At 41.5% G+C, this 72089-nt stretch overlaps 1 pseudogene; it reads left to right on the plus strand.

The window, feature by feature from the left end:
• The first annotated feature begins 28519 nt into the window (after positions 1 to 28519).
• On the plus strand, positions 28520 to 29305 carry LOC133773906 (small ribosomal subunit protein eS1-like; annotated as a pseudogene).
• The last annotated feature ends 42784 nt before the right edge of the window (positions 29306 to 72089 follow it).

Consider the following 72089-nt stretch of genomic DNA (forward strand, 5'->3'; position numbering starts at 1 on the left):
CTTTGTGTTTCTGTGTGGGTGCAAAGTGTTGAAATCTTTACTTAATATATACTAAATTGATCTTCTGTATATAAAGATAATTGAAAATGAATCTTTAGATATGAGTGGAAGGGGAGAGAGAGCGGGAGAGGGGAGGGTTGCAGGTGGGAGGGAAGTTATGGGGGGAAAAAGCCATTGTAATCCAAAAGCTGTACTTTGGAAATTTATATTTATTAAATAAAAGTTAAAAAAATAAAGTAAAAAAATATTGACTTTGCAGTAAATACACTAGGGATACTAGATTTTGTGCGGTCCCCAACATGGAACACCCTTTCTGATAAGGAAAGATGATGGGATGACTCAAACGTTTCAAATTCTTCTATTAACAATTGCATCTCAGACAAATGAATGAATGATATTGTATCTTCTTCCAAATGCTGAGCAAAAATGTCACATTAAGAAACTGGTGTTTGAGTATGCATCAATGAAGAGTCTATATTTGTTCTTCAGAAATATTATCTAAGTAAAATTACTTGTGGAAGACATTCTAGAATGTTCCTTGGAGGAAAAGTTAGATTAGCAGATGAGAAGCTGTTTGCCAGTCTTAATTCAAACAGGCCTTACAGACTTTGGCAATGTTAGAAGATGAATTTAACCACATTAACATTTTAATGAGTTTGTTTGAGCAGACAGGGATTCAAGAACCAGGCGGCATCAAACCACAGCTGCTCAGGGCTTCACCAAGGGGGTTACAAGGTGAAAATTTTTATATAGTGTTCCTGGAAGCAACGCAAAGAAAATATTTATTGGTCAGAGTGGGAAGTTAGAGGTCAGATGATGGTTTCTGATTGGTAAAGTCTCTAAGTTGGTTGGTGGCTTCTGAGTGGTTAAGCATTTATTTCATTTTATTGTTTACACTGGGTTGAGTTTTGGTTTGTTTGCATAGTAAGCCAAGACTCTGGAGCTGCCCCAGCCTCATGGCCTCCTGATTTGTTATGTTTCTATTACTACTGGGAACGTGTTTTGTCCATGATGAACTATGTGGCCGATGAAGGAGCAGACAAGAAGGCGGTGTTAGCATTGTTTACTGGACAAAGTGAAGAGACAGAAATTCCTACACTGGACAGACCATGCAGGCATCTCAGGGAAGCACTGGGGGCCCAGTTTGCATTCAGACTGGGGTTTTTATGGACATGAGCATGGTTTCCCCCCTTTCTTCTCCCCTCCTCCCTCTTCTTATAAAGTGTGACTAGGGGGATTTTTGGATGTGGAATTCGCCTAAACAAACTCCTCCAGACAATACTGGCCATCAAGGTTCTTATCCATTGGAGAAGCACAGTAATCCCTCAGTCCAATAGGGCCAAGCTATATCACACCCTCAATTCGGTGAATTCCTTTTGCTAAAGGACAGGCAAGGGCACCTTGGGCTAAGGGAGACAGACAGTAGACTGGGTGCTCCTTTCAGGACTTGTTTCCTCATTCCATTGTACATTATTTTATTTAAAAATTTTTATTTTATTTATAAACTTCTCATTTCAGGGCCAGCTTGTGGTCTGGTAGGTTAAGCTTCTGCCTGTGGTGCTGGCATCCTGTATGGGCACTGGTTTGTGTCCTGGCTGCTCCTCCTCCAATCCAGCTCTCTAATTATGGACTGAGAAGGCAGTGGAAAATGACCCAAGTGCTTGGGCCCCCTGCACCCAAGTGATAGACCCAAAAGAAGCTCCTGGCTCCTGGCTTCAGATTGGCTGAGCTTTGGCCATTACTGACATTTAGGGAGTGAACCAGCTGATGGAAGACTCCTCTCTTCGTCTCTCCTTTTCTCTGGTTATCACTTTACCACTCAAATAAACAAAAAATCTTTGAAAAAAATCCTCATTTTCTTTGGCTCCACTTAAATACATAGACTAATAGCTACCTAGCCGCCTTAACATTAACCTGGGAGATAGCTCATAAATAGGAAGTCCTTACTCCTGAGTTCTATATTCTTATGCCCAATTATATTTCTTCCTCAGCCTTTCTAACCTGGGTAGTAACTGCCCACCTTCCATATCCTTATCTCTTCCCCTGGCATCACAGATACCTCAGGCGGACTCAGGATGCCCTTCGATAGGAAATTTGAATATAAAATCAAGTCATTAATGTTCTATTACCCATACAGAGACAATATCTGGCTAAAAAGCCCATGACAGCATTTCAGGTATGGAAAACCAAGTCACTGTGGGAAAAAATGACCTACATTAAAGATCTCTGTGAGTGAGATCCTGGTAGAAATAAGCAGCCATCAAAGAAGGAGGTACCTTTCTCTGAAGGGAGGAGAGAACTTCCACTTTGACTATGGCCTTGTCTAAATAAGATCAGAGTTGGCGAACTCAAGAGGCTTCCATAGCCTTGGCAACTCATGACAAGAGCCTAGGGAGGTTACTGGTGTCATAAATAAGAGTGTCATTTGTTAAACCAACAACAGGAGTCACTGTGCACTTTCTCATGTAGGACCTCTGTCCTTAATGTGTTATACTATGAGAATTAATGGTAAAACCAGTACTTTATGCTTTGTGTGTCTGTGTGAGTACAAACTGCTGAAATCTTTACTTAGTATAGAATTGATCTTCTGTATATAAAGATAATTAAAAATGAATCTTAATGAAGAATGGGATGGGAGAGGGAGTAGGAAGTGGGATGGCTTGGGGGTGGGAGGGTGGGTATGGGGGGAAGAACTGCTATAATCCAAAAGTTGTACTTATTAAATCAAATTTATATTTATTAAAAAAGCTTTCTATATACATACAAAATAAAAATAAAAAATAAAATGTAAGTACACAGATCCTGAAATGCACTCATACATGAAACACAATTATGGAAAAATGAGTGACATATCTGAGCTGTGGGTTAAACAGTGTCCCTCAGCACTAGATTCCTTTCTCCCAGGTCTTCCCTGTTGTGAGAGCAGCTAGGAGGAGGAGGACGACCCATTCACTTACAATGAAAAGAAACTAGGGGGGAAAATCACACATGGAATATTCTATTTTCCAAAAGGATTTATATCCATATGATTCTCATAGCGCATAATGATTGGGTGATTCTGATTGGAATTTAAAGAGATACATCTGTCTGGGTGGGGAAAGTTTTTCAATGAGATTAACCATAAAATTGAGATTATAGAAATGCCCCCAGGAGACAGCACTAAGCTATTCTTTGGGATCTGTCCTCAATGGTGTCCTTTGGGAGGTCATTTAGCTTATCAATGCCTCAGGTGAGCACATAAAGATACTTACCTTCCAGAGTTGTTATAAAGCTAAATAATTTAGCAGCTATAAAGCCGTATGAGATGAAAGACACCATAGAAATGCAAATGATTATTTTATTATGAGACACTAACAATGGGATAGAAAGTAAAATGCTCCTTTTGATGGATATACAGTTCAAGTGACTGAGGGCATTGTGTTTCTATCTCAGAAATCTGGGTTATTTAACTGCCACAGATAATTGCCTACCCTCCTACTTTGCTTCATCTGTTCTACTGAAGAATTATCTTTGGTGGTTTCTCTTCAGGGGTTCCCCCCTCATTTCACTCTGACATTCTTTAGCAAATTGAACAAAATCAGTGCCATAAATCCCCAAGGGGAAGCAATGCATCTTCATTACAGTAATGATGTTTTATGTGGAGGCCTTTTCATAAAAAGAAATAGGTATCAAAGGTTTAATTTAAGTTCAAAAGATGGTAAATTGCTAGTGGCAATAACTTTAGCAGAAGCTCAGTTGTTAGATGGAGACATTTGGATTTTAACTCAAGGAAGGTTCTTCAGGAGGCTCCCTTCCCTGGTATGAAGGGTGTTTGACTGTTTAACCTCTGTAAACAAGATTTAGAACACAAAAACATTATCCTGTTTCCTCACTCCTGTCTCCCCCAGCCATGAAGCAGGCAGGCTCAAAAGCCCTGGTTGGGTTCAGAGAGACCCCAACTAGACTTAGAATAGGCTCTTCCCATGTGTAAGAATATAATCCAGGAGACAATGATGGAGGTGGACAGAACGTCAGGATTTATTAAAAGGCAAAAGAGTCATACACATTTCAGGCCTCAATGAGTGTGGGAAACTTCAAAAGAAAGAATTAGTCACACCTAGGCTGGTGTTGTCCTTTTTCATATGATAGGAGGATTCTCAGGGCAGGGTCTGATTGACGATCCAAAGGAGGCAAGGCTTGTGGTGGGGCTGCAGTGCATGTGGTGATATCCCAGAAGGTGTCAGGGCATCTGGGACATGACAGAAAGTGAGGCTTAGCTACATGATTAGGAATAGATATGCTGAGTACTCAGCCATGTTGCAAATTGGCATGGAAGGTGATGGGATTTGGGAGGTACACATGGCTTTGGTGTTGTCAGTCATTATCACTGACTCCTGCCTAGCCCACATCAAACTGATGTACAGAGTTAGTTCTACCCTAGAGAATCTGACTCCTTTCTGGTTTTTTCCTTTGGATCTGGAGTGGGAGAGCACCTTGCTTCTCATCTAGATTCTTTTATAGAGTGATTAAATAAGCTCGTGATTTTTCACTTCAGTCTCCCATCTGACAGAAAATCTATAGACTCTGGTCAGTATGTAACCAAAATACAGAGAACACCTAACTGCTTTGTTGTCTTATGAAAGGGGGTAAATGGGAGGGACTGGATAAACTTTTAAATTCACTTTTCTCACATGTGTTGTCAAATATGTAATTTTTTAAAAAGTATATCTGGAAAATGGAATGACAAAAATCTTTATATTATTTCTTAAATTAGGTAGTCCATAACAGAAATGCCTAATTTTAAAACTATTTATTTATTTATTTATTTATTTGAGAGACACAGAGAAAGCTCCCATAATGTTTCACTCCTTAGATGCCCATAAGAGCTAATGTTGGGCCAGGTTGAAGCCAGGAACCAGGAACTCAGTCCAGGTCTCTCACATACATGGCAGGCACCCAATTTCTTGAGCCATCACCTACTGCCTTCCAGGTTATACATTAACAGGAAGCTGAAAACAGGGACAGAGCCAGAACTTGAACGCATGCCCTCCAATATGGGATGTGAGAGTCCCAAAAGTGACTTATCTGCTAGTCCAAATGCCCACCCAAACACTTAAATTTTTAAAATTCAATTTCTGCATTATTTTCATTTATTTAGGAAATATGTAAAATGTTTTGATTTAAGACCATTATAGGGCAAAACTGTTGGTGGATACAAGAGATCCATTTGCTTGGGGTGTCACCAGATGGGAGTCACTCAGTCAAGCTTTATTTACCCATGACCTTTACAGATGACACTGAAACATATATCTCCCTAAAGAAACTGCCCCTTCCCTCCCTTGCCCATGATCCTGTGCAGATCTTGAAACTCCAGAGTCTACAATAATCTTCATGCCTTTGCTCCAAGATGGTGGAATAGGGAGGGAGCTTACTGCTCTAGTCTAAGGGAAGATTAAAAAAAGTGGAGAGAGTGTAATCTCAGGGAAGAGTTAGGGAGAAAATGGCAGAAGAAACTCCACGCAAATTAGAGAGACACGGTGGACCTACGCAGAGGGTGTGGGTGTGCACAACTCAAGACCCCAGCAGCCAAGAGCCTCAGTGCCAGCTTTGGAGAGTGAGGTGAGACCAGACTGCAGCAGCCCAAGCCATTGGAGATAAACCTGTGGGAAGAGCCTGTCAGGAGTCTAGCTTGGAACCTTGTGGATAACAACATATCTGCTAACCTAGAATGAGAAAAAGGAGGCACATTTCTCTCTCCCTGATAGCATCCTATAACAAGCTGAGAGAGGGAAGGCACCATTTTGGGCTTACATAATAGCTGTGCCAGCTCATGTGCATGCCCAGCAATCAGCCAAGAAGAGATGCCCAAGTCTAGCTGGCAGAATTGATGGGGGTTGGGTGCTCATGACTGTGAGAGACTTGTGTGTCAGGCTGCAAACACACTGTGGCTGAAAGGAAGGGCATAGGGTATGGCTGGGACTTTGGGCAGTCACTATGGGCAGCTCCATGTACTCAGGGCTCCCTGATACCTTGGTGAGGGTCATTGCTGTGAGATTTCTGCTCAGAGAGAGGACTGCACAGATCCTTTGTGTGATTCTTGTGGCAGCACAGATGAATATTCTACCCACTGTAGCTAGCACCTAGGCATTAGTCTCCATCAAGGAGAGGAGGTGAGTATGAAACTATGCCAACAGAGAAGAACAAACTGCTCCTCTGATAAAAAAAAAAAAAGGAAGAGGTTTACCATGCCCAACTTGGGTATTACCTTGGATACTCCCCTCACCTTGGAGCACTGAACAGAGCTCCCTGGCGACACCCAGCACATGCCTCTGGGTATTCACTGAGAGAGCAGACACTCCACTAAGCCACAGAGTCATAACACAAAGATAAAAGCTATCATAGGGGCTGAGACCATGGCTCAATAGGCTAATCCTCCACCTGTGGCGAGGCGCCAGATTCTGTCCCGGTTGCTCCTCTTCCAGTCCAGCTCTCTGCTATGGCCTGGGAGTGCAGTGGAGAATGGCCCAAGTCCTTGGGCCCTGCACCCACATGGGAGACCAGGAGAAGCACCTGGCTCTGGCTTCGGATCAGCGCGGTGCGCCGGCCGCAGTGCACCAGCTGTGGCAGCCATTGGAGGGTGAACCAATGGCAAAGGAAGACCTTTCTCTCTGTCTCTCTCTCTCTCTAACTGTCCACTCTGCCTGTCAAAAAAAAAGCTATCACAGGGAAAAAAAACAAAACCAACAATTATCTCTACAAATGCCTAAAAATAAACACAGGAATTCAAAGAGTAAGAATAAGAGAGAAAACATCACACCCCCAAAAGAACACAACACTCCAATACTAGAATGTGAAAATGAAGACTGAAGAATTTCCAGAAATGGAATTCAAAAAACTGATTATAGATTCCTTAGAAGTAATAAGAAGCAAATCTATGAAATAACAAATCCATACATGACATGAATGAAAAATTTTCCCATAAAATTGAGATTTTAAAGAGAAATCAAAATGGAATATTGGAAATGAAGAATTCAATAGAAGAAATAAAAATGTGATGAAAAGTCTTAACAACAGACTCAGTGAGGTAGAAGAAAGAATATACAAGTTAGAAGACAAATCTCTGGAAATTTTACAGTCAGACCAAAAAGAAATAAGAAGAAATTAGAAAACTAAAAAACAGTTTTGGAGATTATGGGATACTATCAAATGACCCAACATACGGGTCTTAGGAGTTATTGAAAGTGTGGAAAGAGAAAATGGATTAGAAGGCCATTTTAGTGAAATAGTTACAGAACTTTCCTAATTTGAAGTAAGAAAGGGATGTTCAAGCACAGGAAGCACATAGAACTCCTAATAGACATGACCAGAAAAAATCTTCAGCACAGCATAACTCTCCACAGTAAAACTTAAAGAAAAGATTCTAAAATGTGCATGAGAGAACTGCCAGATTACTTTCAGAGGATCTTCAGTTAGACTCACAGCTGAATTATCATCAGAAAGCCTACAGGCTAGGAAAGAATGGAGAGATTTATTCCAAGACTTAAGAGAAAAAAAACTGTCAGTACAGAATTCCATAAACAGTGGGATTTATCCCTGGTATATAGGTTCAGCATTTGTAAATCAATCAATATGATACATAACATTAACAAACTGAAGGAAAAAAAAACATGTGATCATTTTAATAGATGCAAAGAAAGTACTTGATAAAATACAACACCCTTTCATGATGAAAATTTTAAGCAAATTAGATATAGAAGGAACATTCCTCAACACAATCAAGGCAATTTATGACAAATCCATGGCCAGCATCTTATTGAATGAGGAAAAGCTGGAAGCATTCCCACTGAGATCTGGTACCAGACAGGGATGGCCACACTCACCACTGCTATTCAATATAGTCCTGGAAGTTTTAGCCAGAGTCATTAGGCAAGAAAAGAAATCAAAGGGATGCAAATTGGGAAAGAGGAAGTCAAAACTATCCCTATTTGCAGATGACATGATTCTATATATAGGATATCCAAAAGACTCTGGTAAGAGACTACTAGAACTCATAGAAGAGTTTGGCAAAATGGCAGGATATAAAAAACACAAAAAAGTCAATAGCCTTTTTATACAGACAATGCTTTGGCTAAGAAAGAACTTACAAGGTCAGTCTAATTCACAATAACCCCCTCCCCCCAAATCTAATACCTTGGAATTAATTTAATCGAACATGTCAAGGATCTCTACAATAATTACAAATCATTAAAGAAAGAAATGGAAGAAGACAGAAAAAATGGAAAAATCTTCCATGTTCATGGATTGGAAGAATCAATATCATCAAAATGCCCATCCTACTGAAAGCAATTTGCATATTCAATGCAATTCCAATAAAAAAACCAAGGACATTCTTCTCAGATATAGAAAAAATGGTAAAATTCATATGGAAACATAGGATAGCTAAAGCAATCTTATATAACAAAAACAAAGCTGGAGGTATCACAATACCAGATTTCAAGATATATTACATAGCAGTTATAATCAAAACAGCCTGGTAATGGTACAAAAACAGGTGGATAGACCAGTGGAATAGGATAGAAATGCCAGAAATCAACCCATGCATCTACAACCAACTTATCTCTGACAAAAAAAGCTAAAATCCGTCCCTGGAGCAAAGACGGTCTCTTCACCAAATGGTGCTGGGAAAACTGGATCTCCACATGCAGAAGTTTCAAACTAGACCCCTATCTTCTCTCTTTCACAAAAATCCACTCAAAATGGATTAAAGACATATATCTATAACCTTATACCATTAAATTATTACAGAACATTGAGGAAACCCTGCAAGACATTGGCATAGACAAAGATGTCTTGGAAAAGATTCCAGAGGCACAGGCAATCAAAGCCAAAATTGACAAATGGGATTATGCCAAATTAAGAAGCTTCTGTACTGCAAAAGAAACACTCAGCAAAGTTAAGAGGAACTGACAGAATGGGAATTATTTGCAAACTATGCAACTGATAAATTATTAATAACCAGAATATATGAAGAAATCAAGAAACTCAACAACAACAAAGTAAACAACCCAGTTAAGAAATGTTCAAAAGACATAAACAGGCATTTTTCAAAAGAGAAAATTGAAATGGCCAACAGATACATGAAAAAATGCTCAGGATCACTAGCCATCAGGGAATGTAAATCAAAACCACAATGAGATTTCACCTCTCCCCCTTTAAAATGGTTTTCATACAGAAATCAACAAACAACAAATATTGAGGAAGAAGTGGGAAAAAAGGTACCCTAATCCACTGTTGTTGGTGATATTAACTGGTACAGCTACTATAGAAGACAGTATGGAGATACCTCAGAAATATGAATATAGACTTACCATATGACCCAGCCATTCCACTCCTGGGAATTTACCCAAGAGGTATAAAGTAACCATACAAAAGAGCTTTATGTACCCTCATGTTTATTGCAGCTCAATTCAAAATGGCTAAGATATGGAATAAATCCAAATGTCCATTAACTGAAGACTGAATAAAAAAATTATGGAATATGTACACCATGGAATACTATAAAGCAGAAAAAAACGGAATTCACATTCTTTGCAACAAAATGGATGAAAATGAAAAACATCATATTTAGTGAAATGAGCAAATCCCAAAAGGACAAATATCAAGTGTTCTACCTGACGTGTGATAACTAATAGAGCGCCTAAAAGGTAATCTATAGATGTAAAATGGACACTTTGAGATACAATGACTTTGTACAGCCTTTGTCTCAACTGTTGAGGAGCAGTGTTTGTTTTATTTTTTACATACTATGTGTTGAACTCTTTACTTAGTATAGAGTTATCATATGTATATAAAGTTAATTGAAAATAGATCTTGGTAAAAAATAAGAATGGAAATAGGAGAGGGAGGAGGAAGTGGGGTGGAAGTGTGGGTAGGAGGTCAGGTACAGTGGGAAGAATCACCATGTTCTTAAAGTTGTACTTATGAAATTCATGAAGTTTGTATTCCTTAAATAAAAGGTTTCTGGAAAAAAAAATCCCTGTCTCTTTAGAAGCTGTTTGCCAGGACTTTTATAGTCAGGGTTTAGGCAGTGTTCAAGATGAAGCAAAAGAGGAGAGGAACCTGCAAAGCATGGAAAGGAAAAAGGAAATACCTACTGGGAATTGTCTGAGAAGGAGCTGGTCAGAACTATTAATCTTTTCTATCAGGTCAATTTGACTTGGATCTGTTTTGTCTTAGCCCTCTGGAGCAAATTTGAGAAATCTTTTTTTTTTTTTAAATCTAATACATTCTTTTTTATCTACTCGTAGAAATTCCATTAAAATTATTCAGCAGACTTCAGAGCAATATTTTTCCTGTTTCTTAAGGTGTGTATAGCCAATCATACTCTAAAAGAAGTAATCTCTGACCACTGAGGAATTTGCCACCATTGACTTAAGGCTCACCTTTTGTTGTCTGTGTAATACGTAACTTCTGACGAGAGCTGGACAACTTTGGAACACTTCCCAAGACCCATTCCAAGCCTTTGGGCTTGTGTCTTTTGGTCCTAGGCCACTCATATTCTGTCTGCCCTGAGAACACACTAGATTAATCCTTTTACAAATCTTCTTCAGGCTTCTTCACACAGCGTGTTCAGAAAACGGCAGCGAATTTAGTAGAATTATGAGAAAAGTTCAGTTTCTATTATGAAGATCTGACTCAAACGAGTTTCTTGCCACTTTAACTGCTCTTTGCTGGCCTGGCCCACTCTAAGTAGAATGTTACAAGAGAAGCTCTTCTGGAATACCCTCAGAAAAACAACCTGGAGTTCGGAACCTCTGCTCATGTTTTAGGGGCTTTCTACCTCACACTCTTGGCCTAAATTTTACACTTTTGTTTATAAAGTGGCCTCATATCTATAGGGGATGTTTAGTGTTGTGGATAAAACACTGCTTGGGACACTCTCATTCAAAATTGGAGGACCTGAGTTGGAATCCCAGCTCTGTTTCTGATTTCAGCTTCCTGCTAATGTGTGTAAACTTGGGAGGCAGCAGGTGATGATGGTTTAAGTACTTGGGTCTCTGCCATGCATGTGGGAGACCTGGATTGAGTTCTGGGTGCCTGACTTGGGCATAACCCAGCCACAGCTAAAACAGGCGTTTGGGAAGTGAATCAGCAAATGGATGATGCCTCTCTGTCTCTGTCTTTGTTTCTCTGCATTTCAAGAAAAACGAAATAAATAAACAAAGAAAAGCTTAAAAAAAAACAATCTCAGAGGAAAAAGATGAAAATAACTTTGGCCAACAAATTGAATAATTTAGATGTTACATTATATCAATGATTCTCATGTTAAATATATACTTTTTTTTTAAAAGATTTACTTATTTGAAAGTCAGAGTCAGAGAGAGAGAGGTCTTCCATCTGTTGGTTCACTCCTCAGTTGTCCACAACAGCCAGAGCTGCGCCAATCCAAAGCCAGGAGCCAGGAGCCTCCTCCAGGTCTCCCATGCGGGCATAGGGGCCCAAGGACCTGGGTCATCTTCCACTGCTTTCCCAGGCCACAGCAGCTAGCTGGATCGGAAGCAGAGCAGCCGGGACTTGAACCGGTGCCCATATGGGATGCCTGCACTGCAGGCAGGGGCTTTACCCACTTCACCACAGCGCTGGCCCCAGTATATATTTATCTTTAATGTTGAGAATCAGAATAGCCTTTGAAGGCACACAAACTTGGTTTGAAGTCTGCCCTCAGTCACTCACCAGGGATTGGAGACGAGCAGGTGACAGAAGCTCTCTGAGCCCTGGTTTTCTCACTGAATGATCTATGTGGTGTTAAGTAAAAATTACAGCAGGCCATTGTTTTGGATGAAGCACCTGCACTGAATACCTACAGATAGGACTAAAAATACATATGGAAGCCGGCGCCGTGGCTCACTAGGCTAATCTTCCGCCTTGCGGCGCCGGCACACCGGGTTCTAGTCCCGGTCAGGGCACCAATCCTGTCCCGGTTGCCCCTCTTACAGGCCAGCTTTCTGCTGTGGCCAGGGAGTGCAGTGGAGGATAGCCCAAGTGCTTGGGCCCTGCACCCCATGGGAGACCAGGAGAAGCACCTGGCTCCTGGCTTTAGATCAGCACGGTGCGCCGGCTGCAGTGCGCCTACCGCGGCGGCCATTGGAGGGTGAACCAACGGCAAAAGGAAGACCTTTCTCTCTGTCTCTCACTGTCCACTCTGCCTGTCCAAAAAAAAAAAAATACATATGGAGTCACTCATGCTAAAGTTATACAAGACCAAAGTAAAACCTAGTTGTTATGACCATCTGAGAAATCAGGAGTTAGCAGACAAAATTCCCAAACAGGGTAGTTTCAATGGGCATGATCATGAAGTTTCCTCTGCTTTAATCTTCACCAAGAAAAGTACCCTGATGTTAAACAATCAGTGATTTTTCCATTGCTCCGCCCCCCTGTACTTTCCTTATCAGGAAATTAACTTTGCAATGAACAATTCCTTTTTGTTCTCTGATTCTCCTTTCTTCAAGCCTTTTCTTTCTGTAAGACCAAACTCTTCTGTTCAGCTCCTGGCTTATGGAAGGAAGCGTTGCTGATTTTAGAACCACAAATAAAGCCAATTAAGGTCTTCAAGTGGTTGCAATTTTGTCTTTGGACAGTGGTCACATACATAAAATGCTCAGCATGATATTTGTCAAGGAGTAATATTTAACAAATGCTACATCTTCCCCTCCAGCTTCTATCAGCATTTAGAGAAAAAAAAAAAAAGGACACTGTCAAATAGCCTGAGAATTATGTTAATGACAGAGATTACATTTTCCACAGGTTATATCAGTCTGAACCAACAGAGTAAAGTTATTTTAGGTATTTCTGAAGGTAGAAGTTTATGATCTTCTTAAGGAATAGTTATTAAAGTAATTGCCATGTCCAGTATTCCATTAGGAAGGTAAGATGGTGAAATTCTGCTCTGTATAACATGTGTAACAAAAGATCAAGAGCCAAGAAATTAGAGTTCTGGTCTTTGCTTCTTTCTCATGATAATAAAAATACTTTGTATCTCAGTGTTTTATACTTAATGTAAACAAATATACGAAAGTACCCCTACATCTGTATAGTTTTTCATTTTTAAAAATACTGAATTTTATTTTATTTTACCCTAACAAATCCATTATGATGTAGAATGGGGAGGTCCCATGTTTTGGGTGAAGAGCCTTAGGTCTAGGGAGAACCAATCAGCAAGTTGGAGAAGTTGGCAGAAGAGTTGAATCAAAGTCCACGTGACTTCACTACATGGCTAAAGTTTTTTTCATTCTACGTTAGAAAAGGTGCATAAAGGCTGGCGCCGTGGCTCAACAGACTAATCCTCTGCCTTGCAGTGCTGGCACACGGGGTTCTAGTCCCGGTTGGGGCACCAGATTCTATCCCAGTTGCCCCTCTTCCAGGCCAACTATCTGCTATGGCCCAGGAGTGCAGTGGAGGATGGCCCAAGTCCTTGGGCCCTGCACCCGCATTGGAGACCAGGAAGAAGCACCTGGCTCCTGGCTTTGGATCAGCATAGTGCGCTGGCCGCAGCGGCCATTGGAGGATGAACCAACGGCAAAAAGGAAGACCTTTCTCTCTGTCTCTCTCTCTCTCTCACTATCCACTCTGCCTGTCAAAAAAAAAAAAAGATGCATAAAAAAGAGATACATTTTATTCATGGTAATTTTCTAACTTCTAATGTGTTGATGGTACTCAACAATTCAGAATGCACTGCTTGTAAAACATACATGCATGTGTGTATGTACGGATTCACTTATGCTCCTTTTTTCTAATATTTTAAAAATAATTTATAATAAAATGCAGACAATAAAACTGATAAGATGAACTGATGTGATGCATAACCTTGACTTTTGGCTAAAGCAGATGCAATGATTAGGATAGGGGACTGAGCTCGCAAGTCTGTAATTCAGGGATGATGATTCTTCTGGGTTTAAAATTGACGCAATATTTGTGCTTATGAGAGCTTCAAATTTCAGACACACTATCATGGCTTATGATCATATGGTTCCTTAGATCATTTTATGCCATTAGAGGACAGTTGAATTTATAAATTGTGTTTTAGATTCTATTTATGGGAATACAGGAAGTGGAACTCCAAAGTAACGCACCTTGGAAATTGAGAAAGCAGGAGAAACAAGCTAGCTTTCTCCCATCTTGTCTTCCTTGAGAGTTGGTTATTAAAGGATTCTCTCACCGCTTTCTCTGAAAGTAGGTCATTAGACCGTCATTCCATATGTAAGACCCTCGTATCCCTCCTAAACCTCTGAGGAAGGGCTCTCACTCATGGAGGCCAAGGAGAATCTGAGCAAGTCTCCAATTTATTTCCATAGGTAACACTCTTCTGTGTGCCCATCACACCGTTGTGCAACTTCCCTTAAAAAACAGTTTTTCTTGGCTCTTTGGGTCTTTATTTGTGTCATATAAAACTTACATCAAATAAATTTATATGATTTTCCCTGGTTCATCTGTTTTTGTAACAAAGTTCTGAGCCATGAACTTCGTGAAAGATGAGGAAAAGATAATAATATTGTGATATATGACCGGTTATATGACTGTGTTAAATGATGTTCATATATCATGCCACTTATTTTCCTATTCATTGGCACTCTTAAATGTAGACATTATCATTGTTTTACCCATAAACATAATAAGAATTAAAAGGATCAATAATTTATCCAGGATCAGAAGACACGGCAGAACCAAAATTCTTATTCAGATCTTTCAGACTCTACTTCCCTCCGTAGCAATTCTCTCCTTGTTATCAGCCAGAATATGGAATCTCGTATTACAACACTGGTATATTGCCTCTGCATGAAAAGGACTAATCAAAAAGGCAATGGCCACTTTATTAACCAGAGTTTGTCACCATGTGATCATGAAGATTCAGCAGCAGACATTGATTCAAAGAAGGCCTGCAATAATAGATGCCCTTCTAGGAGTGTGCTTGCAAGGTGATATGGGCTCCTCTTGCACAATGGCAAGCGTTATGTTAGAATTGCTTTTGTAGGGAATCTGTCACAGTAATTGTGCCCTTAGGACATTTTTCTGCACCTGAGAATTACCAGATTTGGTATGAAAATCAGTATGACACCCAAGCATGGAAATTAAGAAAAAGCACTTGAGTAAATTCCTTCAAAGAACACCTGTTGGATCCCGTTAACCCAGGACTTGTGCATGGAACATACGTCAGACTTACAGAACTCCTGGGAAAGAAAAGATTTCCATGGGTGACTTCAACTGAGGAGGACATCTTGATGATGAGTGAGCCTGGTGCCAGAGTGTTTCTGGCTCACATAGCCTTGACCTCAAGCCAGAGCAGAGAATGGATTGTGGTGTTTGTTCCAATCATGCTGTCCATGTAAAGGATAAACCCTCTCTCTTCTCCTGGATCAACCTGGGAGTGACCAGCCTTCCACAGGCCCATTTCACTGGCGTGGAAAATGAAGCCCTCAGAACAGAAGTTGTAACGCACCAGAAAGGGTGTCTGAGTGACTCCAAGTAAACAGGCCCAGCTTCCAGAGTCACCAAGAAGCTGAGCATTGCTTTTTTTAGCTGGAAGAAGGAAAGGCTGTAGTTTTTACAAAGAAATCTCATGATAAATGTCAAGAATATGAAGTTAATGAGTTTTCGTCTGTTTTAAGAATTATTATGACTTCTTTTCAGGTTTCATACTGAGGAAATGGTCAATTACGGATTTATTAAGTGCTTAAAAGATGCTTATCACCTTAACGTAGACTCTGATTTCCCAATCATTGTAATTATAAGAATTGCATAAATCTACACATGCTCCAGCACCAGCTAGACCTACTGTTAATAAGGGCAGGAGTCCACAGTTCTGATTCTAAAGAGAGGAACACATGACAGAGCCTGCCATGTGTTGTCCATTGAGCAGCTCTTTGGGAAGATGAACAGGCAGAAAACAAACAGCCTGGTGACACGAATCTGTGTTTACAGGCTTTGATAAAGGAATGAGGTCATTTCTGCTTCCTGGACTTTGTTTTTCAGGGTTTGTTTTGTTTTTCTTCTCTATAGTGAGGACTGTGATATCTTCAAGGGATTGATCTCAGGTGAACTGGGAGAGTGAGTTTGTAAAGGTCTGGTAAAGTCTAACGTCTGACAGATGTGTACTATCTTGGATTAGACTGAGGGAGGTGGAAGGAGAGCAACCCCGGCCACCGTCATTGTCTTCTCCAGGGAGATCCCTGGTAAGAGGCAAAAGGTCAGGGACTGGGCCAGCACCGCGGCTCACTAGACTAATCCCCCGCCTGCGGTGCTGGCACCCCGGGTTCTAGTCCCGGTTGGGGCGCCGGTTCTGTCCTGGTTGCTCCTCTTCCAGTCCAGCTCTCTGCTGTGGCCCAAGTCCTTGGGCCCTGCATCAGATGGGAGACCCAGAGGGGGCACCTGGCTCCTGGGTTTGGATCGGCGCAGCACACTGGCAGTAGTGGCCATTTGGGGGGTAAACCAACGAAAGGAAGACATTTCTCTCTGTCTCTCTCTCCCTCTAATTCTGCCTGTCCAAATATATATATAAAATAATATATAATATATATTATATTATACATAATATAACATATATTATATACAATAAATATTGTATATAAATATATAATACATATATTTGATACATAAAATGTTCAATATAATATATAATATATAATATATATAATTATTATATTATATAATATTGATAATATATATTATATAATATATTATATGATATATATAGTATATATTATATATAATATAATAATATATTATATATATTATATTAATTATATATAATATATTATTATATATATTATATAATCATATTATATTATATTATACTATATATTATATATTATATATAAATATATTATATAATTATATTTATATATTATACATTATATATTATATATAATAAATTATATATAATAATTTATATTAATATATAATTTATAATAATATATAATAAATTATATATATAATAAATTATATAATATATATTATATATAATATATATATAAATATAATTATATAATATAATTATATATTATATAATTATATAAATATATAATAATATATAGTATATATAATTATTATATTATATAATATTAATAATATATATATTATATATAATATATTATATGATATATAGCATATATATTTTTATATATTTATATATAAAATATATAAATATTATATACTATATTTTATATATAAATATTATATATAAATATATTATATATAAGTATATATTATTTATATTATATATCATATTTTATGTATAATATATATTTATATTATATATTAGTTATATAATATAATATATAAATTATATATATTATATATCAATATATTATATATATTATAATATAAATATACTATATATCATATTCATATATAGTATATATAGTATATTTATATACAATATACATATATAAATATATATAAAATAAATGTATATATAAATATCTAAATATATTTAATATATATTTAATATATTTAATATGTAATATAATATATAATATAAATTGTGTATATTATATAATATATATAATTATATTATAATATATAAGAAATATAATATAAATATATATAATATAAATATATGATATGAATATATATAAATATATGTTATATATAAATATATATTATATATAATTGTATATTATATATAATATTATATTACATATAATATTATATATATTATATATAATACATATATAATATTATCTATAATATATTATAATATATAATATAATTACATATAAATATACTGTATATTATATATTATGGATCATATATATTATATTATATATAAATATATATGATATATAATACATATATAAATATATAGTATATAATTATATTTAAATATTATATGTATAAATATATATAAATATTATATACATATATATTATATATATCATATCATATATTATGTTATATATTTATATATTATATTTATATATTTATATATATTATATATCATATATATTTATATATTATATATTTATATATAATATATATTTATATATTATATATCATATATTATATATCATATATATTTAAAATATATATTTATGTGTTTATATATTATATGAATATATTTTTATATATTATAAATATATTTGTGAATAAATGTAAATAAGTATATAATATATATAAAATATAAATATATATATATTGGTCTGGGACCTAGAGAGCCTGGGCCTCGGAAGAGGGTTTCGCAGAGTCCCAGAGGCTCTATACTTCTGGATTCTGCTTGCCACATCATATGCTTTTACTGGAAGTTCTTTACTCTAGAGATCCCCTCAGTAGACCAGGGTATTCGGCTCCCCCCGAAAGGGGGAGGGTGGTTTAGATTCCTTATCACCTTCATTTCCAGCCTACTACTCCCCTCGTTTCTCAGGGCTCGTACCTGAACTTCAGGCGGTGACATGATAACCACATGGTAATGGGGCGGTAGAGGGGGTGGCACCAGGCACACAAGGGGGAGGAGAAAGAGGAGGAGGACCAGATTCCCTCGTCAAGTTCAGGCGTTGAATCCTTATGAAAATGCTTTGCTAGCCAAATCTCCTAGGCAATATCTACGTGAATGGTTAACTCCACTTCCGCATTTCTGGGCATGTTCCTGTGGTGGCACACAAGCCAGAGCAGGAGCCATGAGAAGCAGCTGCACTTGTTTGATTAGCCTGATAGGAAGCAGCCTCTTGGTGCTGCAAGGGCCGTCTGTGCTGAGAGCTGGCTGCCCCGGGATCGGGTACCAGGCTGAGAGGTTTTGTTCTAAAGCCGAACCTTATTATCTCTGATCTCGGTTTCTAATGGACTTTCTGTTCTTTCTTGCAGCTGCAGGACAAGCTCAGTGAGGCCTGCATCCTATGCTGGGACTCAGTGCTGTGTGGACTTGTTACCTGGCTCAAGGTTTACCTGAACCCCTTTCTTTCCCAGCATGAGTTTCTGTACAAATAAAGTAAAACTGATGAGTCTTAAATGAGGCTAGAAGAGGTAGATTGTGATCACAGAAAAAAAAAAAAAAACCTCTTGCTAGGATATCCTTCACTGGGTATGCCGCAACCATAGGAAAGGACCACGTTAAATGATTGCTTACTTCTCATGTCTCTTTCTTATACTTGAAAAATACTCCAGTAGCATCTTTGTCACTTGAAACTTTCTACATGAGTGAGGGTGATGATCTCACTTCAAGTCCTACTTCTGCCACATATAAGTTACAGTACATACCCCAAACCCGGGTTTCTTCAACTGTCTTCAGTGCTTGTGACGAGCCAATACACGGCACATACATATACATACATGCACATGTGTGCACAAGATTAACACACATGCAATCCTGTACACACAAGACATATAGTTGTGCACAATGCAAACACACATACCACCACAAATACTCACTTGCGAACATAAACACCCAAACTCAGAATAGGGCTTACAAATGGAAGCTCCTGCTATTTTGTCATTGATGGGTTTCTCCTGCTTGGTCTTCCTTGGTCTTCCTTTGTTCTTTGTGCTTTTCTTGCTTTGCTTTGTATTAGGACGGCCAACCCCTATGGGCTGTGTGGCTCAAGCTGCTGGCTTCCTGACTTCTTGGCTGGGTCCAGCCGGTGGGGCAGAGTCGTCAGACTGGATGAAGAAGGGGGCCAGGGGATCTCCTCGCTTTCCTCTGTTCTTTAATGTCTCAGGTCTGAAACATCTTTTCTGTGACCCCCGTTACCTTGTGAAGCTGTGGCCCTAGATGCTGATCTGTCGTCCTTTGCTTCACATGACAGCTGCCTCCTGCTGTTGCTGGTCCCTGGGTCATCTCACCATCCTTATTTGACTTTTCAGCTCCTCCATCACCCGTGCACTGAATGAAGTCCTTCTATTTTATTATTTTATTTTACTTTTAAGAATTTATTTATTGACTTGAGAGGCAGAGTTACAGAGAGAGGACAAGACAGAGAGAAAAATCTTCTATCTGCTGGTTCTTTCCCCAAATGGTCTCAACAGCCAGAGTTAGTCTAATCCAAAGCCAGGAGCGAGGAGTTTCTTTGGGGTCTCTGATGCAGATACAGAGACCCAAGCACTTGGGTCATCTTCTACTTTCCCAGGCCATCAGCAGGTTGCTAGATCAAAAGTGGAGCTGCTGGGACTCAAACTGACACCCATAGGGGGTGCTGACACCACAGGGGGATGCTTAACCTAATAAGCCACAGCATCAGCCCCAAAGTCCTTCTATTTTATATATTTACTTTTTAAAATTTTATTTAAGTTATACAAGTTTCATGTATTTCATATATACAGATTTAGGAACATAGTGATACTTCCCACCCTACCCTCCTTCCTGCCCACGCTCCAACACTTCTTCCTCTTCCCTCTCTCATTCCCGTTCATAATTTTTATAAGGATCTATTTTCAGTTTACTTAACGACTATAAAGTTAACCCTACACCAAGTAAAGGAGATCAACAAATAATATGAATAAAAAACAAGTTGTTCCTCAATGGGGGAGACAAGGGCTGTAAACAATCATCAAATTTCAAAATGTCCATTTCACTCCAATACATTACATTTTAGGTACTCTTATCAGTTACCTCAGATCAGGGAAAACATATGGTATCTGTTTTTTGGGGAATGGCTTATTTCACTAAGTATAAGTGTTTCAAGTTGCATCCATCTTGTTGCAAAAGACAGGATTTCTTTTTATTTTCTTTTTTATAGCTGAGTAGTATTCCCTAGTGAATATATACCATAGTTTCTTTATCCACTCAACAGTTGGTGACCATGTGGATTTATTCCACATCTTAGTTATTGTAAATTGTGCTGCAATGAACATGGGGCTACATAACTCCTCCATATGCTGATTTCTTTTGGTTTGAGTAAATTTCCAGGAGTGTGATGGCTGGATCATTTGGTAGGTCTATATTCAGATTTCTGAGGTATCTCCATATTCTCTTTGACAGTGGCTGCACCAGTTTACATTCCCACCAACAGTAGACTAGGGTACTGTACCCCCACATCCTTGCTAGAATTTTTTTTTTAAATTTTTTTAGAGTTTTTTTTTTTTTTTGACAGGCAGAGTGGACAGTGAAAGAGAGAGAGACAGGAAGAAAGGCCTTCCTTTTGCTGTTGGTTCACCCTCCAATGGCCACCACGGCCAGCGCACTGCAGCCGGTGCACTGCGCTGCTCCGATGGCAGGAGCTAGGTGCTTCTCCTGGTCTCCCATGGGGTGCAGGGCCCAAGCACTTGGGCCATCCTCCACTGCACTCCCTGGCCACAGCAGAGAGCTGGCCTGGAAGAGGGGCAACTGGGACAGAATCCGGTGCCCCAACCGGGACTAGAACCCCATGTGCCGGCGCCGCAGGAGGAAGATTAGCCTATTGACCCGCAGCGGCGGCCCCTTGCTAGCATTTATTGTTTGTTGATTTCTGTATGTGAGCTCTTCTAACTGGAGTGAGGCAAAATCTCACTGTGGTTTTGATTTGCATTTCCCTGATGGCTAGTCATCCTGAGCATTTTTTTTTTTATTTGTCTTCTGGCCTTTTAAATTTCCTTTCTCAAAAAATGCCTGTTCAAATCCTTTGCCCATTTCTTAATTGGATTGTTTGTTTTGTTGTTGTTGAATTTCTTGAGCTATTATGGATTCTGGATGTTAACCCTTTATTAATTGCATGATTTACAAATATTTCCTCCCATTTTGTCAGATGCCTCTTCATTTTGCTGAGTGTTTCTTTTGTAATGCAGAAGCTTCTCAGCATGATGTAATCCCATTTGTCTACTGGGGCATTGTTTGCCTATGCTTCTGGGGTATTTTCCATGATGTCTTTACTTATTCCAATGTCCTCTAGTAATTTGATGGTATTGGATCATAGATTCAGGTCTTTAATCCATTTTGAGTGCATTTTTATGTAAGGTGTGAAGTAGGGGTCTAGTTTCATACTTCTGCACATGGAGATCCAGTTTTCTCAGCACCATTTGTTGAAGACACTGTCTCTGTGCCAGGGATTTATTGTGGCTCATTTATGAAAGATAAGTTGGTTGTAGGTGCATGGATTGATTTCTGAAATTTCTATTCTGTTCCATTGGTTTGCATATCCTTCTATTTTAAGTACTCCTTTGGGTTCTGCCTCCTGATTTATTGTTCCGACTAGGGAAACCTCACACAGATATTCATGTAAGAGAGAATTTTGACAAGATAGGTAAAATAAGGAACACAAAGTGCTGCTGAAATAACCCAACACAAATGACATTCAGAGGGACACATGGGGGAATAAGTCTCAGGAAGCAATTAGGAGTGCGGTATCTTTTCCTGGTCATAGTATCAGAATACCATGCTTGATTGCAGGCATCATGCCTTTTGGAGGAGCAAAGCTCATGACCACTAACTGTGGTCTAGAAGGAGGGCTCATGCAGGGTTATGTGGAGTAGTTATTATGTTGAGTATGGACATGACACAACTGAGAGCGGATGTGACGCTGTAATCATAAGATGTAAGAGTATGGTCAGGGTCTCAGGACGCGGTTGCTGCTATACATAAACTGCTGTTTTAGCCACCTTACTCTGGTGGCTGAAGAAGTTAAGAGAAACAGATCAGGGAAATACAAATAAAATCAGGGAAATACAAATAAAAACCACAATGAGGTTTCACCTCACCCCAGTTAGAATGGCTCACATACAGAAATCTACCAACAATTGATGCTAGAGAGGATGTGAGGAAAAAGGGACACTAACCCACTGTTGGTGGGACTTCAAACTGGTAAAGCCACTATGGAAGTCAGTCTGGAGATTCCTCAGAAACCTGAATATAACCCTACCATACAACCCAGCCATCCCACTCCTTGGAATTTACCCAAAGGAAATTAAATTGGCAAATAATATTTATTGCAGCTCAATTCACAATAGCTATGACCTGGAAACAACCTAAATGCCCATCAACAGTAGATGGGATAAAGAAATTATGGGACATGTACTCCATAGAATACTATACAGCAGTAAGAAACAACGAAACCCGGTCATTGGCAACAAAATGGAGGAATCTGGAAAACATCATGCTGAGTGAAATGAGCCAGTCCCAAAGGGACAAATATCATATGTTCTCCCTGATTGGTGAAAACTAACCGAGCACCAAAAAGGAAACCTGTGGAAGTGAAATGGACACTATGAGAAACAGTGACTTGATCAGCCCTTGTCCAGACTGTTGATGAACAACTTAACACTTTATCCCTTTTAGTACTTTTTTTGTTCTACTTAATACTATTGGTTGAATTCTGTAATTAACACACAATTATTCTTAAGTGTTTAAATTTAACTGAAAAGTGATCTCTGTTAAATGTAAGAGTGGGAATAAGAGAGGGAGGAGATGTACAATTTGGGACATGCTCAATCGGACTTGCCCCAAATGGTAGAGTTAGAAATGTGCCAGGGATTCCAATTCACTCCCATCAAGGTGGCATGTACCAATGCCATCTCACTAGTCAAAGTGATCAGTTTCAGTTCGTAATTTATCATAATGATAGGATTAAGAGTCAAAGGGATCACATAAACAAGACTAGTGTCTGCTAATACTAACTGATAGAACCAAAAAGGAGAGAATGAGCCAACATGGGAAGCGGGATACACAGCAGACTCATAGAATGGCAGATGCCCTAAACAGCACTCTGGCCTCAGAACCAGCCCTTAAGGCATTCAGATCTGGCTAAAAAGCCAATGAGAGTATTTCAGGCATGGAAGCCAAGACATGGTGGAAAAAAAATTAACCTAAATGAAAGATGACTGTGAGTGAGATCCCGGCGGAAAGAACAGGCCATCAAAGAAATCAAAGAAGGAGGTATCTTTCTCTGAAGGGAGGAGAGAACTTCTACTTTGACTATGACCTTATCTAAATAAGATTGGAGTTGGCGAACTCAAGAGGCTTCCATAGCCTTGGCAACTCATGACAAGAGCCTCGGGTGATTACTGATGCCATAAACAAGAGTGTCAATTGTTAAGTCAACAACAGGAGTCACTGTGCACTTATTTCCCATGTGGGATCTCTGTCTTTAATGTGTTGTACTATGTGAATTAATGCTATAACTAGTACTCAAACAGTAATTTACACTTTGTGTTTCTGTGTGGGTGCAAAGTGTTGAAATCTTTACTTAGTATATACTAAATTGATCTTCTGTATAGAAAAATAATTGAAAATGAATCTTGATGTGAATGGGATGGGAGAGGGGGCAGGAGATGAGATGGTTGCGGGTGGGAGGGAGGTTATGGGGGGAAAAAGCCACTGTAATCCAAAAGCTGTACTTTGGAAATTTATATTTATTAAATAAATGTTGAAAAAAAAGAGAAACAGATCCTGAAAGTTTACAGGATTTATTATATCCAGAGTTCCCTTCAGGGAATACAATTCATTCAGGGTCATTCAAGGAAGCAGCAGGGCCAGTTACAAGGTTGAGTGAGAGGATAGGCAGTTTCATTGTGGTTTTCTTGTAAGGAATGGGCAAGGAAGGGTTAGGGGTCCCAGGATTGACTGATTTGAACATGCCACCCCAGTGAAATTAATGTTCATGGTGTGACAGTGTATGACTTAGGACTACTGAAAATCTCTTTTGGGGTATCCTAGGATCTACTTAAAAAACCACTAGTGAGGCTTTTGTAGATGCTAAATAATAATCAATTTGCAAAAATTAAAAATATGGTTATTAATGCAGCTAAATATTATGCAACCTTAGAAGGTAGCCTTGAGTTTCTGAATCTACTTTTCCACCTGTGAAACCACGTATAGTTTCATGTTTTGCATTTTATATCTGTTTACTTGTTTGTTTTACCCATATCCTCAGGAGAGAAGGCAGTTTAATGAGTTTGCTCACCACTCTGTACTCAATTCCTAATGTAATATCTAGCATATAGCCAGCTCAATAAATGTTGCTGAACTATATCTGATTGTTCCGCTTGCTCACCCTTCGGATTTGTGATCACATAGAGTATCCTCCAAGAAGGATGGGGCTCTGGAGGGCATTAGTGCTGGCTACTTTCAGGATCTTTTCTAATCTGAGGGATTGCAAACAGTTGATGGCTTAATCAGACAATTTTGTTTTACAAACCCTTTCCTGGAAGTTACACAATTCTCATCCCAAATTTGATTGACTGTCAAGATGTTAATTATCACACAAGTAAAGGACCAACAAGAAAATCTTCCAGGTAATTTTCCTCTGAGAGTTTCCATGTGGGTCTGTCAACTGCTACCTCAGTTAAATGATGGATTGATGGGTGAAAGGGAAGCACAAAGGGTGCCCAGTTTAATGGCTTGCTTGAACTCACCAGCTAAGGAAGTTCATCTGAGTTCTGAATGATCCATCTGACATGTCCTTGGCAAGGTAATTTTTGGGGCTCAATCCATGTTATCTAATTTTTAAAATGTAGTAGAATTTATTTATGTTTCCTTTTATATAATGGTCTAAAAGTCATCAATGTCCAGCAATACTTCTTGTGTGTGTTTTTTGTTTTTGTTTTTGTTTTTGTTTTTGTTTTTGTTTTGACAGGCAGAGTGGACAGTGAGAGAGAGAGACAGACAGAGAGAAAGGTCTTCCTTTTGCCGTTGGTTCACCCTCCAATGGCCGCTGTGGCCGGCGCGCTGCGGCCAGCGCACCGCGCTGATCCGATGGCAGGAGCCAGGTGCTTCTCCTGGTCTCCCATGGGGTGCAGGGCCCAAGCACTTGGGCCATCCTCCTCTGCACTCCCGGGCCACAGCAGAGAGCTGGCCTGGAAGAGGGGCAACCGGGACAGAATCCAGCGCCCTGACCGGGACTAGAACCCAGTGTGCCGGTGCCGCAAGGCGGAGGATTAGCCTGTTGAGCCACGGTGCCAGCAACTTCTTGTGTGTTTTAACACTACATGTCCAATAGACTCATAACCATGGACAGCCACAATCTTCTACTTAAGAAATTCATTCATTCCCAGGTGAGTCTTATTCATGTTGATGATTAAATGGTTGAGAAGATACTCTCTTCTTGAGAGTGCCTACATTACTCTGAACCCTTTGATCATTTTTTCAAAGATTTTATTTATTTATTTGAGAGGTAGAGTTACAGACAGAGAGAGGGGCAGTTAGAGAGAAAGGTTGTCCATCTGCTTGATCACTCCCCAAATGGCTGCAACAACAGGAGCTGGGCTGATCTAAAGCCAGAAGCCAGAAGCTTCTTCCAGATCACCCATGTGGGTGCAGGGGCACAAACCACTTGGGACATCTTCCACTGCATTCCTAGGCCATAGCAGAAAGCTGAATCGGAAGAGGAGCAGCTGCGACAGGAACCAGGGCCCATTTGGGATGACGGTGCTACACCACAACACTGGTCCCTCTTTGACTGTTTTGAAGTGGTTCTTTTGCCTTGTTAAAGAGCACTTTTTTTCACTATCCAAAGACCATTCAGAGACAATCACTAAGCAACTGTTTCAGGACATGAAATTCCTCACCCTCACCTCATTTCAGATGTCTAGATCAAAAGCTGAAGACAAATTTGTTCATGGTCTAGACTGGAACATATATGTGCTGCACTTGCTCTAGAAGGAAGTGGGTAATTCATCAGAAGAGCTTCAGAGTCTAATTAATATGTATCAGCAAGAAATAGGAAGTATGTAGGGCAGTGGATCTTAAAGGCATTGATCTATTGAGGCAGGTAAGAAATACAAGGCCGCTATAGGAACAGGCTCCTGTCACTGGAAAAGAATGCCTGAAACCACCCATAATACACTGTTTGGAAAGCTCTTTGATGCTTGCAATACATGACAGTCCATTGTAGATGATCCTGGTAGATACTGGAATGCTTAGGTAAACTATTGAGGATAGGGTCACTAGGCTCAGAGAGATGGGTATTCTGGAATTAGTTTTTTATATAAGTCCAGGGAAGCCACCAGCCTACTCATTGCACTGTTGTAGGCAACAAAGTTTAAATGCTAACCAGAGAGCTTTGAGTTTGTAGACTCTGTAGTGACTGATAAAATACGATGCGTTCCCAGAGGGCAGTCAATGAGGATATTTTCTGGATTTTATCATCAAAAATCCAGCAAGATGGGGCCAGCGCAGTGGCTTACTTGGTTAATCCTCCACCTTCCCATATGGGCGCCGGGTTCTAATCCCGGCTGCTCCTCTTCCAGTCCAGCTCTCTGCTGTGGCCCAGGAGGGCAGTGGAGGATGGCCCAAGTGCTTGGGCCCCTGCACCTTCATGGGAGACCAGGAGGAAGCTCCTGGCTCCTGGCTTCTGATCGGCACAGCGCCGGCCATTGTGGCCGACTGGGGAGTGAACCCACGGACGGAAGACTCTCTCTCTCTCTCTCTCTCTCTCTCTCTCTTTCTCTGCCTTTCCTTCTCTCTGTGCAACTCCAACTTTCAAATACATAAATAAATCTTTAAAAAACAAACAAACAAAAAACCCAGCACAAGAGCAAGTGAACCAATGTCAGCTATCAAATGCACTATCACAATCCATCCACTTTCTCAGAATTGAGCTAGTTCTTAGTTCCAGGGCCAGCTGACTAAAAGAGAGTGTGGGCTGTCCAACAACAGAATAAGCAAATATAATAAATATTTTCCAATAATGTCTCAAAGGGAATTGTTGCTACAGTTTCTGTGGGGAAGAAAAATGCTAAGAGGTAATCAAGATACAAGAAAATCCCCAAAGACATCACGTTGCCCATATCACTTGAAGGTTAGGTTTAAAGGTCTTATCCCAAGTTCATATCACAGCTCATGCAATGGATCCATAATGAATCTCCATCATTTCCAACTTCCTTAGTGAGTGCTTAGTATCAGGAATAATGCTGCTCTCTAAACTTGTTATGTTGAATATTATGTGCATTCTTATAGTAAGGAAAACTCAAGTGAACATCACTTTCTGTGCTTTGAATGTTTGTGTCCCCTCTAAACTTGTGTTTTGACACCAAATACCCTTACCAATAGTATTAGGAGGTAGGGATTTGGGGATGTGATTAGGTCATGGAGACAGATACCTCCTGATGGAATTAGTGCCCTTAAAATGAGGTCACTCCTCTTCCATCATGGAAGGACACAGAGAGAAGGCACCACTTATGAACAAGGAAATGGGTACTCAGAAGACTTGGAATCTTCTCAAGCCTTGGTCTTTGGCTACCAACTCTCTGGGACTCTGAGAAATAACTGTCTGTGGTTTATAAATTGTACATTCCAAAATGTCTTGTTGTTAAAGCCTGAATGAACTCCCCCTCCAATCACAAAGCTAAATGTGAAGCAATATTGCGTTTGGAGTGCAACAGGAGAGATTACTGCTGCCCTGAAAGACTTAAAGCATGCAGAGGTAGTTGTTCCCATTACATCCTCATTTTAGTCACTGGAGTAACTCCTCTAATAACTGGTTGAACTATTGCCATTGAGAGTATGCTGTTATAAAATGCACCAAGTGATAGCGCCAATCACAGTTTTCTAAAATAGTAACTGGACTTTGAGTATCAGACAAGAACACACTGATCTCACACGTCATCTTTGTGTAAAGGAAGCTGCTCTTTTGGCTCTCTGAATACCACCATGGTGGTTGGCAAGAACAAGCACCTTACAAAAGGCGAGAAAAAGGAAACTAAGAGGAAAGTGGTGGACCCATTTGCTGAGAAGGATTGGTATGATGTGAAAGCACCTGCTATGTTCAACATAAGAAATATTGAAAAACACTAGTCAAGAAAACTCAGGGAACCAAAATTGCACCTGATTGTCTCAAGGGTCATGTTTCTGAAGTGAGTCTTGTTGACCTGCAGAATGATGAAGTTGCATTTAGAAAATTCAAGCTGATTACTGAGGATGTTCAGTGCAAAAGCTTTCTGACTAACTTTCAGGGCATGGATCTTACCCATGACAAAATGTGTTCCATGGTCATAACATGACAGAGCATGATGGAAGCTCATGTTGATTTCAGCACTACCAATGGTTATCTGCTTCATCTGTTCTGTGCTGGCTTTACTAAAAACCGCAGCAACCCGGTACAGAAGACTTCCTATGCTCAGCACCAACAGGTTCTCCAAACGCGGAAGAAGTTGATGGGAATCATTACATGGGAGGTGCAAACAAATGACGTGAAAGAAGTAGTCAATAAATTGATTCCAGACAGCATTGGAAAAGAAATAGAGAAAGTTTGCCAATTTATCCTGTCCATATGTCTTCATTTGAAAAAGTAAGCATGTCGAAGAAGCCCAAGTTTGAATTGGGAAAACTCATGGAGCTTCATGGTGAAGGTAGTAGTTTCAGAAAAGCCAGGGGGGCTGAGGTGCTAAAGTTGGTCGAGCTGATGGATTTGAACCACCCATCCAAGGATCTATTTAAAACTTAGGCTGGAATAGTGACAAATAAAAAGTCCTATTTGTAATAAAAAAAGGAAGCCTGAAAAGATGTATTCAGGGATTTATCGTCTATACTGACAGTGCCTCCCACAGTATATAAACTCTGGTTATAGGTAACGATGTACTTGGACTCACAGGCTAATTTGGATGTGCATGAATTCGAGCTGGCAGCACAGGCCAGTGGCCACACTGTTGCGCCCCTATTCTGTCTCAAGTGCTCTACACTCAGTTCTGCTTGTGCCCAATGACTTCTGTATCTCAGCCTGAGCAACTCTTGAGCAAATCTGCCCTCAGTGAGCCAGGCTATATGTACATGCACCCACACCATCTGTCAGAAGGTCCCAGTTCACTAATTGTAACTGGCTTCCTCACTCCCTGCCTCTTTTCTCCCCTCCCTGGGGTGGACCTTGAGCTATTGGGCAGGCACAGCTCCACAGGGAACAGGGATACTGCTGTCTGCCTGGCCCTACCTCACTTCCCTGGTTCCTATATTCAGAGTCCAAAATCCACATTACTGTGTGTTCAACAAAGTTCAGCTGGGGCAAGTTCTGTTGTTATCCCTTGTGGTTCCTGCATTATTGATACTGCTGCTGTGGAGTTTCTTGGTGAGCCTCACTGGAAAAGAAATTTCTGCAAAGACAGCTTTCAATGGTTGCATCTTTGGGATCTTGAGTGCCATTCACATCTGGGGTAGCTTGTTGTAGAATACCCACAACAATGACTGCACACAATGGGTTCTAGTTCAACCACTACCATCAGTGTAACAGGAGGTTGCTACAGCCTATCATCTGGGCTGTGGGGACCTAAGGCTGCCACTAATCTTCCTCATCATCTACCCCTTTCCTCTCACCATCCACATGTGTCTCACCTGCACAGCAGCATGGCGTTATCCCACACTGTCACATCTCACCTTATCCATCGCTGGCATTTCCCAATGAATCTCTTGCCTATCTAATGAACAGAGACCACAGAGTCTGAAGGTGGATCTGATTAAATCAGCCAGTAAAAGCTCCTGGATGCATCCTGTCAGATCCCATAAAGAAAGAATTGAATAGTGTCTCTGAATAGTGTCTCAAGGAGTTTGGTCCACTCAGGGACAGAAGGTTGGCCACACAACTTTGATGGTGTGTGGACAACCAAATCTGTTGAAGTTCAGCTGGTGCAGTTTAAGCTCTACTTACAATAGATGATTAGGGAGCACATAGAGGTTGTTACTGTGTGGGTGAACGTGGTTTTGTGAACTGAACATATCCCCCCAAAATTAATGTGCTGAACCCTAACCTCTAAAGCCCCACAATGTGACTGTAGTTTGAGTTAGGTCCTTAAAGAGGTGATTAAAGTGAAATTAGGTCCTTGGGGTTGGTCCCAGGGAACAAGAATGGAATTCTGGGGCTGGAGCCATGGTGCAACTGGTTAAAGCCCTGGCCTGAAGTCCTGGCATCCCATATGGGCGCTGGTTCTAGTCCTGGCTGCTCATCTTCCGATCCAGCTCTCTGCTATGGCCTGGGATAGCAGTAGAAGATGGCCCAAGTTCTTGGGCCCCTGCATCTATGTGGGAGACCTCGAAGAAGCTCCTGGCTCTTGGCTTTGGATCAGCACAGCTCTGGCCGTTGTGGCTATCTGGGGAGTGAACCAGTGGATGGAAGACCTCTCTCTGTGTCTCTACCTCTCTCTGTAACTCTGTCTTTCAAATAAATAAAGTAAATCTTTATTAAAAAAAAAAGAATGGAATTCTAAGATGAGGAGATTAGGACACAGACACACAGAGGGAAGCCCATGTGAGGACACAGTGAAGAAAGAGCCATATACAAGACAGAGAGATCCATCAGTGAAACCAATGCTGCTGACACCTTGATCTTGAACTTCAGCTTCCAGAACAGACAATATATTTCTGTTATTTAAGCCATCCCATCCATGGTATTTTGTTAACACAACACAGGACTCTTGGGTTAAGTGTAAAGACATAGTGATCTTCCATTGGCCCATAGGTAATGTGTCCTTAAAAGCCCCAAAGGATCAACCCTCATTGTTTCATAGTGGGTTAAGCTGCTGCCTGTGACACAAACATCCCATAAGATCACTAGTTTGAGTCCTGGCTGCTCCACTTCTGATACAGCTTCCTGCTAATGTGTCTTGGAAAGCCCCACAGAATATAACCCAGGTACTTGGGCCCCTGCACCCATGAGAAAGATCCAGATGAAGCTCCTGACTCCTGGCTTTAAACTGATCCACTCCTAGCTGTTGCAGCCATTGGTGAGTGAGCCAGCTGATGGAAGATATCTCTTTGTCTCTCCCTCTGTTTGTGTAACTCTGCCTTTCAAATAGATAAAATACATCTTGGGGAACAAAAATCCCAAAGGAAAATTGACAGGTAGTCTCTATTTTTCTTCCTTTTCCACACAGCATGGAAACCCTAGTATAGGAGTCGTTAGAATCTGCTTCTTGGAAAACTGTCTTTGTGACCCTAGGAAGCAAACAACCCTTTTATTTCACCTATGAATTTTTGATGGTGTTTCTGCAAAAAGAAACATGACATAGCAGCCAAACGGGTCAAAGCCAATTTGTCCATTCTGTTTGATTCCTCTTCTTCTTCCAAATACACTGTTTCTTATAGCCTATCATGTGGAAAGACAGAGGGAGAGAGAGAGAGAAAGTGATTGTCTATAAAGCTTGCACACATACTCCAGAAGGAGGCCATGAAGGATCACACAACATTTTTGAGCACTAGTTATTAGATTCATCTGGTGAGACAATCATTCAAACTTAATTGAGTGTTAGAAGAGGAAAATGATTTAAGTATTAAATAAGCAAAAGTAATGGAATGTGAACTGTAAATTCAGATTTTAAATATACCTTACCAGGAGCCATGTCTGATACGGGGTAAGGAGGGAAGGAAAGAGGCATGAGGGAACCAGCTCCATTGGCTAAGGCTTCCTATGCCACTGCTTTCATCCACAAAACATCCAGCCATCAGCAGGAAGGGGCAGCCCCTAGGTGGCATGTGTGTGCCAACTGTATCGTGCCTTTTTCTTCAGGGCTTTGTGGGAAGGAGATGAGGCTGGGCCTTGGTTATCATGACCATCATCTGCTCTGCCATGGGCTGGAGGCTCCTTCAATTCTTGGGCTTGAATCTGTGCTCCCAAAATGAGAGGACAGGATTAGATCAGTGGTTTTCAAATATTGGCATTCCAATAAATGTCAGAGTTCCTCAGGGCTGTCTGGAGAGAGCAGAGGGATTCAGGCGAACAGGACACAAAGTCATTTACACAAGCCCCTGCCTTGGCTCCCGTGGCTCTAACAAAGGACCACAGACTGGGTGGCTTAAGCCACAGAAGCTTACTGTTTCGTGGTTATGGAGGCTGGAGGTCCAAGATCAAGGTGAGGTCAGGGTCACACTCTCCTGAGGCCTTCCCGCTTGGCAGGTAGTTGGCCATCTTCTCACAGAGACCTCGCTGTGTCCAGATTTCCTCTTCTTGAAGGGACATTCATCACGTTGGATTAGGGTCCATCCTAACGTCCTCATTTAACCTTAATCACCTCTTCAAATGTAGTCACATTTTAAAGAACTAAGGGTTGGGCTTCAATAGATGAATTCCGTGGGACATAATTCAGCCTTTTAGCCTACAACACCCCTTCTTTTACCCTTCACTTTAAAAAAAAAAGAACTCTGTGTTTATCCGTTTTTGCACGTTGTGGTTTGAGATGAAATTCTCTTTGGGAAAGAGGTTTGCCTGGCCACAGATGCTTGAAAACCACTGAGATGAAATGAATGCTCTTCTTTGTCACTGGCTGTTGAGGATGGAACCCCCTCCCCCCACAGCAGAGACTGGCTGTCCGCAGGGTGGTTGGGGTCTCCAGGAACAAGATGCAGTGGCTCCCCAGGAATCCTGTTCCTCCTCGGTGGTGTGTTAGGTCCCCCGAAGTTGTGTTGCTCAGGGAAGTCATGAAAACATAAACACACCAGAGCTAATCTTCCTGGTATCACACGCTATCTGAGAGGAGGGAAAAGCTACGGCACCCTTTTCCTGTTTAACCAGGGATGTTTGTCTCTGCTGGATGGAGCACTTTGGCTCTTACAAAAGTCGCTTCCCACCTTCTGAAGGATCATTGAAGAAAATGTGGATGGAAGAAGGCTCAACTCTACAGCCAAGTTTATCATCCAATTTGTTGAGTGGTTGGAGTCCGTGTGGACTCTGTCTCTGGAATGTTCTTCCAAGCTGCAGAGGGAACAGGACCTGGTCTGGATGTTTGGAGGGAGAGGGGAGGGTGGCTTTTTATGGCCTTGTGTCATCACGCTTCTAAAATCTGAATCTCTAGCTGTGTCTATCCTGATGTACACAAGTGTATCGGCTTTTATAAATAATAATATGGATACTGTCTCCTGAAGTTTATTGTTTTAATAGTTTAGGAAGCCTTGGTCAGCAATGAATTAGCCAGTTGCTTATTCAGAACACACAACGCACCTTGAATAACTGTTTTCTGACTTCATTGAGTGGGCATCCAAACCAAGGAGAAGGAACACATAAGAAACCTTTTATGACTGTGAGCATCTTCTCTCCTAGACAACAGGGCTGCTTTTCTCAGAAAGATACCGTCCTCTGGAGCCTATAGAGATTTGCTCAGCAGAAAAATATAATAAGGGTGGTGGAGAAAACAGAAGACAGAGAAAGCAATACCACGCTTTACTCCTTACTGCTGTGGGAGTATTGCAAAATTAAACTGAACATGGCTCTCCAGGGCTTCGCATTGGACGCTACCATGAGCTCCCTCCTGGCTGTTTCCCTGTGTTCCCAATTGCTGAAAGACTCCGCGGGTGGAAGAAGAGCAGGGACTGTGAAGAGGAGAGGAGGAAATGATGGCAGAGATGAACTTCCTGCTCACAAGAAGCTAGGATAATGACTCCGCCAGTATGGCGTTACAGAGCAGAGCAGAATGCTAGCCTGGGACATCCTGGTGGGTGAAAGGTTAATTCCTTAAAGATACATGATAAGAAATGGACTCTGTCTCAGAAAGCCCTCAACAGCCTTGTAAGAAGAATGTCTCCGCTCTTTTGGGTATGCAAATTCCTCAAAGTTATCAGCAAGGGAAGACACTGGATTCCCCCTGGTATCCAATCCCACTGTCCCAGCCTGGAACTTAGTGCTAAGGAGAAATTTCTTTCCCGTCTCCTGTGAACTATGGCACTCATTTTTGAGTATCTTATATTAGAATCTGTTTTCTTCAGATTACATTGCATCATTTCCCCAGCAAAATGGTTTTGGCTCCTTAAAGGAACAGATATATCTTACATTAAAAACAAACAAACAAACAAACAAACAAAAAAACTAACACATAGAAAAAAATGGTTAATCATGCAAGTGACATTTCTCAGTAGAGTTTTCTTTTTGGTTTAATTATCTCACATGTTCCTTAAAATTTGTGAAGGAGTGGTTAATTAAATTTTTCTCACAAACTCGAAAAACTTGGTTGTATGAAGAGTGACTTCAAGAGATCAAAGTAGATACAGGGTGATATAGGTTCCTGCTATTTAAGAACACTACATGGCAGGGAGTCATGGGAGCCCACACATCAGGAGAAAACAGAGGACTGCAGAGATTCTGTAGGAAAGAAAAAACGATTCTGTGAAGAGTGAGAAAAAAAGCGAAGATTAATAATGGTGTAACATGAAAAGACATCAAAAGGTTCAAATTAGGAACTTACTGTGGTGCAAGAAATTTTTGGAAATCTTCACATAGTTATTTCATAACCTACATTTTCCTTATATTATAAAGAAAAAGCATTTTGTTCCAGAAATTTCTGCATCAAAATAAACTCAATTTTTTTTATTTTTGACAGGCAGAGTGGATTTTAAATTCTACTGTCCCCCCAAACTTTTTGAAGTGCTTTTAGATTTATGGTTTGAACTGGTGTGACGATGAGGGTAAATTTTTTCATGAAAATTCACTTGGTTCTTTTCTTTTTTTGTCTAAGATGGATTTGTTTATTTGAAAGTCAGAATTACAGAGAGAGAGAGAGAGAGAGAGATCTTTCACCTTCTGGTTCACTCTCCAAATGGCCAAAGTGGCTGGGGCAGGGCTAGGCCAAAGTCAGGAACCAGGGACTTCTCCCAGGTCTCCCACATGGGTGGCAGGTGGCCAAGCACTTGGGCCACCTTTTGCTGCTTTTATCAGACATATTAGCAGGCAGTTGGATCAGAAGTGGAACAGCTTGGATACCATCAGCCACACATATATGATGCTGGTGTTATAGGCAGCGGCTTTACCTGCTACATCACCATGCAGGCATTGAAATGGTCACTTTCTCTAAGAGTTTAATTTAGTTTTGTTTCTTATCTTTGCTGTATTCTTTATTCTTTGGAAATGGAAGGCAGATGTGGCAATGTCATGACAAAAATTGAAATTGCAAACTAATTGCTTTCCTCTTATCCATGTATGTGAAAGGCAGATTTTAGGCTTTTTTAAGACTTTATGTGGGGCTGGCACTGTGGCGTAACAGATTAAGCTGCTGCCTGCAGTGCTGGCATCCCATATGGGCACTGGTTCGAGTCCCGGCTGCTCCACTTCTGATCCAGCTCTCTGCTATGGCCTGGGATAGCAGTAGAAGATGGCCCAAGTCCTCGGACCCCTGCACCCACACGGGAGACCTGGAAGAATCTCCTGGTTCCTGGCTTTGAATTGGCGCGACTCCAGCTGTTGCAGCCAACTGGGGAGTGAACCAGAGGATGGAAGACCTCTCTCTCTTTTCCTCTCTTTCTCTCTGTGTGTAACTCTAACTTTCAAATAAATAAATAAATAAATCTTAAGAAAAAGACTTTACAAGTGTAGATTCTTAGTAGGTGGCCAAGACATGGCTTGGGCAGGAACTTATTCTCTAAAATTGGGTTATTCTTACAGCTTTAACTTATAATCACATCTATAACCCATTTTCAATAGTTTAGAAAGCAGTTGAATATTTTAGTTGATTTAAAAGTAAAAGCCCAAAGCAAGATTAGACTTGGAACATAGTCTGGGCATGATAACAACAGGTATTCATTATATTTAAGCTTTCCTCTCTTGCTCTGCAGAACTTAAAAAGCTAATAATTTAGTGTAGCAATCTTTCCAAGTGCAAGAACATCACATTAGTCAGGCAAAAATTATGGCAGATCAGCATGGCTAGCAAATAGGTAAAAATCAAGCTGGGTTTTCACTCAAATTAAGCAAAATCTTTGTAATTTTCACTTTCTGCTCTATTTAAAAATTTTGGGCACGAAACAGTGTTCTTCAAAATGATGTGATTTTTTTTTAAATGGTACTGTCATTATTATAGCTTGCTTTGTTTATTCTTTGGCAATTTTCCAAGAACGGATCTACATGCCTCCTATTTTTGGCCCAAGTTTTGTCTTGCTAAAATGCAGCCCTGGGTGTAGGGGATCTGAGGTGAGTGGCAGAGGCCTGGGATTTGTGTTTCTAGCAAGCTCATAACTCAGAGCTGGGCAGTGGGAGATAATCACTGCAGTGGAGTCCATAGCTCCCATGGGAGCTCAGGAGCAGGCAGACCCTGCAAAGTGGCCCTATTAAAGCAGCAGAGTGTGGCTACTGCTCCCCCTAATTCAGTGGTAGTTTGTGGGGGGGGGGGTTCCCACAACGTCGCCTCCTGGCTGAGGCATTTCTGAAGCGCTCAGCTGTGTGTCTCAATAGCTACCACTGCTGGGAGTTGGGAAGCAAGGTCCCAGGTCCTGAATGGGCACCACATCATACGGTACAGGGGTGGAGTAAAGTCTTGAGGCTTAGATGGACATCATACCAATGCTTATGCAGAGGAAACTGCCTCATCAGTGGTCCACAAGAGAGACAAGCGACACAGCTCCTGAGTACGGTCATGAGTGGCATTATGACGGACTACGTACGGCCAAGGAGTTGGTTCACAAATGGCCCCTCTCAGTGACACTGCCAGTCGCTACTGCCTGAATTTTGAGCTTGATTTGTCTCACAACAGAAGTGAGCTATGACTGCAGGACAGTTGGTGTGGCTGGTGTGAGTGGTGAAGGAGAGTCACGGAGTGAGCAGAACCAAGAGCTGCTATACAGCTGAGCATAGAGCTGCCGGGAGGCAAGCCTCTGGGTACTCAGCTTGTGCCAGTGGCAAGCCCTGGACCTCCTCCCCCTGCCTATGACTGCCAAAATCTAAAGGTCCCCAAAAGGAGGGTGGCCATGGGAATGAGGACTGCATTTGTATCTACAGGTGCATTGCTTCTGACTATGACTCACACAATCTCATACAGAGTTCCCTGGGTGTCCTCACCCACAAATGTGAGAACATGGGGCCCTGCTGCCCATCTTCTTGGGACAGATGTACCTGTGAATAAGTCGTGTGGACTTTGGACGTCCCGAGGGAGACGGACAGACAGATAGAAATAAGAGGGGCTCTCGGCCGGCGCCGCGGCTCAATAGGCTAATCCTCCGCCTTGCGGCGCCGGCACACCAGTCAGGGCGCCGGATTCTGTCCCGGTTGCCCCTCTTCCAGGCCAGCTCTCTGCTGTGGCCAGGGAGTACAGTGGAGGATGGCCCAAGTCCTTGGGCCCTGCACCCCATGGGAGACCAGGAGAAGCACCTGGCTCCTGTCATCGGATCAGCGCGGTGTGCTGGCCGCAGCGCACCTACCGCGGCGGCCATTGGAGGGTGAACCAACGGCAAAAAGGAAGACCTTTCTCTCTGTCTCTCTCTCACTGTCCACTCTGCCTGTCAAAAATAAATAAATAAATAAATAAGAGGGGCTCTCATCTGCTCTGGTTGGTGATCCAAATGCCTGCACGCAATCATCATGACAGGACCAGGCCAAAACCTGGATCTTGAAACTCAATTCAGGTGACAGAGCCTAACCCTTAGACCCACCACCTGCCATCTCCCAGGATGCATGTTAGTAGGAATTGGGAGAATCAAGCAGAGCAGATCTCAAACCGTTCTCTGATGTGGTCTGTGGGTGTACACACCCCCCAGCACTTTAGCAATTGCACCAAAAGGCTGCATCTGTGATACGGCTTAAGACAAATTCCTTAATTTATTTGATCCTTCATTTTCTCACTGTAAGCAAAAAAGGCTTTTATAATTCCTGCCTTCACAATCATGGCAAGATTGAAATAGTATCTAGCTCCTAAGGTCACCAGATCACATTTCCTTTTCTTCCTTTCTCTTTCTAATCTCAGAGGAAAGGAATTGGAAGAATAAGAGGGAGATTTTCTCTAGTCTAGGAAGTGCCAGCAACGCAAAGCAGAGTATTTTGTGCCTGAAGCTTGAGCAGTAGCCTGTACCGTACACTGTGTAAGACAATAGGGAATGAGGTGGCCACGTCAGGCTTCAGAAGGACCAGCTCTAGGACCAGGGCCCTTAATATCGACAAGTAGGGCAGCAGCTGCAGTCTTAGGGACCCTCGGCGCTGAGTGTGATGGAAATGTGGTCCCCACTCTCCTGGCAGCCCAGCAGACTGTAGGGGCTGTGCCCTACCTTGCTGCGAGAGGACAAAAGCCCAGAGGCACCTTCTCCTCCCAGGGCAGGATGCCAGTGGTAGAGTCCTGGGGTCCAAGCTCATGGCTGACCGGGACCAATTTGCCTAAGAGCTCGGCCGTGTCCAGTACTGTGGAGTTTGGCAGAAAGCAGGGACTCTTCTTTGGCCTCCCTTGCAGAGGGATGGTGTGCAGCAAGGCGGCTCTTCCTGCCAGCACGCTTGTTCCATAGTTACTATTTACAGTTCAGACACCAAAAGGGATGGCTTGGTTCTGAGTCCCAGACCAATGAGTCAGGTTTTGTTGTTGTTGTTGTCGTTTGTTTGTTTCTTACTTTGAAAATCAGAAGTAAATGAATATTTTTTTGGTGTTATAATGGTCATTTTTTAATTGAAAATATATTTGTTTGAAAGATAGAAAGAGATTTCCCATTCACTGATTCACTCCCCAGATGCCTGCGATGGCCAGGCCTGGGTCCGTCTGAAGTCAGGAGCTAGAAAGGAACTCGATCTGGGCTTCCCATGTTGGTGACAGGGACAGAAATGCCTCAGCAGGCACCCGCTGCCTCTCTGGATACGCATTAGCAGGAAGCTAGACTTGTGAGCAGAACCAGAATTCAAACCCCAGCATTCTGATGTGAGATGTGGGCCTTCCAAGTGGTGGTTTCACTGCTATGTCAACATCTGGCCCATAAGAACAATTCTCATCTCATTGCTGCATTAAATTCTCCAAAGCATGACCAGGATAAATATTTTCTATTGAAAGGATTTTACGTTTTCAGGAAGACAATGGATAATTCCAGGGTAGTGGGCTAAGACGCTGCTTGTTGCACTGTTGGCCTATGTTGGAGCACCAGTTATCTGCTCTGCCTCCTATCCAGCTCCTTGCTGATGCACCTGGGAGGGAAGTGGAAGAGGGCTTGGGCCCCTGCCACTGATGCTGGAGACAAGGATGGAGTTCCAGGCTCTTTGCTTGGGTCTAGCTCACTCAGTCATTGCAGCCAACCAAGGAGTGAACCAGTGAATGGAAGATCTCTTTCTTTCCTTGAATCTACCTCTCTTTGTGTAACTCTGCCTTTCAAATAATTTTTTACATGGAAAGAAAAAAATTTTCAGCATTTACTTATTCATTTGAAAGGTGGAGTTACAGAGAGGGAGAGGCAGAGGCAGAGAGGGAGAAGTCTTCCATTTTCTGGTTCATTCCCCAGATGGCTGCAGTGACCAAAGCCAGGAGCCAGGAGTTTTATCCATGTCTCCCACATGGATGAAGAGGCCCAAGTACTTGGGCCATCTTCTCTGCTTTCTCAGATGCATTAGCAGAGTAGTGGAGCAAGCAAGACTCAAACCAGAGCCCATATGGAATGCCTGCACTGCAGAGAGAGGCTTAACCTGTTGTGCCAACAGCACAACACCAGCACCAAGAAATTTTTTTAAAAATGTTTCATACTGGGCCTGGTGCTGTGGCATAGAAGGTTAAGCCTCCCACTGAAGTGCCACAGAGCCTCCTCAGCATATGTCATTGTTAATACTTTTGTAATGAATTATAGCTGAAGGTGTTCTTTATACACACCCTAGATCCTTTTCAAGCACATTTGAATTAAAATCCTTACATATCTGGACTCTTCTAGGAAATATGCTTTCCTATGTTTACTACCAGTAACACTGTTCTTGTTTTTCTTGCTTTTAAATTTATTAGGCTTTGTAAAGCAATTGTTTTAGGGGCGGGTGCTATGGCGGAGTAGATTAATCCTCCACCTATGGCTCTGGCATCCCATATGGGCACCAGTTCTAGTACTGGCACCTCTTACAATCCATCTCTCTGCTGTGGCCTGGAAAAGCAGTAGAAGATGGTCTAAGTCCTTGGGCCCCTGCACCTGCATGGGAGACCAGGAAGAAACACCTGGCTCCTGGCTTCAGATGGGTGCAGCTCTGGCCGTTGAAGCCATTTGGGGAATGAACCAACAGAAAGAAGACCTTTCTCTCTGTCTCTCCCTCTCACTGTCTATAACTCTACCTCTCAAATAAATAAATAAGAATATTTAATAAAAAAGCAATTTTTAAAAATATCTATTTTATTTATTTGAAAGGCCGAATTACAAAGAGAGGGAGAGAGAGAACTTCTATCTGCTGGTTCACTCCCCAAATGTCTTCAGTGGCTGGGGCTGGGCCAGTTCAAAGCTAAGAGCCAAGAGTTTCATCCAGGTCTCCCACATGGGTGCAGGGGCCCAAGCACTTGGGCCATCTTCTGCTGCTTTCCCAAGCACTTTAGTAGGGAACTGGATGGGAAGTGGGGTGGTAGTAACACAAACTGGGGCCCATATGGAATGACAGCATCGCAGGCAATGGGTTAACCCACTACACCACAATGCAGGCCTCAAATTTATTTTAGTGTTTACTTGTAGTCACAGCCACATTTTTGAACTTACTATATCTGAATTTATTTATTTATTTATTTATTTATTTATTGACAGGCAGAGTGGACAGTGAGAGAGAGAGAGACAGAGAGAAAGGTCTTCCTTTTCCATTGGTTCACCCTCCAATGGCCGCAGCGGCCAGCGCGCTGCAGCCGGCGCACCGCGCTGATCCGATGGCAGGAGCCAGGTGCTTCTCCTGGTCTCCCATGGGGTGCAGGGCCCAAGTATTTGGGCCATCCTCCACTGCACTCCCTGGCTACAGCAGAGAGCTGGCCTGGAAGAGTGTCAACCGGGACAGAATCCGGCTCCCTGACTGGGACTAGAACCCGGTGTGCCGGTGCCGCAAGGCGGAGGATTAGCCTATTGAGCCATGGTGCCGGCACTATATATGAATTATTTACAGAGGTCACAAACTGTTGATCTCACAGTCTAATATTTATCAATACTTTGGAAGAAATGAATAATATGATGTTTAGGCACATGGTGGCACTTGCCCATTTTGTTGATGGTTTGAGAGCCAGTGAAGACCTTCAGTCCAAGTTTGAGTAAGGAGGGCTCATCACAGTCAAGCAAGAGGATAGGGGCTGAGCACTTACCCAAATACATGAGATATGGACCCAGCCCCTTTGACTGGGGAGACAAAATATAATTCTATGGGGCTGGCATTGTGGCATGGCGGGTGAAGCAACTGCCTGCAATGCCAACATCCCATATGGGCTGGAGACCTGGCTGCTCCACTTCCAATCCAGCTCCCTGCTGATGTACCTGGGAAGGCAGCAAAGTTTGGCCCAGGTCCTTGGGCACCTGCAACCATGTGGGAGACCGGACATGAACCAGCTCCCATGTGTGATTCCAGCTCTGCAGGCAGAAGCTTAACCTACTACTCTACAGCGCTGGCCCCACTATTTTTTTTAATATTAGTATGCATACAAAGTGACGGACTGTGCAGTAATTCAGTAAATAACTAGGGCTTTGGCAGTGGCAAGGATTCTAATTCTGCAGAATTAGGAGGGGAGATGAATCTGGGAGATTTTGAGACAAGACCAGCTTCAGGAAGTAAGTGTGAGAGAACAGGTGCTTGAATAGATCAGAGAGCTGTGAAGAGCAAGCCAACATGGGCGCTGCTCCATAGGGGGCCTCGGCTCCTCCTCAGGAAGAAGTAGTCTATAGAAAGCCCTATGGGGAGGTTGCTGGGGAAGAAACAGGAGAGATCAAGTGTGTTATCTGAACAAAGTAGGATTGGGTTAATTGCTAGGCTCAGCTGTTTCTTCTGCTCCAGGTTATTGGCCTCAGTTTGCTTTCCTTAGAACCACATCCACCTATTCAGGTGGTCACAGTGCTCAAACAGAAGTATGGATGAGAGAGGTGAAAGCCATACTCTGGTGTTGCATTTCTCCAGTCTGGCCAGTTGTGTGCATTGTTTTTTATGATTTAGCTGTGTATTTGAAAGTCATAGTTACAGAGAGAGAGGGAGAGGAAGAGAGAGAGAGAGAAAGAGAGAGATACCTTCCATCCACTGGTTCACCCCTTAGATCATCTGAAAAGCCAGCACTGGACCAGGCTGAAGCCAGGAGCTTCTTCAGGTCTCCCTGGTGGGTGCAGGAGCCCAGGTATTTGGGCTGTCTTCTGCTGCTTTGCCCAGGTCATGAGCAAGGTGTTGCATCAGAAGTGGAGCAGCTGGGACATGAACTGGTGCCCATATGGGATGCTGGCAACCCAGGCAGCGGCGTCATCCACTATGCCACAATGTGTGTCCCAGGTGTATGCATTCTTAAGACCTCCCTTCCCAGGGGCAGGAGTGGAAAGCATGTGTTTCAGGCTCACAGTGCAGTGTAATTGCACTCAGTGGTTGGCTAGGATGTGGGCTTTAGGGCCAAGTTAGTCTGGAGGTGGTGGAGAGCCATTGAAGGGATTTGATCAAGGTTGTGAAGAAGTGTCAGAGACTGAAGAAATTAACCTGAGAGAGATGTTCTGGAGGGATGAAAATCCAGAGAGAGAGAGAGAGAGAATTAGGACAATGGCTATCTCAAGTATTGGAGGGATAGAAAGATACATCAGTAGAAAGAAATGATTATAAAAAGAAGGTCAAACGCACACAGAATGAAACATAAAACAAAAGGATGACCTTAGTGTCCTTACTGGTTGTTTGGAAGACTTCTTCCTTCATACCTGAAGGCCTGTTAGACCCATGGAAGGACAGTGACTTGTGAACCATTCTAGGAGGGCAAGGGTTGGGGAGCGAGGAGGAGAGGGCAACTTTGCCGCAGTGGTGCTGAGAGGACGGAGCTGAGGTGGGGAACCGCAGGTTACCCACGGGGCAACAGCGTCTTGTGGGTGCGAGGTTCCTTGCTGGCACTCAGTAGGAAGCCGGCTTGGGCTCCTTGGTTTCTAAGCCACTCCCGTACCTCTTAGCTTAGAAAGTTCAACCCCTTTGTCCTCTTCGTTCTAGTCCTCGTTGTTGTACTGATCTCTTTGTTGCTGTTTTTCAATTTCATTTTATTGTCTCCAATAAACTTCCATAACAAGCAAACACACACAAGTCAGTCTGGCTCAGGAAATAGGGTCTCACCATCAATTACAAGAGCTATCTTAGGGGGTCACTTAGCTGCCCAGGCCTCAGTATTTTTTTTAAGATTTATTTATTTATTTTAAAGACACGGTTACAGAGAGAGAGGAAGAGGGGGAGAGCATATTTCATCTACTGGTTCACTCCCCAATGTAAGAAGTTAAGCAAAAGTAGTGGACTAATGAATCACTTCCAAGAGCTGCCCCATTGAATTTAGAAATTGGCTGCTGGTCCTGTTGGCTTCTTTCTGGCAGGCCCAGGCCCCATTTTTGGGAGACCAGGCTCCTGACCATTGTCTAAAATAGGGCAGCACCAGTACACAGCCTTCCATCATTTCTCCTGGGCTGCCTATTGCCCTTCTGTGAAATTCTCTCATCCTTGTCACACTTCCATCTGTCAACTGCTACCAACTGACGTTTATGGTCTATTTTTCTTCCTTTAATAACTGCGACCCTGAGATTCACTTGAAGTCCTGTTTCCAGATGTGAGATGTGAGTCTTGGGGCGCAGGGTCTGGTCACATGTGCCCTCAGCTCCATACATCTGGGAAGATGACACCAGCCTCTTGTCACTCTCCATCTTCCCTTCATTACCGGACCATGGCTTATTTTTGTGTATAATGACAGAGGGGATTGTTGAAATGCCCGGCCATTTATACACCAGCATGACTGCTGGTTTTTAAATGAAAATGCTCTGGAAGCAGACAGTGATGTGCTGTCGAATTCCCAGAGCCTTGTGAGGCTCTCTCATCCTTTGAGTCACCAACCCCACTGTCTCCCTGGAGGATCACAAGCTGTGTAAAACCTCCATCCATCCATTATCGTCCATTATCAGATGGAAGCCTTCCAGCCCCCTAGTGAGAAATGGGAGAGTGCTAATGTCCACATGGGTACAAAATTATTGACCATGAACTAAGGAAATGCATTTTTCCTCCTTCCTCCTGTGATTGGAATTACTAATTAGATCAACATGAAATTAAAATGATTCCAGGACTGAAACACTTGGGGAAGAATCTCTTGAAGTTCGTTTTTCATCACTGAACTGAGACTAAATTATTCTGTCAAAATGCCATATTATTTCAAATTAGCCAAATTAATTAATCTAACTCAGTCCTTGGCTATATTAATCATCTGTTTTAGAATTTTATTAGAGTAAGATTGTGAGTTTTTTAGCATAGTGCATATAGATGAACTTCACTGGCAGGTTGCTCTTCTTGTGTTCAAAGCTGCTATTTTAAACTCTAGGCAGTAAGTAATAGGATTCCCTCAAATGCACTCATGTTAAATTTCATGGTTTCTTACTTTGTTTTGTTTACATTTGAAAATATCTACCTTTCTGTTGCTAAGATTGTGAAGAGTGATTTTTTTTTTACTCTCAAGCACTCAAATGTATTAAAAAGTTTGATTATATACAACTTATTTTTTGTGATAGCTCCCTTTTAAGTGCCAGAAATTCAGAAGTATATGCCTAAGAAGAGATTTCTGTAGAGCTCATTTATGGAACATAGTAATTTTACATACTCTAGAGATGCTCAAAGCTGTCAATGGTGGGGAAAGAATATGACCACAGCAAGCCTGCCTACCGATTTCTCACATGTTGGCACAAATGAATCCAAGACAATTAACTCTTCCTGCATATTGAATAATTGTGCATACCTCATTTACATCTTGATTTATTTCTCAGCATTTATCAGAAAATGTTATCCATGGAAAATAATATTGAGAATGGTGAGACCAGGCAGCATGCCAAGCCATTTCACCTGTCTGAAGTAAGGTCCATTAATATCACTGTATTATGGATTAGAAAACCAAGGCTTGGTGTCAAAGTTCATGGTAATCTCACCATAACTGAACAGTGAGATAATAATGGAATAATACAGGAGTGCTCCAACATTTTTGCTGCTCCAAAACACTGAGTTTCTAAGTGGTCAGGTAAAATTAGGGTATTATAGCTTCCATCTTCCTTCATGGGATACAGACATACAGCTTTTCCAGTTCCCAGCATTTGACATCTATTGTAGTCTGAACGGGACCCTCAGAATTCATGTGTTAGAAACCTAATTCCTAAACCCATGTCAATGGGATTTGGGGGTGGAGCCTTTGGGAAGTAAGTTCGGTGGAATGACATCATGAGGGTGGGGACCCCATGAGAGCTTTGTCTTCCCATGTCCTTGTGTTATATCATTCTGTGATGTTAGGATATAGTACAAAGTTCCTTCATCACATATGGCCCCCATGTTTTAAAGTTCCCAACCTCCAGAACTGGGAGAAATTACTTTCTTTTCTTTATAAGATACCCAGTCTGTGATATTCTGCTAAGCACCTAAAGGAAGGGATGGGGTTGCTGGAGCAACTGCTGTGCTCTGCACACATTTCTTCTGTAGCTATTGGCAGAGGCTGAACTGAGAGCTGAATGGCGCAGTTGAAAATACTTTGGACATGAGCCAGGAGCCTGAACCTCTCCCCCTGATGTGGCTATTATCTTGAATAAAGCTCTCAGGACTCTAGTTTACTTGGAATGGGTAGCATAGATAGAGCTATCTGAAAACCCACTGATTCCACTTGGATAGATCTTTCAGGACACTCAGAAGCGGTATATATTTTGCTGTCCATTTTCCCAGACACTTTCATCTATATGACACCAGCCACAAAGACTAGGGTCCTTTCTCTATTATTGTTACTATTAGTAATGCTAATGAGAATACAGCAGTTGGAATCCATTTGACCAGTTTCCTGGAAGGGGCCAAGTTATTATTATCGCTCATCTCTGCACTTCATGATTCTGGCTGAGACCCAGTGAAGAAGTGGAAAAATACTGTGAGAAAGGCTCCACTTGTGGTATTTCTGGCTTGACTGGGTACAGGAAGTACTGCAATCTTAGGGGAAAACATGTTTACGAGTTTTTCTGGATTTGTATCTATATATCGGTCTTAGAGTTGGGAGGGTTAATGTTTACTAAATGATTTGAAGTTCAGCTTCTGATTACTGATGCACAGTCAGATTCAAGATTCAAAAATATGGGTGCAACTACCCTCCCCAAGCAGTTCCTGTAATATATTTGGAGGTAGAAAAGGTAGCCTGCACTTCAGTCTCCATGAAGAAGGCATTTCTGGGAGGCAGTGGGCTAGAACAGAGACTTTGCAAACTCTTAGTAAGAAGCAAATTTGCGTATTTTCCCACTGGGGGCCAATAGTTGTTTGGGCAATGATCAGAATATGGAATTTCTAAATGTCAAGAAGTGTTTTGAGATTTTGTTTAGCTTATTTCAGGAAGAGAAGGTGGCTTTCTTAGGACTCATTAACAGGTGGGATTTACAATGGCCACGAGGGGAGTCACCACAATAATGCGGTGCTTCTTCCCTACTCAGCTTTCATTAATCAGTGACCATCCGTTTTCATATCTTCAGCTGGAAATGTCTGTAAGTCTTCCTGGACCAACTCAGCATTTCTCTAGCTATTCTCGTATTTAGCCTGACTTTAATATGTGAATGACTTTCTGTACCATATTATCATGTACTTGTTTCAGTCATGCTTCATGTAATTTTTGGCAAAGGGATTGGTCGCAAGGTGTATATTTGGTGTCATGTTCCTCTTTCCTAGTAACTCTCTTTTTATAATTGAAGGCAAGCATTTCAGGAATGTGTGCAAAATAAATGCTTTCCTGAAGAAATTTGAATTATATTTTTGTTGAAATAAACCTCTTACTGTAATAAGAACATTATTAATATTTTGGGAAAACACATGTTAATAAGTTAAAAACTTTTCAAGAGACTAGATTCATTATTTATACTACACAGCTGCTGCTAGGATGGTTAATACCAAAGATATAAAGAGTGCTTAAATACACTTTTGTTCAAAGATATTTAGGCCACAGGAAATGTTGGCCACCCATAGAGTACAATATGACATTTTTGAAACACCCTTAGAATTGACTCACACTCTGTGAAACACATTTTGTTGAATGTTTTTGCTTTATTCTATTTCCGCAGTGCATTTGGTGGCCTCAGAAATCTTACTCCTGTGCATCACACAGGTTTTCCAACTGTTGTTAAAAAGAAATTTAATGATGCCGCATTATGGAAATTAGGAACTAACTAGCTGTATCCATGATCAAGATTTACCTTAGAGTGCTCTTTTTTAAGTAGCAATAGAACTGAATGCTAGGATGACTTCTGTGTTCACATACAGAATTCACACATTGACACACACAAATACATGTCTAAAATATTAATCATTGTATTAGGAGTTGAATTGTGTTTCCTCAAAATTCACATGTTGACATCTTAGCCCCTAATATTGCAGACTGTGACTTTATTAGGAGTTCGAATCTTTTTTGTATGAAAGGCAGAGAGGGAGAGAGAGAGAGGGAGAGAGAGCTCTTATTCTAGCATTCACTCTTGAATTGCCTGCAACAGTTGAGCTGGGCCAGGCTGAAGTCAAGAGCTGGGAACTTGGGGCCTGCTTCATGGTGTAGCAGGCTAAGCTCTGCCTGCTGTGCCGGCTTCTCTAGCATCCCATATGGGTGTTGGTTCGAGTCCCAGCTGCCCCACTTTCTATCCAACTCTCTGTTAATGGCCTGGCAAAGCAGTGGAAGATGGCCCAAGTGCTTGAGCCCCTGCATCCGTGTGGGAGACCTGGAAGAAGCTTCTGGCTCCTGGTTTCAGACTGGCCCAGCTCTGCCTATTGCAGCCATTTGGGGAGTGAACCAGCAGGTGGAAGACCTCTCTTTTCTCTCTGTCTCTCCTCTTTCTGTAATTCTACCTCTCAAATAAATAAATAAATCTTAAAAATAAAAAAAGAGCCAGGAACTCAACCCAGGATTCTCATGTGGGTGGCAGGGATCCAAGTACTTGAACCATCAGCTGCTGGCTCCAGGACACTCATTAACAGGAAACAGGAGTCAGGAGAGGAGCTGGGACTGAAACCCAGGTACTACAGTATGGTACACCACCATCCAACCATCAGAGAAGACACCTGGCTCCTGCACACTATCAGCTTAAAATGAAGTCAGTAGGGTGGCTCTTAATCCAGTAGGACTGCTATTATAAATCGGGGAAATTTGGACAGAGACAGGTATGGAGGGGAAAGGATAGAAAGAGACACAGGGAAAAGACTGTCCCCTACAAGCCAAGGAAGAGCCAGGAACAGATCCTTCCTTCAAAGCCTCAGAAGGAACCCATCTTGCTGACACTTTGATTGAGGACTTCCAGCCTTCCAAACTACAGACACTAGGTTTCGGTTGTTTGACCTACTCAGCTTGTGTTACTATGTTTTTTTTTTTTTGTTTGTTTGTTTGTTTGTTTTTTGAGAGACAAAGAGAAAGGTCTTCCTTCCGTTGGTTCACCTCCAAAATGGCCGCTACGGCCAGTGTGCCGTGCCGATCTGAAGCCAGGTGCCAGGTGCGGTCTCCTGTGAGGGTGCAGGGCCCAAGCACTTGGGCCATCCTCCACTGCCTTCCAGACCACAGCAGAAAGCTGGACTGGAAGAGGAGCTACCAGGACAGATTCCAGCCCCCCGACCGGGACTAGAACCCGGGGGTGCCGGCACCGCAGGCAGAGGATTAGCCAAGTGAGCAAAGGGGCCGGCTTGTGTTACTTTAAGGCAACCCCAGCATACTATGGACACCTGTGATGCAAAGAAGCCGGTGAAGAATGACTCTCACTAGTGACAAAGGGGTAAGCATTCAGTTCCAGGACCACTAGCAGCAGCTTCCTGTAGCGTTAGACATAGCAGATGCAGTAGTCAACAGGCAGTAGCAATGTCAACAGAGCCTTGGTAGACTTATCTGTGTGACAAGTTTGACTGCGGCTCCAGCTGCCTTTGCCCATTTTCCAGTCCACCCAATAGCCTTTGTTTTCTTTTTTTTTTTTTAAGATTTTATTTATTTATTTGAGAGGTAGAGTTACAGACAGACAGAGAGAGATAGAAAGATTGAGAAAAAAATCTTCCATTCACTGGTTCACTCCCCAAATGGCCACAACTGCCAGAGCTGGGCCGATCTGAAGCCAGGAGCCAAGAGCTTCTTCTGGGTCTCCCACGTGGGTGCAGGGGCCAAAGCACTTCAGCCATCTTCTACTACTTTCCCAGGCCATAAGCAGAGAGCTGGATCAAAAGAGGAGCAGCCTGGACACAAACCAGCCCCTATGTGGGATGCTGGGGCCACAGTGGAGGCTTAGCATTCTAGGCCACAGAGCCAGCCCCGGGATAACTCTGTCATATGGAATAGTTACCACATAGGAGGGATTCAGTTATACAGACACCTCACTCACATCACATCTTGTTGTCTCCACTCCTACATCAGGAGTTTTGCCTCAGCATAATTAAGGGTTCCTTTTTGCAGGGGAGGAAAAAATGCTTCCTCCTCCCCTTTTAGGCTATATGGCTGCTCTAGAATTAAATTGGTATAAGACAGGTTTGCAGGAGAAAATAATGTAAATTTTGTACATACACACAGGAGTTCCACAATAAATACGGGACTCAGGGAACTTGCCAGATGTCTGACCTGATATAGCATCTTGAGCTATGGGAGGGAATAGGGGTTTGGGGTTTCTAGGGAAATTATGGGAAAGAAAGAAGAGGATGCATAGAGAGTGCCTTGTTACTGAAGCTAAGAGTTGCTCAGGAGGGGCCGGTGTTGTGGGGCCGTGGGTTAAGCTGCTGGCTGAAGCACAGGCCTCCCATATGAGTGTGGTTTGAGCCTCAGCTGCTCGTCTTCTGATCCAACGCCCTGCTAATGTGCCTGGGAAAGCAGCAGAAGATAACCCAAGTCCTTGAGTTCCTGCACCCACATGGAAGACTGGGAGGAAGCTCCTGGCTTTGAGCTGGCCCAGCCCTGGCCACTGTGGCCATTTGGGGAGTGAACCAGCAGATGGAAGATTTCTCTCTGTGTGTTTCTCCCCCTCTTTCGGTAACTCTGCCTTTCAAATAAGTAAATAAATCAATCTTTAAAAAAAAAGCCATTCAGGTGATAAAAGTAGTCTTAGAGAAGCTCTCTTCCTAGTACAAATTCTTTACCTTTGAGAATTTCCTTTATAAATGTAAATTTTGTTTCCATAAAGGAAAATTTATACTTCATTTTACACAGCTAAGGGAAGATAAAGAGCTTTTCCTGTATCAGTTAGTTTTAAATTTAACTGGGAAACCTGTAGGCATGTTCTCAATCCCTTCAGTTTGCAAAGACGCCCTCATGGAGAAAACCAAAAGGTTTACAATACTTTCAACTATTATGCAAAATATCTACAGTCCTTACTTAAGAATAGATTCTAAGGATGCTAGATGCAGCTAGTCAAGACACAATTTTAGATAGAAATGACCTGAATAATAAAGGAGCCTTTTTTCAGAGAGTCTGGAATCACAGTGGCAACTTACAGGGGAAAATGATCCTAAGAATTTTCTTATTTAAAATACCTAATTCCCAGACTCAACCAACAATCACATGAAACTAAGATTTCAGTTGCTTTAGCATATGAATGTTGCAATATATTATAACCTGTAATTTTTCCACATACCCCCATTATGTTCTGCAAACGAGCCTAGAAGATAATTCCTTCTGTAAGGTCTTGAGAAATATATTAGAAGGTAATATTCAAGTCTGTTTAAAGGTACTTCAGAGATTCATCTCTCATGGCCTGATCTGTGAGTGTGTGGAGGAGCGCTGCCATTGAAATGGATACCCTGATTTCACCAGGAGTGACAGGACCATCAACTGACAGAGCCAAGAGCTCACTTACCTACCAGGGATGTGGAAGGCAGATTTCTGATGCTGACAGCAGAACCAAAATCTGAGAAAACTGTTTCACTCTTACGGATTTTCTTTTGATGGTGACTAACTAATTAAAGATGAAAAGTTCATGAACTCACCTCTATTTGGGATAAACAAAAATGCTCTCCTTCTGAAAAGCTAGTGGCCAATTCCCAAGCCTATGATCAAAGACATTCACTGTCACTCAAGTCTCAAGACCAGACTGAGTTCATAAAGTCCAGGCCATATATATACATGAACATCAAGTACAACTCGTGAGAACATGTCTCCTACCTTTGGCTAAGTAGGCCTGTGCGCATTCTTCAGGAGAACTCTATCCTGTGAATGGGAAATAAGAAAACCTTAAGAGGATTATAGACGCAGGTTCTGAGTTAATATTATTCTGTGGGTATCCATAGACAATCAGGCTATAAATTGCGTTTGAAATTGTGACCACCTTGGCGAGGACTTACTAGAGTAAGTTTAGAGGCGGCATTCTTGGCCATCAACACAGACTTTCTGACCTATGCAATAAATGCCCATAATGGCAAGGAGAGGAAACAATACCTTCATCAAGAAAATTCTTGCTTAAGAAATTGGGAAAACGGCCAGATACAGTGTTGTGATGCGTAGTACAGCATCTGCCAATGTGATTTACACATTGCTGTGAAAAGAAAAAGGTTGATTGCCATGATCTGCTTTTTCTCTACTTGAAAGGTATCCGCAGAGCTCGACTTGAGTATTAAAAGTTTCTCTTGATATTTATTTGTTTGTTCTGTTTTTTTCTGTGGTATGTTAGGAAGACAACAAAATCTTAAAAAAAAAAAAAAAACTGAAGGGGAGAATTTTTAAGGCTCAGTTGCTTGGAACAGAAAACAAACTGCTTAGTTAAAGAAAGTGTTGAACTAAATAAGATGTCTAGAATTAGATAAAATCCTAAATGGTGGCATGGAAGATAGCGAGAAGATAATTACATTTTCTTTTTTTTTTTTTCCTCCTTAATTTGAAGGAATAGAAAGAAGGAATAAAACACTGAGTTCTAGAGTTTCAAAATATGATTTTAAATCTCTAAGATGCTAAGCCTGAAGTGAAATTCAAGGCCGGGAGCTTGTGCTGTAAAAGGGAGTTCCTGCACGGGATTGTCTACTTAACCATTTCAGAAAACATCACAGTTTTTAAGTTTTTTTAATGTTGGGATTTGCAAAAAGAAGCCGTCAGTGAGTGTAAAGGTATTTGTAGTTTAGAAGATTATTTTAGAAGATTAACATGAATGTTCTTATGTTAAATGTTGTGAGCAAAAGTTTGTAATTAGATACTGAAAATACCCATGGTCTCCTTGCCTCCAGCCTCTCGGCTGGATAACCTAATGTCCATATTCCAATAAAAGTGACTTTTTCCAACCACAGTTCTGCTTCAGAATATTCCCTGAGCTGACCCAACTGCCAATATCCATAGTCTTCTTATCTTCATCTGACCTGACCTGAGATCTCTCCTACCCTCCCCAGCTGCCTGCTCAGTTCCCCGAGCTGGAGACACCAGTGGGCCTGGTAGATTTAGCAGAGTTAGGTCTACTAAAGCACTCATTTCATTGTTGTAATTGTGGGGTTTTACATCTAGCCTTCCCACTGGAAAGCAAGTATGCAGAGGGCAATGACTGTGCCTACTTTAAGGATTAGCACAAGTGAGTGCTTAATTAACATTTGGAGAATGAATGAGTGATCTGCCAATCCACCCAAAATTTGAATAATTATAGAGGAGAAATTGCTTGACCTAAGGGTCTGCAATCTGGCAAATCTATGCCCACTGCTTTCTATAAGACATCTAGATTTCTTGAAATCATACTTAACTGATGATTTTAAAATGCCAATGTGGACGGCTAGTGTCCCGTCCATCCATTTTCTGTGTTCTCATGACATTTGATCAGTCACAGAGACAGTGGATTTCATGGGCTTTCCACATATCGTTTCTGCTGAACCCCCACCTCCACTCATTCCTCTTTGCTCCTGATATAATAATATCTGAATGGCAAGGAGCAGAGACTTTCCATTTACCTGTGCGATTTGAGTGGCATGGACTCACACTCGTTACAGGGCTGGGTGCTAATAGTAGAAGCCAAAGAGCAAAGCACACATATCTAACAATAGAGATTGGTTCATAGATGGGAACAGAACCAACATAGAGCCAAACCGCTGTGAGAAGAATTTCAGAGTGTCTAGAAACAGAAATCTTCTCTTTCATTTGTGGGGATAATAAATGGAGAATATTCTAGGCCTGGTCAGAGAGAGTACAGGTAAGTCACCAGAAGAAGAGAGCTGGGGCTTCAGAGAACAGGAAGTTGACACAACAGAACAGGAAGTTGACACAATGGAACAGGAAGTTAAGCTGTACACTGGAAATTTATATTCATTAAATAAAAGTTTAAAAAAAAAAAGAAGCAAAAATCCTCGGTCTTTGATGATTTTTTTCTTCACTTTGAGCTCAAATTTTCTCCAAAGCTAGATCTATCCAAGAACTTATTTAGGGAATTCCTTAAGTCTCCCTTTTAAACTATACATTGCATTGGGCATTCTGTCACTTGCAGCAGAAAAGTTGTTGCTCATCGTTTCCATGAGAATAAAGGGCAGCTGCTAGTGTTCAATACTCTTTCCTTAGAGGATTGGCCCCGAACTCAGTCCTCACCAGTATAATTCTGTGATAACTGAGATTGTTGATGGTGGAGTCAATGTGAGAAGTGGAAGCAGGAGATTGGATTTGGGAAAAGACATTCCTTGCTTGGACAGCAGTGCCCCTGAGAGTGGCTCACCCACCAGGCCCCCAGGTGACTGGCTAGCCCCTGCTGAGGAATGCGAGAGCCCAGCCACACAGCCCTTTCCGGAGCACCAGTAACTGAGTAGCCGGCACCCACCGGATCCTGGCCCAGGACTCAGTAACTCAGAGCCCTCTGCAGCCTCAGGATCACAGAACTCAGCGGCTTTGGCTCCTCCATCTGAACCCTGATCTCTGCCTGTGTCAGCCAGAGTACTGGAATGCGTGGACCAGGCCTCTGAACTTCACCCCCGATCTCTCATCCCTAGTCCATGGCCTAGGGTTCCCAAATTGAGGGAGCTGGCCTCCCAGCCAGGGCCTAAGAGCCAAACCTATGGGCTGGTCCCACTTTGAGCCCATAGTCTGCACTGACTCAGCCCCTGGCCCTACACTGCCTGAGGGAATGGTCCTCTTGGCCTGGACCTGGGGCCTGACATGCGGCAACGGTGGTTTTTTTTTTTTTTTTTTCTGGAGACACCAGAATTAATAACACTATTTCTGACTTTGAAAAAAAAAAGAAAAAAGAGTTTCTGGGTTATTTGTTCACATTGTGCATCCTTAGCTGTGTCTCCTTCTTCTAATTCTTGCCATTGTTTTAGTATGTTAATTACAAATGCTCAGGTTGATGAAGATATTTTCTTCAAAATATATACCTTAGAGAAAAAATGACATACAAAGCTTCTTTGAGCAGGCATTTCATGATATACTTTCATGGAACTCTGTAACTGCCATGGAATGGCTTTTGGCATCTTCCATGCAGTTTCTTTTGGCAAATTCTCTAAAGATCAAATGGCTTTTACACTTGGTGTCATGGAAAATCCAAAAAGAGCTTCCTGGAATGGACTAAAACCTGTGAAGAACAATGTCAATGAGAAATGTATCTCCATGTTCCCTGGGCAACTTCACCAGCTGAATTTGGGAACTTGTCACCATAACTTTTCAATGACATTTTCTCCAGTTGATTATCAGGGTTTCACTGAGGATTATGTTAATTAATCACAGTCCACCTTAAAATGCAGACTCCATTTCAGGAAGCAATACTAATCAAAGAAATTGTGTGATCAGGTCTTAGCTATCATGTAGATATTATTCACACACACACACACACAATGAATGAATGATAAATACATTCATGTCACATCTTTGTAGGATTGCTCTCAAGAGGCTGTATTCATGAAAGAATTCTAGCTCTATTCTTGACACATATAAGATCCTGAAACATACATATTTACACGTATGTGTGGATTTTAAATGCTCATCTTATGCAAAGAATGAGGGACAATAAACATTTTAAGCAAATGGCAGCATTTCAGATACTGACAGACAAGGGAGATTTTAGCTTGATCACTGGAACCCAGAGGATATTAGAAGATTATGTCTAGGAAAAGCTGTCATGATCAGAATAAAATACATATGGTAAAAATGGCAAGGCTCCATGTAGAATGAGTAGCTGAATTACAGTGGAAATGGAGATTGTTAGAACACATGAGATCAAGGTAATGCAAAAAAAGGGGGGGAGGTTACCAGAGGGTTATCAATGAGAATTCAAAGATTATATTGAATCCCCCAAAAGTAAGAGCAGGAGAAGGAATAGAAAGGAAAATTATAAATCTGATACTTAATATTTATATTGAAAATTGGAAAAAAATCCTAGGGTTTAGAATTACAACAAAACGTACTGGGAGTCACTTATATAAACGGGACTTTGGACTTCAGATGAAGTGATGTGTAGGGCCTGGTCCTCATTCCAAGCATTCTGTCCTAATCTTGTAAACTCAACAACTTCCTCTCAGTGATGTCTTCATCCAGACAATTTTGCTGAACTGGACCATGTTTCCAACATCAGTAGGTGTAAGCTTGGAAATCTCTTTGCCACTAAATCAAAGAGCTCCAAACGAAACTGATCATTGACTCTCCTGTGTTTTTAAGACCCTATTAATACTGCCTTCCTTTGTAAACCTAGTGTTTCTCATCCTCTACTTGAAACCCCAGGGCCTCTTTGGCTGTCCTATCACTTGTCTCTACAAATCATTCATTGAATGAATCCTATTGATTCAAGTGCTACCACCTTTTTCCATTTCTTTAGCATTTTTCCCATGCATGCGTTCACAAGCCATGCTGTCTTAGTGCTGTCCTTTGTTCCATTTTCTTCCTTATCCAATCTAACTTACAGATATTTGGAGAATAATACTCCAAAATGCCCCACAGTTCATGAGGAAATGTGGTTGTTGAAAGCCTTTGCATGACTCCCCATTCTTGAAAATAAAATATGTACCTGCTTGCATTGCAAGTTCTTCATGATCACATTCTGTCAACTCTAAGTATTCCCCTTTGTGTTAGTCCAGCCCAACAGGGTTATTTACTTGCCTTCATACATGAGCGATATTATTTCCTTGCCATCACCTTTTGACACTTGCTGACTTTCCCTTCGACTCTTTTTCTATACCTCTGAACTCAGAATCTTTCTACAGATAACTCCCAAACATTACTTCGTTCTTGATACTTCCCTCCAATTGAGATCAAAGAGGCTTTTTTCTTTCTTTGAACTACCAAATATTGCAATTATCTCTTATGAGTCCTATAGTTTGTCATGTGATAATTTCCATAAAGTCCTCCAGAGTTTAAGGATGTTTTTATATGTGACAAAGCAGCTAGTTTAATACGCTACACACTGAAGATGTTCACCCAGTGTTACAAAACAAATAGTTGTGCACATGGCACATAGTAAATGTTCATTCAGATAAAGCCAAATACATTGTAAAAAGCTGGAACATTTGAGATGATGTTAAAGTTGAACATATCTGATACTGTAAATATAATTCAATACCCATTTCACTCAAGAATATATATGAATGTCTCACAAACATTTGGAAAGATGCTTAACATTGTTCATTGGGGAAATGAAAATTAATACCACAATAAAATACTGCTACATTCCCATTAGAATGACTATAATGAAAAAGGCAGACAATGACAAATATCATTGAGAATATGGAGAAACTTGACCCCTTCATACATTACTGATGGGAATATAAATTTACTGCCAGTTTGAAAATAGTTGTGTAGTACAATTCATATTCCCATCAGTATGTAAATTGTTCATGAAAAGTTAAACATAAATTTACTGCAAAACTCACCAGTTCTAGACCAAGAAAACTTCCTACTAGAAATCACAGTATGTGTTCATACAAAGACTTAACATGTAAATGTTCATACAGCCTTATTCATAATAGTCCTAAAGCGAAAGCAATCAAAACGGTGGTTAGATAAATGAAATGTGCCAGATCTACACAATGGAATATTATTCAGCAGTAAAACAACAACAAAAAGAGCTACAGCTACATGCTATCAAAGTGGGGAGCCTTGGAAGCATTATGTCAAGAAAAAGTAGCCAACCACAAAGGACCACTTAACATATGATTCTCTTTATGTGAAATGTTCAAGAGAAGGCAAATCAAGAGATAGAAAATAGATTCTTAGCTACATGAAGCTGAATGTGGGGATGAGAAATGACTGCAAATGGGCCAGGAATTCTTTTGTGATTCTAAAATTGGATGGCAGTAATGGCGTCACAGCCTTGTAAATTTACTAAAAATCATTGAATTGTACACTTAAGATGGGTGAATTTTATGGTATGCAAATTAGACCTCCATAAAACTGTTAAAAAATAATTGGACTTCTAGATCATAGCATCTTCATCTATTGGAAGAATAAAATAAACCTAGCTTCTTTTTAAATTAATATTTCAGCACAAACATACTCCAGTACTACAAAGGGCTAAAATATAGAATCCATCTAATTCTAACTTATTTATTATGGCTTGACAGAATCATTATTTGGACTAATTTAACAAAATTAGAAGAATGTCTTTTTATATCAGCTGTTAAAATGGGAATAAATATTTAGACAAAAGTCATAGAATTTTTTTAAACAATAATTTTGTATAGATCAACAAATGTGTTGAAAAAGGGTTGCTTTTACCAAGACTTTATTGGATCTGATCTATTAATTTCTTCACATAAATTGCACATCCTTAACAGTCTTTTACTGATTAATTATTCAGCCCAAAGTCTATTAGCAAATATTTACCACTTACAGCCTAATTAAAATTGAACCTAGGCTACCATTAAATAGAGGTCATTCTAAAACTCTTCTCAAGAGAAATATAGGTTTGGTTGTAGGAGAATTGCTGAGAAAGTCCTTGTCAGATGGCAGTTATTTAGAGAACAATAAGAAACGTAGGAAAGAGTATATAGGTGGTGTTCAACACTGAGGGTTCTATTGTTGTGAAACATCAGATTCATTTAAGCCAAATGAGGACACAAATCTTGGAAGAGAAAGAGGTATAACAAGCAGTAATGAGTAAACCAGCACCTCCATAATAAATTAGCAGTACCATGAGTCTAAATGCTGTTCTTTCTCCCCCACACCCTATTAGCCTGCATCCTTGAAAACATGATGGCCAACAAAACACCACCTTTGGAATGCCGTTATGCAAGGTCTTCTGTCCCTTGCACCTGTGAACATGTTATCTCTAGAATAAGCTCAAGATGTTGTCAAGATGAAAATATCACAGGTCCCGCCCTTTCATCTCTCAAGGAGATAAGAGAAATTTTAGTTGTTTATTTCTTTCATTTTAGTATAAAAATTGGAATGCAATTCTTTCTAAATGTTACCATTTTCTGGCTAACTTAACATGCATGTAAAGTTGACAATAAGTTGTTCTACAGCAAATTGCTTGTTCTCTTTCTCTCTCTTATATTGATACAAAAAGGTCCTTTGCTGGAAGGATTATTTTATGTCTCCAACACCATATATCAAATGTTGGGGGAAGAATGTTAAAATTTCAACAAGAGACCTTTCATTTTCTTTCCTCTGGTCAGATACTGAACTTCCTTTAAATGTGAGTTATCAGTTCCCTTAAAGTGTCCTTTTGCTGGTTGCAGGTCTGCTTCTCCACTCCTGCTGAGGATCAGGAACTCACCTCCCTGTTTCTCCCCTGTTGACCACAGGGCAAGTTCTGGGCGGGGGTCCTAAATAAAACACAGCTGGTGCTGTATATGTGTCAAGCAGGGCGATGTGGAGGCTTCCAAATTGGTCATCTCTCTCCTAACTTTCTATAATACAATCTTATGGAAACCAAGGTCATTAAAAATGTTAATTTGATTTTAAAAGCAGAGAGAGAGAGAAAGAGACAGAGAGAGCGAGAGAGAATCTTCCATCTGCTGATTCATTCCCCAAATGTCTACAATAGCCAAGGATGGGCCGGGCCAAAGCCATGAGCTGTGAACTCCTTCTAGGTCCACATAGGGGTGTCAGGGCCCAAGAACTTGAGCCATCATCCACTGCCTTCCAGGATTCACAGCAGACAGGTGGATCAGAAATAGGAGATCTGAGATTCGAACTAGGCACTCTCACACAGGAGGCCCCAGCAGTGATTAACTGCTGTGCCAAATGCCCAACACCTAAAATACAAAGTCTTATTTTAAATTCTAACTTGTTTTATTTTCTGCAACAGCCTCAGTACTCCTGAAAAAAAAAAAGACTTAATATTAAAAATAGCTTTCTAAAACTAAAACAAGGAACAGCAAATGCTGTAATAAGGTCTGAGGCATGCTGCTGTTAAAAAAATATACAGTAGAGAGAGCGCTATTCAGTACAAGACAGGAAGAGATGAGATCCAGAGAACTCAGTGGAAGAGAAATTTCCAGTAATTTAACAGCCAAGACAATTCATCAATCAAGAGATGATAAACTATTTCCTTTTTGCTTATCAAAGCTGAGCACAAGAATCTTTTAAGATATGTTGTCGAATGCGTAAGTTTTCTACCACTGTTTTATGAAGTTATCACAAACTTAGTAGCTAAAAACAGCACAAATCTGCTGTCTTATATTTCTGGAGGTGAGAAGTCTGAGGCAGGTCTCACTCTACAGACACAACATCAGCAGGGCCGTGCTCCTGCCAGAGCTCTAGGGGAGGGCCCATCTTCTGCTATTCAGCATCCTGAAGTGCCCACATTGAAGGCCAGTAACAGTGGACCGGGCCCTCACCACATGAAATTCTGACTTCCTTTCTCCTTTATCCAATTTTAAGTGCCCTTATGAGGGACCAGCATTGTGGCACAGTGGGTTAAGCTGCTGCCTGGGACACCAGCATCCTATATGAACAGTGGTTCAAGTCCCAGCTGCTCCACTTGCTATCCAACTTCATGCTAATGTGCCTTGGAAAACAGGGGAAATGGGCCAAGTGCTTGAGCCCTTCCCACCCATCTGGGAGACCCAGAAGAAGAATTTGGCTCCTGACTTCAGATGGGTCCAGTTCAGGCACTTGTGGCCATTTGTGGGAGTGAATCAGCAGATGGAAGATTCTCTCTCTCACTCCATCTCTAACTGTGCTTTTCAAATAAATTAAAAAAATAAATAAATAAAAGCACTTATGATTACATTGGGCCCACCCAGATAATGAATAATTCAAGAGAATCTCCCACTTCAAAATCCTTAATTTACCAGCACCTGCAAAGCCCCTTTGATCATGTGAAGTAGCGTCGGTTCTGGGCATTAGGACTTGGACATTCTTGAGAATCGTTCTTCTGCCAACCACAGCGAAGAAGGGAGATAACGTTTATTCCCATACTGCCTGGTTGGGAATGTAAGATGCTAAAAAGTCTCTAGGGAGGGATATAGGAGCAAAAATTGCCTAATAAATATGTAAGACATTTAATCCAGCAAGTTTTCTTTGGAAATCTGTCCAAAGGATATTACTATTTATGTACTGAAAGCTAGTCACATCAGTACTTTTGGCACGAGTAGGAAGTTGGAAAAATTCAAAGTGTAACAACAGTAGATTGGGTAAATAAATCGTAATTCTTCCATTTATGCCAGTTGTTTTTTGCTGTTTGAGTGATTGACCAAGATTCAGAAATTTTAAAAATTAACATGTGTTCTTCACACAGTGTTTTTAAGGGGAAGAATCCTGAATAGTGGTTTATCTGCATATTTGCTCCCAAAGTTACAATCAAAATGTCTGTTTAGTGGGCTGGCATTTGGTGCAGTGGTTAAATTGCTACTTTGGAGCCCCACATCCCATATTGGAGTGTCTGCTTCTGGTGCTAGCTACTCCAATTCTGATCCAGCTTCCTGCTAATGCCCACACTGAGAGACAGTGGACCTGAACTGAGTGCCAGGCTCCTGGCTTTGGCTTGACCCAACCCTAGATGTGGTGAGTGTTTGGAGAGTGAAACAGCAGATGCAGGATCTCTCTCAACCAGTCTCCTCATCCTTTTCTGTCTCTGTCTCTTTGTATATGTGTCTCTTTCTTTCTCTTTCCATCTCTCTGCCTTGCAAATAGATTGAAAAAAAAATATGCCAGCCTGGGCCACATCATCAGAAGGCTTCCCAGAGGATGGTGGGTTCCAGAGGTAGGCAGCTCACTTCTACACCTGACAAGTTAATGCTGGTGGCTGTCAGGTGACCATGTGGTCTTCCTCCTGGGACTGTGTGAGAGTCCTTATGAATTCTTCCTGAGTGAGCAATCCAAGACAGGGAGCACATGGAATGCCTTTTGTAACCCCCATGACCCAGTCTTCCAAGACACAAACCATCACTTCCAACAGACCATGTTCTCTAGAAGGGATTATGACCTCCTGGCCATACCCACAAGAGAATTAGGCTGTTTTTGAAAAGGAAGTGTGTTACATCATTTTAGATGCTGTTTAAAAGCCATGATCTCCCACAATCAAAAGCACTGCATTTAAAATGGTGCTGCAAAAATGTATTCAGTCATAGGTATGCGGTATTTACAACAGTGCACTGCAATAGGGTACGTGTGGGGTGACATGGGATGACTTCAAAAAGTTCATGTAAAATGGAATTCAAAGGGGTTAAAGAAATCCTTACACTTTTTTCAGAATATTTTGAAGATCCCTTGTGTGTGTGTGTGTGTGTATGTATGTGTATCACTGTATGTACATCAGATCATAAGCTAAGAGGTTGGAATACCTATTTTACATGTACAACATAAGGCTCTCCCCAATGGAAAATAAATCAGAAACGAGATGAGTATGTCATTTTTGTTATTATTCAGCACTCTGTTAATTTGACACTTCTATGGTAAGTTTTGTGACATGCAGAGTGGTATTGGATATGGTTACAACCAATGCATATTCTAGAGTCAGATCTCCTGAACCAAGATCTAGTGATGCCACTCACTTGCTGTGTGGCCTTGGGAAAGTTAATAATTCTCTCTTTATCTCATTTTCCTCATGAGGGTGCTGATTGTATGATCTTTAAGAACCACTGATGCCTGACTTCTACTTTCACATGTTTTGATTTAATTGGTTTAGTTTGCAAACCAGGCTTTTAGAAATTCCCAGAAGATATAATGTTCAACTGAGTTTGATCCCATTTACAACTATTTTAAATTTTGTGTAATAGGTTTATTCTATTTATTCAAAAGTTAGAGAGACCTGGTGGGAGAAAGAGAGAGAGAGAGATTGAGACTGTCCATATGCTGGTTCACTCCCTAAATGCCTGCAATGGCCAGTGTTGGGCTAGGCCAAAGTCAGGACCTGGAAACTCAACATGGATCTCCCATAGGGATGGCAATTACTTGCACTATCATCTGTTGCCTCTCGGGATGCACATCTATAGGAAGCCGGAATCAGTAGCTAGGGCCTAGAATCTAACCCAGGCGCTCTGGCATGGGATGCAAGTTTCTCAAGTCTCCTAATCACTGGAACAAATACCTGCCCTTGGGTTTCTTTAAAGTAGGTCACATTTTCATTTCAGCGTGACATTCCCTAAATATGAGTTGGGTGGCCCCTTGTTGCTAAATTTACAAAAAGAAAAAATATTGGAGGACGAAAGTTAAATACCAATATGTTATTGGAACATGTATCCATTTATGAGAACACTTTAAAAAGTTCACAGAAAATGGATCAAAAATAACCTTAATCAGCATATGAGATAACTGAATTCCCATGTTTACAGCAGCTCAATTCACAATAGCAAAGATACAGAGTCAACCGGATGTCCACTAACTGATGACTGTATCAAGAAGATGCGATATACATGTGTGTGTACACACACACACAATGTTACTGAGCCATCAAGAAGGATGAAATCATGACATTTGCAACAAAATGGATGGAACTGGAGATCATTATGCTAAGTGAAATAAGCCAGACCAAGAAGAGAAATATCAGATTTTCTCTGATTTGTGGATATAATGTATAAAAACTCTGTGGCTGTCATATCACTTGATATAGAGTTATAAAGATTGCTTCAATAAATTATTCCATAAACTTGACAATACACCCTGCTTTTCCCCACATTATGATCATTGTCATGAATTGCTAATGTTTTTTAATATTTTATTTACTTATTTTTATTTATTTATTTGAGAGGTGGTGTTACAGAGAGAGATGTCTTCCACCTGCTGGTTCACTACCCAAAAGGCTGTGATGGCTGGATCAGTGCTGATCTGAAGCCAGGAGCCAGGAGCTTCTTCTGGGTCTTCCACGCAGATCCAGGGGCCCAAGCATCTGGCCATCTTGCACTGCTTTCTCAGGCCATAAGCAGAGAACTGGATTGGAAGAGGAGCAGCAAGGACATGAACTGGCACCCATATGGGATGCCAACACTACAGGCAGAGGCTTAGCCTACAATGCCACAGCATGGGCCCAACACTGAGATCTTACTATCCTCTGCATCTAAGAAAAAACAGCAAATATGAGTATGCACATAATGTCTACATGTGAAGTGAATGTGGCAAAATGTTAAAATCATTAAATTTGGAAACTGTAAAAATCATAAAAATAAGCTTATTTTGAGGCAAAAACACCAAAATTCAGATATGTTTTTTTCCAAATGTGCATATTTTCACTGATTCACTCCTCAAATGATTGCAATAGCCAGAGCTGAGCTGATCTGAAGCCAGGAGCCAGGAACTTCCTCCTGGTCTCCCATGTAGGTACAGGGGCCCAAACACTTGGACCATCCTCCACTGCCTTTCCAGGCCATAGCAGAGAGCTGGACTGGAAGAAGAGCTGCCGGGATTAGAACCAGTGCCCATATGGGATACCGGCACCTCGGGCGGAGGCTTAGGCTCAGGCCACTATGTCACAGTGCCAGCTCCTCCATGAACCTTTTGAAGCTTCCTCATATCTATGAATTTCAGGTGTGTCAGTTTTTATTTTTTAAGGTTGATTTATTTATATATGAAAGGTAAATTGTTAGAGAGAGAGGGAGAGAGAGGGGCTGGTGCTGTGGCACAGCGATTTAAAGCCCCAGACTGCAGTGCCGACATCCCATATGGGCGCTGGTTCAAGTCCCAGCTGCTCCACTTCTGATCCAGCAACCTCCTAATGTGCCTGGGAAAGCAGTGGAAGATGGCTCAAGTCCTTGGGCCCCTGTACCCACCTGGGAGACCCAGAGGAAGCTCCTAACTTCTGGCTTCAAATCAGCCCAGCTCTGGCTGTTGCAGCCATTTGGGAAGTGAACCAGCAGATGGAAGATCTCTCTGTCTCTGTCTTTACCTCTCTCTTTAACTCTGTCTTTCAAATAAATGAAATAAGTTTTAAAAAAGAAAAAGAAAAGGAAGAAAGAGAGATAAGGAGAGAGAGAGAGCGAGGTTCCATTTTCTGGTTCAATCCCAAAATTGCTACAACAGCCAGGTTAGGACCAGGCTGAAACTAGAAGCCAAGAACCCATGCTGGTCTCACATGATTGGAAGGGACCCAAGAACTTGTGCCATTTTCTGCTGCCCTCCTGGGTGTATGAGCAAGAAGCTGGATTGGAAGCAGAGTTGCTAGGACTCAAACCAGAACTCTGAAATGATATGCCAGAGTCTCAGGCAGTGGCTTAACCCACTATACCACAACGCTAGTCCCAGATTTCAAGTTTTTGTGGTTTTTTTTTTTCAACAAAATAAAGTTATCTTTTAGTTCAATTTTTTCACAAACTTTTAAAAATATTCTCATATCACTAGTGTTATTAATTGACTCATAATGAGACTTTGGTGGTTATTAAACTAATTTTTTAAGGTTTACTTATGTATTTGAAAGGTAGTAGAGTGAGAGAGGGCGAGCGAGAGAGATCTTCCATTTGCTGGTTCACTCCCAAATGACAGCAATGACTGAGCCAAGCCAAAGCCGGGGGTCCATAGCTTCATCCCGATCCCCACACAGGTGTCAGGACCCCAAGGACTTTGGACACCTTCTTCTGCTTTCCCAGACACCTTAGCAGGGAGTCAGATGGGAAATGGAGCAGCCGAGACTCGATCCAGTATTCATATAGGATGCTGGCCCCACAGGCAATGGCTTTTGATTGAGCCACAACACTTTTCCATAAAGTAAATGTTGACTGATTCAGCATTTGAGTATTTTGTGTGTTTTGACTAAATCCTAAGAACATATGAATACAATGTCATGTAAAATAATGTGCTATATGTTAATTGTGTGTATATATGAATGTGTGTGCATATGTACATGTATATATGTGTGTGTGAAAGGTCCTCATAAAAGTCCATGCAAATGCATATTATGAGAAATCTATATGTATTTCAGAATCTTTTTAACAAAATATTTAATTCTATTTCCACAAATTTTTTTGAAATAATGCATACACACACACATACACACACAATTGGCATCGTTGCTTTTGTCCTGACATAGAAATAAATTCCAGGTAAGATTTATTTGTTTTCAGTGGGCTGGCACAGAATTCAACACTGAAAGTGAATTTGGGTCCTTATAATTATTTTGAGTTTCACTGTGCTATTTTTCCCTTAAATTATTTGGTTTAAAGACATATTGTATAAAAAGTGGCCGTGGAGTAAATACACCTGAATTCTGAGGTCGATGGGAATCCTATGGAATGGCCCTTTTTTGTGACAAGTCACAGTGTTGCCAGATAATCCGTATTGAGCAACATGTAATTGAAAAACTCAGTAACACATCATAAAATCATGAAATCGCACCACTTTAGAGCTGGTAAATCCCTTAGAGATGATCTAGTCTAACCACTTAATTTTATGGATGAAGGATCCAGTAAAGTACAGTTTCAGTTTGTCAGAAAATATATTTAACCAAGTGGAGCGGCCAGGAAATCTTCTTTCAGCTCAGCTCTGTGAGGGGGAGTTAAAACCCAGCAAACACGAGTACTCATCCGTAAGTCTCATACAATGCACAGGACATGTGCTGGAACCCCTCTCCCAGACAAGACAAGCCGAGGTAAGATGGCGCCAGGAGGCAGGTGTGGGCAGCCAGTAACCTGAGTGGAATATGCTTCCTTGAATGGTGGTTTTATGATCTCACTGAGTCATAAAGTGAAAAGAAAAAAAAAAGAAATTAAGACTTCTGACAAAAAATGTGAAATCAGAATTAAAAGAGTTCCAGTTTTCTTTGGTTATACTTGTTTTATAAAAGTCTATTTTTTTCAGCCGCTTTAGAGTCACAAGAAGATAGAGCAACAGGTCAAAGAGTTCCATGCATTTGTTGTCTCTTCTTATGCACTGTCATGCCCGTCATCAACATCCCAGATCTGAGTGGTACACTTGTTACAACTCATGAGCGTGCACTGATACATCATGACTGAGAGTCTACAGTTGCCATAGCTTTCTTTCCTGGTGTTGCACATTCTATGTGCCTCCACTGTTTCACCTTTTCCTGAATGCCATGTAGTTGGATCACATAGTCTAAAGCCTTTACAGATTGCTATCTTTCATTTAGTGAAAAGCATTTAAGCTTACTTAAGGTCTTCTCATGGCTTGGTAATGTATTTTTGTTGGCACTGAGTAATATTCCATTTCTATTCATCTATTGAATAATAGCCTTGGTGGCTTCCATACTTTGGCAATTATGAATAAAGTTTCCATAAATATCCACTTGCATATTTTTAAAGATTTATTTATGGGGCTGGCACCATGGTGCACTAGGTTAATCCTCCACCTGTGGTGCCGGCATCCCATATGGGCACCGATTCTAGTCCCGACTGCTCCTCTTCCAGTCCAGCTCTCTGCTGTGGCCTGGAAAGGCAGTGGAGGATGGCCCAAGTGCTTGGGCCCCTGCACCCACATGGGAGACTGTGGTGGAATGAGAAAGTGAAAAGGTCATGCCAAGATGGCCGCTGACAATAGAAACTGCCTAGCAACAGGCAGTGATTGGATGGCATCTGAAACCACATGACAACAGACTTACAGCAGGCCATATTTGGATGGTTTCAGAAACTGCCTGGCAACAAGAGCTTGACTGGCAACAGGCTGTGATTTGATGGCTTTGGAAACTGCCTGGCAACAGGCTGTGATTGGTTAGGGCATAGACTGCCCCTTGACTGGATTGGCTGCCTTGGCTATATAAGCAGCTGTAGCAACTGAAATAAACGAGTCTGCAGGCTTCCTGCCTCAGGCCTGCCTTCACCTGGCTCCCGGGGTCTGTGTGGTGACTCCACGCCTCTTGCCCCCACCACACTCTTCCTCTCAGAAGGAATCCTCTCAGAAGAAATCAACAGCAACAGGAGACCAGGAGGAGCACCTGGCTCCTGGCTTTGGATCGGCATAGCTCCAGCCATTGCGGCCATTTGGGGAGTGAACAAATGGAAAGAAGACCTTTCTCTCTGTCTCTCTCTCACTGTCTATAAGTCTGCCTGTCAAATAAAAATCTTTTAAAAAAAAAGAAAAGAAAGATTTATTTATTTATTTATTTGAAGTGCAGAGTTACAGAGAGGCAGAGGCAGAGAGAGAGGTCTTCCATATACTGGTTCACTTTCCAATTGGCCACAACCACCGGAGCTGGGCTGATCCTAAGCCAGGAGCCAGATGTTTCTTCTGGGTCTCCCATGTGGGTGCAGGGGCCCAAGGACTTGGGCCATCCTCCACTGCCTTCCCTGGCCACAGCAGAGAGCTGGACTGGAAGAGAAGCAGTTGGGACTAGAACCGGTACCCATATGGGATACCAGAACTGCATGCTGTGGTTTTACCCACTATACCATAGCGCCAGTCCCTACTTGCAAATGTTTGTGAGGACATATATTTTCGAAACTTTGGGGACAATACCAATGAGCATCATTGCTGGATGATGTGGTTAAGAATATGTTTAGTTTCCTAAAAAATTGTCAAAACTGTCTTCCACAATGGCAATAATTTTGTTGCATTCCTCCAGCTATAATTTGTAGTTTCTACTGCTTCACAACCTCACCAATATTTGCTTATATGAATGTTCTGAATTTTGCCTATGCTAATAGGTGTACAGGAGTCTTTTTTTATACTTTTAGTAGTATTTAATGGATTAGAACAATCAGTTATCATTCCCTCTCTATTCTCGGTACTTTTGCTCCAGAATATGGAAATAATTTGTGATTGATCTCCAAGAGCCTGTATTAGCCTTGACTTCAGGTTACCCTTCCTGAGCCTACCAACAATTTGACTAAAACTTGCTCTTCTCACTCAGATTCTTTGTCTTAAAAAATTTGTTGACTACAGCATGCAACTTTATATACTAGGCTAATAGGGACTGATGTCTGGTGCCACGGATGGTTTTTATGGCATTAAAACAAGTATCTGCCTCAAACCCTATGAATTTAGTTGATGTGAATTTGCCCTTACAAGAAGCTCTATTTGATCTGGCTTCAGATCCTGTATGGCAAGCCAATGGCATCAAGGGTAGATTGAACAAATTAGTGATGCTGCATGGAGATCGGTTTCTCTAGTCTTCAGCATGTGCATACTTGTTCCTATTTAGCATCTGTAGTCCCTTTGCAGCTTTGAGAGAGCAGTGAAGGGAAAGCAGAATCCATCTTTATATGAAGAAACGATGGGGGCTGGCCTTGTGGTCCACTGTGTTAAGTTGTCACTTCAGATGCCCACATCCCAGATTGGAGTGCCTGGGACTGAGTTCAACCACCTCTTCTGATCCAGCTTCTTCTAATATGCACTCTTGGAGGCAGCTGATGATAGCTCAAGTACTAGAGTCCCTGACATCCACGTGGGAGATCTGGAGGAGTTTGTGGCTCTTGACTTCAGTGTGGCCCAATTCCAGCTGCTGCAAGCATTTGGGGAGTGAACCAGTGGATGGAAGATCTCTTTTCTCTTATCTCTCTCTCTCTCTCTCTCTCTCTCTCTCTCTCTCTCTCTTCCCCTTCCTCTCTCCTCTCTTTCTCTCTCCCCCCTCTCTCTTTCAAATAGAAAAAATAAATAAACTTTTTTTAAAGATTTTATTTATTTATTTGAGAGGTAGAGTTACAGACAGTGAGAGGGAGAGACAGTGAGAAAGGTCTTCCTTCCGTTGGTTCGCTCCCCAAATGGCCGCAACGGCCGGAGCTGTGCAGATATGAAGCCAGGAGCCAGGTGCTTCTTCCTGGTCTCCCATATGGGTGCAGGGGCCCAAGGACTTGGGCCATCCTCCACTGCTCTCCCAGGCCACAGCAGAGAGCTGGATTGGAAGAGGAGCAGCCGGGACTAGAACCGGTACCCATATGGGATGCCAGCGCTGCAGGTGGAGGATTAACCTACTGCGCCACGGCACCAGCCCCAAAAATAAATGAACTTTTAGAAACAAAAGAAAAGATGTATTTTGGCTTAGGGAAACATGTTAGACTTCAGAGCAAAAAGGTTAGAAGACGGAATATAAGCCACACTTTACATATTATTTAATTACATGATTTTCAAAGAACTCATGCATACATTTTTTTTGCATTTACTTTTCACAACCTACCTGTAAGGTGACCAGCAAGGCATCATTATTTCCATTACAGAGCTCAGGAAAATGAAGTTTGCTGAGGTTAGAAAGTGAAGCTGGACTGGGAACCCAAGGTTTTCAATTCTATCATAGCACTCTCTTTACAATGAAGATTTAAATATTATCTTCTCAATTAGAATGAACTAGGACATGAAGTAGTGACTTCAGGGTAGTCTATAATGGCTCACTGGATTGCACTGACTGGACCACACTGAAACAACAAAGAGATGGAAATCAGTGGAGTCCTTGACCATTAGGACCTTTGATACTAGACACCGGCTATGGACATGCTAGTGGGACATCTGGGTGTTAGCATCTCAGTTCCCATAGGGATCCTGGGAGATGTCTGCTGGTTCCATTCCAGTGGATGGTAAGAAAACTACAGTGCTGGATGCCTCCACTTGCTGTTGTACCCCAAGGCATGGTGCAGTTTCAAGGGTTGAGCCATTATTGACAGATGACTATCTGCTCTGAAAACCATGATGCAGCCCAGCTTTCCTGGGACTTTCTGTCTCCACCTCATCAAGCAAGCTCTGTCTGTCTTGCGTTTTTAAGGGGAGAAAGTGACCATTTGACTACAAAGTGTAAGAGAAACGATGAGTCTGCAACAGAGGAGCTCCAGGAGGTAAAAATAAAGCGAATACACTGGCCTTGGATTTTCTCATTATCTCTTGTCCTCAGGTAAGTAGATGTGATCGTTTTTTGTAAGTGGCCGAAATGCATGAAACTGTTTTTGTTCTAACAATAAATTTCCTCAAACCTGAGATTTTCCTCATTTATAAAATGCAGCATGTTAATTATGTCACTTTTAAACTTGTGTCTGTAGCATATTTCTTTGGTATCACATTTCAGTAAAGATAATCACAGCCATTGCCACGCATGCCGTGAGAAAAGAAGAAAAACAAACCTTCAGTTTATCGGAGATGTTCCCATTAATTGGTAGCTGTCAACAGGACTTCAGCTGCTGAACATTTCACAAACATTGTAAATAGCCTCCGTCTGATTATTGTTCATAATGGCATTATTAAAATGGAAAAAAGTGTGACTTTCATGGTGGAGGCTAATACACTGCGTTTGATGGAAAATGCTTACATGTAGGTTTGTGTTTTAGACTGCATAACTGGCAATTTTAGGTCAGAATGTTGGTGGAACCTGTAATGGGCTGAGCATTCTGGGAGTCCAATGTGAACAGATTGGGTATGGGGTGTACTGTTGGGAAAAGCTGCGGTCTCAAGGTCAGCTGCTGTTTCTGGATGAAAGGCAGAATTGGGCTGGTACTCCTCTACTCTAGGAGTGGGAGGCACATAGGAGTTAGCCAACATTTGAAGAGAGGGTTGCTATCAATTTCTGCAGTTTCTTTACATGCAAGAGCTTCAGCTATTCCATTTTCCTGAGCTACTAACTGTATCTTTCCTCTGAGTTTCATAGGACACCTTTTGGGGTAAACCAAAGCTACAGATGGATGTGATGAAGTTGAGGGAGAGCCAATGTAGGATTGATTACCTGTTCTCCTATATGCACGGAGCTCCGTGGCTAGTACAGCTGTAGACATTGGTATTTTAGGATGTTAGGGGAGGAGAAATCGTTTCCTTTTGCCATTCTAGACTCTGTGACAGAATTAAATTGACATAAGAGAGACGACTAGATCCCACAGCATCTAAGCATACCATCCTCAGATACAGACAAGAATAGGGGCTGGCGTCATGGCTCACTTGGCTAATCCTCTGCCTGTGGCGCTGGCACCCCGGGTTCTAGTCCCGATTTGGGTGCCGGATTCTGCCCCGGTTGCTCCTCTTCCAGTCCAGCTCTCTGATGTGGGAGGGCAGTGGATGGCCCAAGTGCTTGGGCCCTGCACCCGCATGGGAGACCAGGAGGAAGCACCTGGCTCCTGGCTTCGGATCAGTGCAGCGCCAGCCGTAGCGGCCATTTGGGGGCTGAACCAATGGAAGGAAGACCTTCTCTCTCTCTCTCTCTCTCTCTCTCTCTCTCTCACTGTCTAACTCTGCATGTCAAAAAGAAGAAGAAGAAGAAGAAGA

The sequence above is a fragment of the Lepus europaeus genome, chromosome 14, assembly GCF_033115175.1.
Source record: "Lepus europaeus isolate LE1 chromosome 14, mLepTim1.pri, whole genome shotgun sequence".
NCBI classification, from domain to species: domain Eukaryota; kingdom Metazoa; phylum Chordata; class Mammalia; order Lagomorpha; family Leporidae; genus Lepus; species Lepus europaeus.